Consider the following 72,089-nt stretch of genomic DNA (forward strand, 5'->3'; position numbering starts at 1 on the left):
AAATTACGAACGATGAAGATCTGTAGAATAAATAGTATGAAGATGAAGAAGAACTTAAAAAGATTGAAGAAGAAAGAAGAAAAATTGCAATAACGGATTTGAAGAAGAACGATGAAGTTGTAGAGAAAATAAAAAGAAAGAAAAAGAGAGTGAGAAAGAATATATATAGAGGGAATTTTTCCTCGAGAAGATAAACACGATTAATACGGAAAAATATAAACGGTTAAAAAACAGCGGTTACAAAAGACGTGTCAAGAAACAGATGGAAGAAAGAGTACGTGTGATAAATGCAGAATATGAAGAAATGAACAGCTGCGGTATTTCTCACATCATTCTCTACTTCGCAGAAAAGATATGAGAAGAGGCAAGATGTAGGATCAGAATCTCGCAACAGTGATATCTTAGCGAAATTATCAAAAACACAACACAACAACGTCGCAGAACAATTTTAGAAGTGATGTAATAAACGACATCAACTAAAATCATGAGAAAGATATGATGATCCTGCGAAAATTAGAGAGTTTGCGAGATTAACATTTGTAAGGTTGCGAGAATGTCGCAAGACATATTCGAAAATAAAGGACAGATTAGCTGTCATCCACTATGTACTTCCCTATAAATAGTCGTTCAGTTGTAAAGGAAAGAGATAGATCTTTTTAAGTAAGAAACAAGTAAATAGGAGAGAGAAAGTCTAGAGCAGAGGTGATTCTTGATTCCTTTATCTTTTCTTGTAAGAACATTTAAAGATTGATCAATAAAATTAAGAGTGTAAATCTAAAAATGGGTTGAGTAATAATGAAATCATATGAGGGGTGTAGTGTAGGATTTCCTGCAACTACACATGGATAGGAAAAGCAAATTACACTAAGAGAAAGGTATAAAGGTAAAAAGAAGGGCCCCTCTTAGGTCTTGATTCCTCTTACGAAGATCATCAGATTCAAGAGTTGCAGTCTGAAGCTCTCCTTTCAATTTTTTAATTGCATTTCTTAGAATGGTGTCCTGGTGAGAGAGTTCCATTGTGGAATTGCGAGATTCGAAATAGCCTTCAGCTAAAATCATGCGACGACAAGCTTCCTAAAAAGGGGAGTAAAAAAATAAGAGCAAGTATGAAGTAGTACAATAAGAATAAAAAGATGTGCAAAAAAAAGTGTTTACCAGGATATCCAGAAGGATATGCACGCTTGGATCGATTTCAGAGATGATTTCGCTCCTGGTTGGTTTGTTTGGTGGAGAATCGCACACTAATTTCTTCAAAGCGCTACAGATGCGAAGCTTAAAAGGGTCATCAGAAGATGACAGAGCAGAGTCAATAAGCTCAGATAAAACTTGAGAAGTGGAACTCATCCCTTCTAAAATATCCTTATAAATAGAAAGGTATTCTAGAGAAAGAGGAGTAAATTTAGAAGAAAGGGAAGAAGAGTCTGTTAATGCAGAGGCAAGAGCAGTAACATTCTCAGGAGAAGTAATCTTCTTAGAGGTGGGAGAAGTAACATTCTCCATTGATGCGGGAATATCCATAGAAACAGAAGCAATGACATTTTCCATAGGTGCGGGGATATTCCGGAACAGAGGAACATTGACGAAGGTAGAAACAGTGTGGACCACGGTTGGTGCGGTTACATACGGAGAAAAAGGAATGTTCTTCGCTATTTCATCAGTAGGAGCATTCTCCTTAGGAACGATAAATTCATTTGGAGAAGTAGTTGGATCCAAAGAAATATAAGCAATCAAGTTTGGTGCAGGAGCGTTAGTATTGACGCGAGAAGTAGCATCAACTTCCTGGCAATCGAAGTCAGGAATTATGAGGCTCTTGTTGAGTAGAGGACCTTTGCTTATTCTTCTCGCCTTAGGTTTCTTAACACCATCAATCTCGCATTCGGACTCCTGCGAATAACAAAGAAGATAAGAAATAGAGGCAACAATATTGTTTATACAAAAGAAAATATTTCTTACTCCTTTGTTATGCGATGACTTCCTCTTGAGAGATTCTTTGTCTTTCACACTTGAAGAAGGATTAGGGTTAGGAATTGTGAATTTGGTACTCCTAGAAGAAGAATTCTTGTTGAAACAGAACAAGTATGGAGATTAATATGACGACAAATCGGTAACATAAAGAAAGATCAGATCAGTTCCAGCAAAAGATACAAACCTTTGATCAGGATCCATAGGAACAACAACAAAATATAAAGATAAAACCTTGAAAGAATGATGGAGGAATCTGAGGAAGATAAATATTTACAGAGAATTCACAGAGACAAAAATGGAAGATGAAATAAAGAAGAAAAGATTATCTCTCCTCAAATTTGGTTAATAAATAGAGGATAAAAGTGACCGGTTAAGTTCGAACGTGCCGGTAAAAAGGGAGAAAATCAGTACGTGTAGACGGTTATACTCAAATCACGGAAACTTGTCGGATGATAAGAATATGAAGAGGTGAATGAGTGCGCATTGTAAATTGGAGTTTCTCATATCGCTCCCATTCTAAAGAAACGACATGAGAAGAGGCAAAATGTAGATACTAAATACCGCACTTCTACTATGTGATGCGAAGTAATGGTTCGATGAACGGGAGAAGGTTATCGCGTACAGTATATTTAAGATGACGCATCAGATGACATCAGAAGAATCACGAGTAAAGTGTGATGATCGTGCGAAGTTATAGAGTACGTGCGAAAAGAGACACAGTAAGCGTGCGTTAATGACGCGCGCCAGATCCGAAAATAAGAGCTTTATTAGTTGTCATCCACTATGTAAAATCCCTATATAAGGGGACCGAGCGACCATGTAAAAGGAGAGATCTTTTTGAGAGATTAGACTTGGAATTCAGGAGAGAGAGAAAGATTGTTTGTTCTCCAAGTTAAAGGTCGTTTCAAATCTTGTAACCATATTGAAGATTTTATGAATGAATGTATGAATTTTAAGATGATTACTTGAATTATTATTAAGATTTCAGTAAGGGTGTGGTTATAGGATTTCCTGCAACTACATTTATCGTACAATGTCCAAACGTTTAAGTTGAAATGGTCGAATGAATGAGAAATTGGGTGCGAAAGAAAACAAGCAAATGTCATTTAACTAAAAATAATTTAGACGAGTCGTGCTAAGGTCTCCACTTCTTTCTATCAAAAAGCAAAATACAAAGCTTGAAGGGCGTAAGTCCTATTCAATGACTTGCAATTTCAAAAGGTCAATGACGTCCTCATCTCGTCAACAATCGAGCTAGGTTGAGCTGTATAAGATTATCTAGTCTTTACAAGTCAAGTTTTTTAATTTTCTAAGGAAGGAAAAATGGGAGGGTTTTGAGTCTATGCCAGTCAAACTTTTCAAATTTTCTAGACTTATTTAGGTTGAGTCTTACACTAATCACTTACTAAGTAGTTGCACAACACCTTCAAACATCCTCTATCTACTAATATATAAAGAGAACCCGTGGAGCCAATGAGTGACAACATTTTCTCATCTTCATATCTTTTTATCAAAGCCTTGCACAAGTTAGATGGAGAAAGATATGCAGAACCAAGATAACGACTATGAAGGTGATGGTCCAAGATTAACATTTAAACTAGTCGGTCATGCGAATTTCATAAGAACAAATCCAAAATCCGATCGATTTCGAGTCAAACACTTTCACCACCTTGAGTTTTGGTGTACTGATGCAATCAATGTGGCTCAACGATTTTCTTACGCACTTGGCATGCCGATTACAGCAAAATCTAACCTTTCCACAGGGAATACGATACATGCATCTTATCTTCTCCATTCAGGTGATCTAAACATACTCTTCACAGCTCCTTACTCTCCCTCAGTAGCTGAAATACCCATGCAAAATATTATAAGTAGCGCTGCCTCCATCCCTACCTTTAACTATTCGGCGGCATGTGCTTTTTCCACTTCACACGGTCTTGGTGTTCGAGCAATTGCAGTGGAAGTCGACGATGCAGAGTCTGCATTCAATATCAGCATTTCTTATGGTGCCAGACCGTCACATCCTCCTTTGGAAGTCAATAATGGTATAATCATCTCAGAGATTCAACTCTTTGGCGATGTTGTACTGCGTTTTATTAGCTTCAAAAACTCAGATCCTGGTGTCAATTTCTTACCAGGCTTCAAAGGTGCGTTTTGCACTTACTATATATAATTACAAGTTTAACAGTTTTTTGAGAGGAGAGTATATATGCACCTTTCTGAGGAAAAAAACAAGCAAAAATACATCCAATTTAACCCAAATTGCTTAATTTACGAACAATATTTGAGCGCACTGCTCCAGACAATGTTTTTCTGAAGGTCTTAGATCCTACGTACACGTACGGGAACCACTATCTTCGTGGCTGGTGGTGTTTAATATCCAGTCTTGTACATGAGCTGATGTTTGTTGTTTATACGAAATTATTAATGTGCACCCTTAGCTTTCTTATCTTGTAGACATGAAGGATGGCGAACCACTGGCTTCAAAAGATATTGAGGATTTTGGGATACGAGGCTTGGATCATGTAGCAGGGAACGTAATGAGTTTAGCAGAAGTTATCACTTATGTCAAAATGTTTTCTGGGTTTCACGAGTTCGCGCAGTTTACCATAGATGACATAACGGGAGTAATTGAGAGCGGGTTGAATTCGACAATGCTGGCGAATAACGAAGAATCAGTGTTGTTAGCAATATCAGAACCGGTTTATGGTACAGAAAGAAAAAGTCAAATTCAGACGTATCTTGAACACAACCAAGGTGAAGGGGTATGGCACATCGCAGTTGCTAGTAAAGATATATTTACGACATTGAAAGAAATGAAAAAAAGAAGCCGTCACGGCTTTGAATTCATGCCACCACCCCCACCAACTTACTACAAAAGTTTAAAGCATAGAATTGGAGATAATGTTTTGAAAGATGAACAGATAATAGAGTGTGAAGAGTTAGGGATTTTGGTAGATAAAGATGATCAAGGTGTTATATTACAAATCTTCACCAAGCCTGTAGGAGATAGGTACGCATGCCAACAACATAACTCATACACAGGTAATCTCATGGTCTAAATTTTCATTTCATAATTTTTTCAGGCCAACAGTACTCGTAGAGATAATACAACGAATTGGGTGCATGGAGCAAGATGAAGAAGGTAATATTATTCAGAAAGGAGGATGTGGGGGATTTGGAAAAGGAAACATCTCAGCTCTTTTCAAATCTGTCGAAGAATACGAGAAGAACATTTTTCCCAACTCATAATAAATAATTACTACCACATAAATTAATCTCTATGACGATATATTAATGTGTAATGCATCTGGAAGAAGCGAGTGGAAGTGTAAAACATTATCCTAATGATAAATAAGTTGTAAGTTTTTCAACAGTACGTTTGATTATTTTTTAGTTAACAATATCGACGCGCAGAAGTGTGAATCGTTATTGTCTGTAAGTGTTTACTGAATAGGTACTTCAAAACCACATTACCACGGATGCGGACATTGTGTAGGAAATTTATCATTACATTACAAAAGTAACAACTAAAATTTCTAATCTGAAGATTCGTGCATAAGCTCTGAGAGTCAGACCACTAAAAAACCTGGCTTAATTGGGGCCTATGACACTTAATTGGGGCCTAATACTAGATGACAAAATAGGATCATTGGAAGAAAATTCATAGAAACCCCTTATCCAATATTTATATTAGTGCTCAATATACCCTTACTAAATTAGTGCTAATTCGGATTATTAAATAATGTTTAATCAAGTTAATCCTGAAATTAACTTTCATTAATCGATAATCAAAACTTGTAAAAAAAATTAGTTTTTACTCAATCCAGAATCGGTTTATGTTAGTGCATTTGTAGACAGATTAGGGGTTGAGTTTTATGCTTAGGAAGATGTAAACCCAGAATCGGAGTTTTATCAATACCGACATAAACCGATTCCAAAAATCGGACATTTTTAATGCACATGTAAACCGATTATGCCTTACTTTCAGAAACAAAATATTCATTACATAGTTTAGAAAATTAGCCCACTACATATATATAGGACTCAGTATGGGAATTCTAGAATTTGACACATCAAATGCTCATCAATGAACCTCCGAGCACGTCGGTACAACGTCGTATATTATTTGTGGTGAATGAACTTTCTTTCCCCATTACGAATTCTCCATAGCCCGTTGAAACGTTCCAGCTGAATTCTCCATAGCCCGTTGAAACGTTCCAGCTGAAATTCAATGAATTCTTATATGTTAGTATGTGAACTAGTGTAGTTGACATAGGTATAAAAATGATCGCATTACTCACTTTTTCCCTAAGAGGAGCTCGTGGATGATAGTGGTACACCATATTTCTAACTATTACGTACTCTCGCATTGCCCCTTTAATGTATTGGAATCGAAATTCCAAGTCTCTCCATTTGCGGTTGTTGGGATTGCGGCACGCCTGTAAAAGAACTCTTTAGCTCTCTTCCAAAACATTGAATAGATATCATTCGGACGTTCGCGGAACGTATTAGCAAAGGATTTAACGTGACACAAATCTTCAAGCGGTTCCCATTCCATTTTTTAGGCTAAGTGTGTGATATGGGAGTGGATGAAAGAGGTTGTTCTTATATAGATAAGGACCCAACGGCTATTTTTTTCAAATTCAAATCAAACAATCAGATTTTATGTATGTCCACATAAACCGATTGTGTCATTACAAAATCATATAAATTGTGCCTCTCAACAATCAAGATTTTGTAATGCACATGTAACCGATTGTAAAATTTACAGAACTTTTCTTCATAAAAATCGGATTACATTTTTGTACATGTAAACCGATTCTAAAAGTTACAGAACTTTCTGCTTAGCAATCCGGCTACATATTGGTTGATGAAAACCGATTCTTGGATTCAAAAGTTACAGGAGTTTTCTTCATCACAATCGGGTTTTATAAAGGTAAATGTAAACCGATTCTGAAACTGAACCTCTAGGAAATTGTCAGAATCGAATTACATATAGTTATATGTAAACCGATTCTGACAGAAAAAAATGCTAGAATCCTTATTTTTTTCCACACACATTAAGTCATTCATAAATTAGAAACCAGATTAAGTCATTCATAGACTAGGAGTATAACCAAACATAATTCGATAATAAGTTTAAGACAAGACATAATTTTTGACTCCATAATTATCCATACTTAAAGACATAAACATGAATATAACCATTCATTCATGAACATCCCCACCACGTCCACCGCGTCCTCGTTTCCTAGGTTGGGCGCTGCTCGATGCACCTTCAGACATCTTTTTGGTAGGGGATCTCTTTCTCTTCTTCTTTGGCTCATCCTCCTTCTCCTCCTCCTTCTCCTCATCTCCTCATCATCATCCTCTTCCTGCTCCCCAAACTTTGCACCAGCTTCTACATCTTCGAGACCGTTCAATTCATCAATTAGCTTTTCATTGGCCTTCACATCTTTCCCTTCCCTGATTTCTAGCTTTTCCTGGGTTATCAAGTATTCGAATCGTTTTCTCTGTTTCAATTTCAAATAACAAACATTCAATATATAATGCAAAAATCATTAACAAAAACGTAATTGAGTAACAATACGCACCAAGTATTGGAGAGTTGTATCTTTGTCCTCTATCATCGGGCTCTCATATACTCGTATCACTCGAGTATCCGAAACATTGAGGTATCACGGCATGTAACCCAGAATTGCCTCGTCATCTATTCGAGATGGACCAACCAAAGGATATTTTTGAAACGCTCTGTTATCCCAATAAGCACATGATGGGAAAGTCCGGTGAACAATGACAATATCACTGTCATGTGCTTTGGTTTTTGTCTCATTGAATTTGAAATCCTTGTGCGCCTTTGGGATATTTTGTATGTAATCGCATTGTCTTGCGACTCTCGACGGGTTGTACATTACATATCCTCTTGGGTGAAACAAAGGCCCATGATATTCACCTTGCTCTGGGTACCCAACCTTCTTTCCTTTTCCTTTATCCAAAGAAACCTTGTAAGGATCAAAGACAACATCCTTCGTCGTCAAGTTGTCTAACTGGCGACTCAAATTCAAATGATCTATTCTTTGTTTCTTCGGCTTACTTCTGTAGGTGTACTTGTTTCCATACTGCTGTTCGTCCCAATCCTTGTTCTCAAAAGCCCTTTTAGCAAATATTGGGAAGTGCAAATATATCCACGCCTGCAGAAAAGCCATATTCCCTCCGAGATGATTCCTTTGAGCCCTAGAAGCCTTTCTCAACTGCGTCAAAGAGTGTGCAAGGATGGCAGTGCCCCAAGAGTAGTCATGTATCTTGTCAAATGGTTGCAACAGCTGGATAAAGTTGGTGTTAACACGGGCAGCGGAATCGTCGGGGAAGATAACAGCTCCAAGGATATAGAGGACATACGCATTGGTCGTGGCGATGATACGTTGCGGCGTCACCGCTTTTCCCTCATGACGAAGCTTCTATGTTCCCATAAAGTTGCTCCTCATCCTCGAGACATGAAATATCCTCTACTTTGCCTTGCCTACTAGCATCTCCTTCTTAGTCTTATCCCCATCCCGTTGGAACACTTCCTTGGTCCACGCATAAATCTTGTCCCAATCAAGCTCTTGCGCGTAATCTTTGTGCTTCACGGCTTTACCTTCTATGCTTAGCCGGTAATGAACTTCGCATCATTTGGAGTTATCGTCATTTCTCCAAACGGAAGATGTAAATTATCCGTTTCCCCGTAGTATCTCTCGGCAAAGGAGGAACAAAGAGGTATATCGTAAGTAAGGTTTCCCAAATTGTTGACCACAGAAAGCAACCCCATAGAATTGACTACATCGACCACTTCCAGAACTTCTCCCCTGCTTAATTCATCAGATATAAGTGGCCATTGCCTCATCTTACTCACTGACGTTCCAGGCTTCATAAGACGAACGACATGCTTGTCATCCTATAAAACCAAACAACCACGATGGGCAATAATCAAAACACTACACGGATAATAATGTTTACAATACTATGGTATTGTAGACGACGCCGGCCCAACTGCCTTTGTAACCCCATAACACATTTCCTCCATCAGCTGGTATCCTTAAAGATAGATCATCAGGGCCGCGAGCAAGCATCTTCAGATCGTCGGGCATGTGGTCACCTTTCTTCTTCTTTGGAACTTCTTTCTTCTGACCTTTTCCTTTAGGGTCTCCTTCTTGTTCTTGAACGACTTCTGTTATCTCTTTATCACCTTCCTTATCACCTTCTTCTTCATCACTTTCACTCTCATCATTTTTGCTTTCATCACTTTCTTCTTCACCACCTTCTTTGTCTACTACGGAATCGGAGTACGTAGCGGTGACGGAAGCGAGCAAGGACATGGTTTGGTTACAAGGATTATTAGCTGAGTTGGGCAAGGAACAAGAAGATAATGTTTTGTTTAACGACAGTCAAAGTGTTATACATTTAGCCAAGAACTCAGCTTGTCATGCTAGGACGAAGCATATAGATATCCGTTATCATTTCATTCGGGATCTCTTAGAAGAAGGAGAGTTGAAGCTCGAGAAGATTCTTGGTTCGAAGAATCCGGCGGATATGTTTACCAAGGGAGTTACATCAGACAAGCTAAAGCTCTGCAAGGCTTTAGTTGGTCTCTCAGAATGAGGATCTGGGAGGGGAGCCGCACTAACAAGGAAGATGTTTTAGCACCGTCAATCCAAAGTTGAAGAATGGAAGACAATCAATAAGTCTTAAAAGTGGGAGATTGTTAGTTATTGAAGACTAATTAATTATTCCCTAAAGTTAGCCGTGGTTATTTAGGGAAGGGGTTTCCTAAACTGGTTAGAATTCTTGGTGGCCAAGTATGTAACCTATATAAATAGGTAGTTAGGCCTTGTAGAATTTGTGCATTGTGTAGAAAACGATTAAGAGATCGGTGAGAGATTTCTTGTATAGATTTTAGGGCTAAAGTTAGGGTTTCGTTGTGAGAGCATATTGGTGACGAACAAGAGACAAGGTTATCGTCTCGAGTAATTGTTGCGGTGTAACCAAGGGTTTGCTGGGATTCACACGACGTTGTAATCGTTTTTCTTCATAGTGGATTTGAGTTGGTGCGGCTTGAAGTGGACGTAGACAATATATACAAGTTGTATGTATTCGTCGAACCACTATAAATCTTGTGTCTTGTGAAATGATTTATCTTTCTCGTATTATTATAGTTGCTTGTGCTTGGTTTACTTATTATTCATTATAATATCTCAAGATCCGTTATTCCGCGGTTGTCAGTGATTCCCTAAAAAAATCCTGACATCTCCTACTTCAGTGGCAACCAATGTGCGCAAACCATTTTTATAGTTGCCAACTTCTGGAAACATTCTCGGTATATCTTCATCTTCATCACCAGCGACAGTGCGTGCTAGATGGTATACAAAATCGTTCAGCTTGCACATCTGAATCTCACGCAACTCCTCCTTGTTTTCTACACTCTGGAATAAAGAATCAGACAACAACCTGTTAAAATATTCATTTCCAATATCTTCCATTGAAGTTCCTTCATAATCTGGAACAAGAAATCCTTCCGCCATCCATAATTTAATTATCTCTTCCCTATCGATCTCTCTACCGCTGGGAAATATGGAACAGTAAGAAAAGCATTCTTTCAAAGCTAATGAAGACAGACGGTCGTAACTTAACTTCATTATTGGATAGATCTTCTTGCGAAATTCTGCATTTTTTATAATTTCGGCTTTCCTAACTAAATCCCATTCACTTTCTTTTGTTTTTGAGCACAAAAAGTAGCTCAATAATCTGGCAGCAAGTGGTAAACCGCAGCATTTTTTTGCTATATCCTTTCCTATTTCCACCGTCTCTGAATTCTCAGATACCCCTCCACGAGAAAATGCCTTTTCCTTGATAATTGACCAACACTCATCTGTTGATAATTCTTGCAAGTGATATGTAGTGGTCCTCCATCGCACACTCCATGCAACGTTGATTTTGCGACTAGTGACTAAAATCTTACTTCCATGAGAACCAAGTTTCAAAATTGATTTTAGCCATTCACAGTTGTCTCGACCCTCAATATCCCAGAAGTCGTCAAGTACTAGCAGATACTTCTTTCCCTTCAACATCTTAGAAACTTGTGTGAGTTAGTTCAAAATTTTCAATATTGCATTTCACACCATTATCAACGTAACTTATAATCTTTTTGAAAACCTCTCTTATATCAACTTTAAAAGCGAAGCCAGTACTTTTTGGATCGCTGAACCACTCAAGTATAATACGCGCAAATTCCTATTCAGGAAAACATTTTCAATCTTATCACAGTCTCCTACTTCAGTAGCAACAAATGTGCGTAGTCTGTTTCTATAATTACCAACTTCTGGAAACATTCTCGGCACATTTTCATCTTCATCACCAGCGACAGTGGCTGCTAGATGATATACAAAACCATTCAGCTTACACTTCTGAATCTCACCCAACTCATCATCCTTGTTTTCTACACTCTGGAATAAAGAGTCAGACAACAACCTGTCAAAACATTCATTCCCAATATCTTCCATTGGAATTTTCATGTCTCTTTGTCTACTGGATGGTACAAGAAAGCCTTCGGCCATCCATAATTTGATTATCTCTTCTCTATCGATCTCATAACCCATGGGAAATATAGAACAATAAGAAAAGCATTGTTTTAGAGCTGATGACGGCAGATGGTCGTAACTTAAGTTTAATGTTGGGTAGATCTGCGTATGAAATTTTGAATGTTTTCTTGTTTTAAAGCATTCTTGAATGAAATCCCATTCACTTTCTTTTGTTTTCGAGGCCAAAATGTAGGCCAATATTCTGGCAGCAAGTGGTAAGCCACAGCATTTTCTTGCTAGATCCTTTGCTATTTTAACCATTTCTGGATTCTCCGATGCCCTGCTCCGAGGAGATGAAAATGCCTTTTCCTTGATAATTGACCAACAATCATCTGTTGATAATTGTTGCAAGTGATATGTATTGGTCATCCATCGGACACTCCGTGCAACATTGATTTTACGACTAGTGATTAAAATCTTACTTCCATGAGCACCAGACGTCAACCTCGATATTAGGGTTTCCCAGATGTAAAAATTCTCGACATCCCAAAAGTCGTCAAGTACTAGCAGATACTTCTTCCCGTTCAACATCTCTCGAAGTATCATTGTTAGATCATTAGTTTTAAGAATCGTAACTTCCATAATCACGCTTAACATCATTAGTTTTGACGCAACTTGTGATCTTTTTTAAAACCTCGCCTAGATCAAAAACAGCAGGTACAGTAACCCATATTCTGAGTTCGAAATGTTTGATAACAGATTCATCATTATAGACTATTCGAGCTAGTTTCGTTTTCCCAAGTCCCGCCATACCTCCTATATGCACGACTGATAATTTTTGACGTTCACACTGAGCAGCAGAATTGTTTGATAATGATGATGGTGGTCTGATCAACAAATCTACTAAATTCGATATATCCTTTTCCCTTCCGATAATTTTATCGAAAGCATCTCCTACGTTCGAGGTTGCTCGCGTCTGTTTGTCACTTTCGGTATTATAACCGGGTAATATCATATCATCATCTAACAAGACCTTTAATCTCTTACTTAAATCTTTAACCCTGTCAGCCATCTTTGTTCGAAAAACAAGACGATTAGAAGAACAAAACAAATCCATTACCTTGAGCAACATATTGTCCTTTTCGAATCGTCGACGCTTGAGTTCATATGAGAAGTCATCGAATAAATTGTCAGCATCATAAGCAACCTCTTTAAGCTTTCTCAGCCAATATCTAACATATTCTTTATCATCCCTTTGTTGTAATCTCTCAGCTTCCGAAGCTAGAACAGTAATCCACTCCAAGTCACTCTTCAAGTCACCTTTGATTTTCCAATACGGAGCAATCTTGTAGTTGTAAGATTTCTTAAAACTACACTTCACTCAAACTAATCCAATTTCTAAGTGATCATTATGAATTCTTATTTGATTAATTGAATATTAAAAATGTTTACAAGATAGATTCAAGTATTACAATAACTTTACTTGAAACCTAGATTCACTTTCTGTCTCTCTCTCTATTTCTTGATCAAGGCTTATCCCAGAACCCTCACAAGTAATGACCTCTCTTCTTTATATAGAATTTTACATAGTGGATGACAGCTAAGATTCCCACTATTTTCGGGATCACTATGCGATACATTCGTTCATATACAATCGCTCATCTTCTCATAGCATACCTCTTCGCACAGTTCTCCACACTTTACTCGTGACTTTGCTGACATCATCTGGTGCGTCATCTCAACTTTGCTGCGTGCGATGTTGTTCGCTTAGGCTGTATCCTTTACTTCGCTTGATTACTAACGTGTGTGATATTTAACTCCTACATTTGCCTCTTCTCATATTGCTTATTCTTCAGAGTGAGCGATATGAGAAATTCCCCTTTTGCAAATCGCACATGCTTGTCTTTATTCATTTCACTTTGCCGACAATTTTCCCTATTTCAAGCTCTCCTTATGTACGCGTGTCCTTTTAACCACTCATCTTTCGACACGTCCTTTTTAACCGTATGTTTTTATCCGTTCATTTCTTCGCATTAATGAGAATAAATCTTGAAAAATGGGTCGCTCTTTCTTATATATTCTCTTCTACCTTTCTTCTTTTATTTCTTTCATTCTTCTTCACCTTCTCTGCAATTTTATACTCTTCATTCCCATTCTTCAATGGCTCCTGCTGGTAAAAAGATGGAGATTGTATTTAACAGATTAAAAACTGACTTCAACCAGAGGGGTTACGAACTCTCTCTTCCTCCTTCATATAATTTCGCATCCAAACTTAATCTTGATCTAATCAAATCTGATCAATGGAATAATCAAAAAATCATCGTTGCGTTAGGTCAACTTCAATTTCTACCAATTCCTTTATTTAACCCTGAGATTCCTCTCTTCTATAGAATCCTTTCTGATGAAAGATTCGCACGAGGAATATTTCAATTGAGTGGTGATGCTATTAGGATACCATTAGAGTATGCTCGTCGCGCAACTGGTCTTGGAAATTCTTACCCTGATGAAGTGCGAAAAGAGGATCATCCTGATAAAATTTTAGATCCTGCTGAGTATACTCTCGATAATTTTTTTAAGAACTATTACGTCACTGTTATGAAAATAACGTGACTAAATAGGTTGTTCGCATAAGGAGAGTGGATGGTATCGCTGAAGATGAGAAAATTATGCGAGGTGTTGATTGGAATTCAAACTCTAATCGCGCTGCTCGCAGAACCAATGATTCTAGTTGGCTTAATTGCCCTGTCATATTAGAAGGGTCCTTTGTATCTGGTAAAGCTGCCGATGGTTTTGACAATCCTCTGCCCGAAGATTTCCCTCTTTACCAACCTTGGGAATTTAAATTACTCGCAAACGAGGAAAAGAAAGTGGCGGTATGTGATCCTCTTGATCCAATTTGTAAATTCTCATAACTTTCCTTCTCTTATTTTTTCTTTTTCGCATAATGCCAAAAAGGTCAGTATTTCGCGCAAGGTATCAACTTCGCAGAATAAGGAAGTAAGAAACGCACTTTCTAATTTTAACAATATTGTTGCCTCTGTTTCTTATCTTGATTATTTGCGTAGGTGAATCCTTTGAATGACAAAACTTTAGGCAAAACTTTAGGCAAGAGCACTCCTAAGAAACCCACGTCAAAATCTGTATCCAAGAAAACTTCATTAAAAGATGATGTCTCTAGGAAGCGTGCGAGATATGATTCTTCCTCAAGTTCGGAATCTTCAGATGGAGATACTTTTGTTTCTGAAGAAGAGGTATCGATCGATTCGTATCGGGAGAAGTTGTCTGATCTTTTTTCTGGAGATGCTTTTTCTATTCTCGAGGCTGATGAAACAGATCGTTCCTTCAAGATGATCTCAAGGATCTGTACTGCTTCTGATTGGGGAGATCGATCTCTTTATGGAGCTGCCTCTGCGATAAACCCAGATTTTCAATTTGCGATGAATGGCTTGGTAATATTCTGTAACATTTGTCTTTATCTTTTCCTTATTATTTCTTCATTTTCTTATAATGGTTCTTTTACATTTCACAGAGTGCCCGCATATTTTATGCAATTTCTTTAGACAATGAAAGAAAGCTTCACAAATTGCAAGACGAGAATGCCAAAACTGAAACATGAGAAGTCTATTCTTTCGGATGCGAATACGAATCTTACAGGCGAGAATACAAAACTTAGAAATGAGAATTTAACTAATTCTCAATTGGTTCTCCAAGCTCGAGAAAGAAACAAGGAACTCATTGGTATGCAATTTATATTCTCACTCTTTTTCTTTTATGTGATCGTTCGCACTTCTTACTTAATTACCTTCGCAGACTTGTATGACCTTTCAGATGAAGCGGCTAATCTTCCCGATGCTGAAATTATTTTAGAGCACCTCAATTTCTCTTTAAATAATTATCCTACTCAAGGATTTGAAAATCTTAGCTAGGAAGAGTTAAGATTAAAATATACTACCCTTAGACAACGCCATAAAAGTGCATTATCCACTGCCAATAATTTTAAACATCGTTTTATGAGGGGAGAGAAGCAATTCAAGTACTGGAGGCGAAGAAGAACAAACTTATTATTGAAATAGATGAAATCTCTCTTAGGGGTGCGAAGGCACTAAAACAATTTCAAGAATCCATTATTGAAGTTAAAATAGAACGTGATGCAACTTTTCGTGAAAGGGACACTCTTATTGAGGAAAGAAACTTAACTCGATCTCAACTCCTTATAGAAAGTGAAGCTGAGTTTAATTGGGCTGCTAGAGTTCTGAATGATACTAGAAATAATTTAGGTGTAAATATTAGCCTTCACGCTGAGCATTCTACATTGGTCGCAGATATTATTTCCAATTATGAAGGTCTTTTGTTGTTCTTTGATCTTCATTCATATTCTTTAAGAATATTTCTGTTATTTTAACTCTTTTGTCGATGCTTCGCAGAGAAAGAGAAGGAGTATCAAAAGAAAGTTGCAGAGCTAGAAACTCGCTTGGCTGCTAAAGAAGAAGAATCATCCACTCGTAACTCAAAGTATCAGCAATTGAAGGAAAATTGGTTTAACTTAGTTCAAAACAATAATAACGATGCTAATCGCTCTCGTGAGGCTGCTATTAAAAGAGTTTGTCTAGAGAATGGTATTCCTTTGTCGAAATACAGCTTTCAAGTGATTCCTGATAATGTACCCATTCCTGATATCCAAGTTACTGATGGAGAAGAAGATTCCGAGGAAGAAATTGGTGATTCTGAGACTGAGCGAAATGAGGGAGATGAAAATTGATTGCTTCTTCTTCTTGTAATTTTTTGTTGTAAATATTTGTAAATTCTTGTAAATTCAGCCTTCATCTTTTTAATATAATTCTTCTTTTCTTCGCTTCATATTTATAACCTCTTCATATGCATATAAGACTATCAAAATGGGGCAAATAACACTTCCTTTGCATTCCCATTCTTGCCTCTTGTTATTTGTCATATCTTGATAGACCAAATATGATTGCTATCCTTTATTAAAAACTTCTCTTGGTGCGAGCATATGTGTAACTTTATGAATAATTTCTTTTCTTGTATTATCTATGAGGTCTTATTTTTGCCTTCCTATGTAAAGGTCTTACGTTTCCTCTGTTTATGTGCGACGAAATCGCAGGAAGTTTTTACACCATCGTGTATTAACCCATTGACCTCGTCTTATCATTTTCTTGTATTATTTCCTCTTCAGGTTAATTCGCATAAATATCACAAGTCTTAATACTCTTATGAGTTACAAGTCTTGTGACATTTATGACTTTTGACACAATTCAGCTCCCTAATGGAGGGTGTCGTCCTTATCTTCCCCCTGATTTCCCCTTCAAGGAAGCTTACCTCTATCGGGTTAAGATTATGGCTCTTCCCATCCAGTTTTTCAACAACCAGTTGATTTCGCAGTCTCACATACACTACCTATAGGGTTTATGGCAGCAAGATCGCACCCTAAGTGGGGTATCTTCGGACTGAGTACATCATAGTCAGGACTTGTCAAGAGTGGCAAGGTACGCTCCAGACACCCCGGGCACTCTTGACTCAATCGTGTACCTCGGATCCCTGATCGAGTTTCTACACCCCTTGGGAGAGCCTTTCTCACCTTAGGCTCTCAATTTAAGATTACTATCTTAGACTGAAAATTTAAGGTATCTCTCCCGGATGGGCATTATCGTTTAGTTCTCACCCCAAATCTCCACAACTCAAGTTCCGGGGTCGGTGTAGCCTTCCTTTGAGACATGCCTTCTAGGTATTTCGAATTATGATGTGTGATAGGTCTTACTATATTGCATCTTGCATATGAGCGAACTAAGGTGCACGCCACATTCGGATTCCTAGCCAATCTGATAATAAATATCATTTTCTGTAGCCTTTTATAAAGGTCTTATTATAAAGATTTCTCTTTTTGTTTTCTTATTATGGATTTACCATATGAAATTGAAATTTCTCCTTCCAATCTTTTAAATCGTACAATCCTAGTACATAAATGCTTTTATCGAATCATATTGTACAAAGAAAATCAGATACACTATTCATTCTACTCATTTGTCTTCTGCACTTCTTGAATCTTCTTAAGTTCGCATACGTCTTCCAGAATATTCATTCGCATAACCATTCAATTAGTTGTGTGCGAAAGTCATTGTACCCTTCAATTTTTGATATCTTGCCTCTATGCTTTTTCTTTCCATAGAAATTTTGTTAATCTTGATTAACATTCTTTATTCGCAGAAGAATCTATTCCAACACTTCGCATACTTGTTTCCCCAACTTCGTACACCGCATCAACCATTAGTCTCTCCGCTCTTTGACTATCCACTGCATATGTTTTCCAATTCCGTCGTTTGAATTCTCTTGCTTCGCATTTGTCAATATCAATTTCTTGGAAATTTTTACTTTCAATTGTATCTCCTCTTATAATGCCAACACCCTGAGGTAAAGGAAACTTGATGCATTGATGAAATGTTGATGCAACAGCTAATATACTATGCAGCCAAGGTCTTCCAATGTGAGCATTATAAGGCGATTCAACATCCACTACACAGAATGTGATATCTGTTGGTAAATTTTGTAGAAGAATTCGCATAGTCACTTCTCCCTTTGGTTTATTCGCAGAACCATTAAAGCCATAAATTTTGTATGCTGAAGGGATTAACTCATCATCTCTTCCACCCATGGTTTTATATGTACGATAAAACAGAATATCTACAGAACTTCCAGTATCTATAAGTATTCTATTTATTGCCCAGGTGTTTTTCTGATTTTCTTCCTCATCTTCTCCCAATGGCTTCGGATTAATTCCCAATCGCACCACCAGTGGACACTCATGTGATTCTCCTCCTCCTGGTACTTCATCTGCACTGAACGAGATTTTCTGCTTTTTCCATTCTTTCAAGGGTGATATTTTTTCCAGGTTAAGAATTTCCCTTCCTTCAGCATCTCTTGCATAGACTCGACTTAAGACATTATCATGAAAATCTTCAATGTTTTTGAACGAGTGTATGATCGAGTTACAATATAAATTCTTTGCCTTCGCGCCCACTTCAATAACAAATGTATTCTTGTCTTTCTCCTTTGCATATGTGTTTCCTTGAGATGGTGGTGGTGCTAAATTCTTTGATTGTTTTAGTAAGAAATGGTCCAATTTTCCTTCCTCAACCATTCGCAATATAATCTTCCTCACATTTTTACAGTTGCTTGTTGTGTGACCATGAAATCTATGATAGACACAAAATTCTTTACTCCTCCTCCCTGGAGGTGGCTCTTCTCCTACATTATGTGGTTCTGGAATATCATCCATTAGGAGAGCGGCTTCCTATACTTTATCCATTGTAGTATTTAACTTTGGTAAATTTATCTGTTCCCACACTATTCTTCCATTTTTCTTGTTATAATGTGTTTGTTGTCCTGCAGAACTTCTTGGTTGAATTGTATCAGTACCTTCACGATTTTGAAGTTGCTTGTTTCTGTACTCTTTATCAAATTCTGCTTGATCTGCACTTCCCATAGCTACCATCTTTTGTTCCATCTCTGAATTATTCCTCTCTTGATTTCCCTGCGATGTACTCGCAACAGCATTTGTCAACCTCGGAAGTAAACTTGTATTTCCACCTTTCGAATCAGATATTGCGAATGGGTAAGACTCCATATCTCTTTGCTTTTCCTCAAGTGCTATGTATTCTTCTTGAAATTCGCGCAGCTCCGACATTGTTATTGTATCCTTTATTCTAAAGATTTGGTTATATAATAGATCGTTTGCAAAGAGAGCATTAATGAATGCAAGAATAAGATGTTGCTCATCCACCCGTCTTCCCATTTCACTATACATGGTTCTCCAACGTGTCGTTAAATTACGTAAACTCTCATTTATTCTTCTGCGAAGTCCGAATGTTGTCTCAATTCCTGGTCTGGATAGATTATTACTTATGTATTGCCCCAAAAAGACATTTTGTAAGTGATGAAACGAACCAATGGATTCTACAGGTAGTCCTTCAAACCACTTCAAAGCTTCACCTGCTAAACTTGCAGCAAAATACTTGCACATTACTGCATCATAATTTTCCCACTGCAATAAAGATCTTGCATAAGATTTCACATGTTGTATCACACATGCACTTCCATCAAATATACTTGTAAATGCCGGTAAACTACACTTGGATGGTATCGGTGCTCTTTGAATTTCTTTTGTAAATGGAGTTTTTTCGGCTTCCTCCACTGCTTCCTCTAATTGTCTTCTTCCATCATTTCTTTTTGTAGTCATCAATTTTCTTAATTCTGCCATCTCCTTAAGAATTTCTTCGCTTAATGATTGATCCAATTCCTCTCGCATGGGTCTTTTTAATCTTGCTTGTCTCAATCTATTCTCATGATTGTTTTGGATTATTGCCTCTTATTTCTCCTGTTGTTCAGTTTCTTCTCTTCTTCGCCTACGCCTTTCATTATTTGCTTCAATTTGTACTCTATCATGTCTTTCTTCATTGACCGTGCGATCATAACGATGTCTTGATATTTCTCTTTCTTGTGGTATAGCTCGACCTTGATCTATATCATCTATGCGATTACGCTCGCGTCCCCTTACCCGATTATCAATATGACGTAATCCGCTTTGTAATTCTCTCTCTTCTAATTCTTTTTCCTTCTTCTCTGTCTATCTCTTGTACGTGCAGTCTCTCGTTCACGCTCACATTCGTCTCTTAATATTTCTCTTCCATGTAATATCATTTGTCCTTGCCTTAGATCTTCTTTTTCCCTTTCAAAATTAATATGTGTGCGACGAAGAAGTTCCCGTGGATGTTCATACCGATTAGTTGTTAAGTCAACTATACGTCTCCTTTCCCTTTGATCCTCCAAATTTTCATTTTCTTGCGAGTTTTCTTCAATGACTTCCATGCGTTTCCTTCGCCTATCATTTCCTCGATTAGATTGACTTTGTCTGGAAGAACTTCTACTTGATCTTGACCTTGAACGTGTAGCACTCCTTGACCTTTGTTCTTGTAGTATAAGATTCTCTTCTGGTAAATCATCGTTTTGACGGATTAAATTCGCACGCTCTTTTTCTTCTCTCTTTCGTTCAATTAGTAATCTTTGCCTAAGCTCTACAATCGTCATATTTCCTTCACTCGCTGTAACTGGTTCTTCGTTCCCAATTCTCTGTCCTTCCTCTGTAGAATCCGTCATTGCAGTATGGACACTCACTCTATCATAATCTATATCATTATTTTGTCATTGTTCTCGCTGAGATCCAATTGGAATTTCTGTTCTTTGACGTTCTTCCATTCTTTCCTCTTGTTGTTCAAGATTTGTAATTCGTCTTCGTTCAACAATTCTGTTACTTCTTCTAGTTGTCCTTCCTTGTTCAACAACAGACTCGATCCTTACCATCTCTAAATATTTAGATCACACTTTTTCCCTTAAAGTCTATGATATACTATCAGGAATTATCATCCAAAGCTGTTTCTAGCGCCAAAAATGTAGTTGTAAGATTTCTTACAACTACACTTCACTCAAACTAATCCAATTTCTAAGTGATCATTATGAATTCTTATTTGATTAATTGAATATTGAAAATGTTTACAAGATAGATTCAAGTATTACAACAATTTTACGTGAAACCTAGATTCACTTTCTGTCTCTCTCTCTCTATTTCTTGACCAAGGCTTATCCCAGAACCCTCACAAGTAATGACCTCTCTCCTTTATATAGAATTTTACATAGTGGATGACAGCTAAGACTCCCACTATTTTCGGGATCACTATGCGACACATTCGTTCATAGACAATCGCTCATCTTTGCATAGCATACCTCTTCGCACAGTTCTCCACACTTTACTCGTGACTTTGCTGACATCATCTGGTGCGTCATCTCAACTTTGCTGCGTGCGATGTTGTTCGCTTAGGTTGTATCCTTTACTTCGCTTGATTACTAACGTGTGCGATATTTAACTCCTACAAATCTCTTGAGAAATAGTGATCGACTTATGAAAAAGTTGTGAATTACCATAAACTTCCGTGAAAACTTCTGCCATATCTGCCGTTATATAACTGAATCAAGAGAATTCAATATACTGTAAAGCAATAATAACAACCCATCTGCCTCTTTATATAGGCACGCATAAACTAGATACCTGAAATAACTCTGAAATTAAATAGAGAAAGACTAGAAGAAGGAAACAACTAAATTAAGGCCGACTTCTAAAAATAGGCTATGATAGCCAAATTCTATTCTGCTGGCGGCTGCTATTCTCTGCAAGACTGCAGCCTGCTAGCGAGATCCTTGTTACCCCAAAACATAGGGCTTACCGTCTGTATATTGCACAAAAAATCCAAACCCAGGAGACGAAGCGTTCAATGATTCGTAATATATCATCTGAACAGGAGTAGGACTTGGCAGATCCCTACCTACGAGAATGTATTCGGTTATCGTCTGCCTGATGACCCTGAACAGTTCAACCCCAAGGACTGGTCCAGAGACTGACTGGTTAGTAGTAGTGTGTGGCACTAGAAGACCATTCTTACTTCCGGCACATAGCTATCTGCCCAAATATCGTTGTGTTGATATACTTACCCTCAATGCGAAACAACCATTTCTAGATTTTACTAGGAATTTAAATGAAAGTTTCTTATCAGGGAAATTTAGTTTCAGATGTTATGATATTTGACAACCTCTCAACAAAGAGGCCATATTTATCATCTGTACCTAACAGACTCACTCTTACAAACTTAATATCCCTACCAAAATGCTTTCCACTTCTTGTGATGATCTTATGCTGTCCTAGAAATTTTTTGCAGTCCTCTATATCCGCTTCACATCTTAACCAAGCAAAAGAAGGATGCAGTTCAGAATATTTTTCGTAATAGTTGCAAAAATCTGATGTGTACTCCGGAAGGCTAAACTGCCCGCTAGTTCTGACAGCATCTCGCAGTTGCTTCCATCTTTGGGCCATGAGACGGTGACCAAATTCAAAGAAGCTCTCCGAGTTTGCAGAGTCTGTGCAACTATCGGATACAGCTCCAAGGATTTTTGCAGCTCTAAGCTGTGAATCCTTGGACACTCCAATTGTATTCAGCTCTATAAATTCGGTCATCTTTTGAGCGATGTCTATGTCCTTCACCAATGCAATACGTGTCCCTGCATGTCCAGTGCTTTTGGAGACGGTAAACAACATTGGCTCGTGGTCTAACTGAGATGTAATAGGAGTATATTGTGGCCAATAGTATGCGAGATCATGAACCAACATACCACCAGTTCCATTAACGACCGGTTTTCGGGTTAAACCATCAGGGTTGTTTGGGGAATTCACGACTTCGATATAAGGTTCCTCTCCGTTGAAAGTATAAGCATCACCTCCCCATTTATACAACCCTGACTTCTGAAAATCTGTCATAAGCGGATATGCGGAGTAGAAAGGAGCAGCCGAAACCACGGTGATTGGCTGTTTCGATGTATCTGTAAGTGCAAGAGCATAAAGGGCGGCCATATAATGTGTCGGTTATCTGTATTGGCATTTCCGACCAATTTGTGTAGCCTTCGGACCTCGCCAGCAAATTTTGGCTCCAGGAACCAACATACATTGCTTATGTCAGAGTAATAGCTCAAAGATTGCCATCCAGGTATAAGAATTGTAGCTTTCTTTCCTGTTTTTTTTCCAGAACTGCTCATACATAGTTGGATCACCATGACCAAGATCAATGATGACAGAATCTGGTTGGATCACCTTTCTTCACTTCAATAATATCCTCAGCCAGTGCAGCAGGAGATGTATTATCTCCAGTACCCCAAACTTGTGATTTTTCATCTTCATGTATCTTGAATCTTAAACTCTCACTTTCCTCAAGCAATCTACTTAACAATAAACTTATATTTAACGGTCCGCGGGTTATAACCCTAAAGGGGTTATAACCCATCACAAAAAACTCATCCAAACAAAAGTGATACAAAAACCTCAAATATCATAAACTGTCTAAACTACCCTTCTAATATTTAAATCACCCCAACAAAAACAAAAATCAACCCCACTTTTAAATATACTATCACCACCAACAACAACAACAAACCAACAGCAATAGCGCCACCGCCGACCACCACCGCCGTCAACCACCACCGTCGTCACCCACCACCGCGGCCGCTGCCGTCAACCGCCGCCGCCGCCACCACTGCCGCCAACTACCATTGCACCACCGCCGACAACCGCCGCCAACCACCAATGTCAACCACCACCGCCGACCACCACCGCTGACAACCGCCGACCACCGCCGCCGCCGACCAGCACCACCGACCACCGTCGCCGACCACCGCCGCCGACCAGTACCGCCGACCACCGCTGCCAACCACCACCGTCGACCACCTCCGCCACCACCACCGTCGACCACCTCCGCCGTCGCCCACCACCACCGCCGCCGACAACCGCCGCCATCTCCACCTCTGACCACCACCGCCGCCGCCGCCTCCGATTACCGCCGTCGTCTCCGACTACCGCCGCCACCGATACTGAGCAATTGCATCACCACCGCTACCAGTCAGCACCACCGCCAACACCCGCCGCACCGCCACCAGAACCACGACCGCCCACCACCACCCAAAAAATTAGATGAAACCAATTTTGGTTTCATCATAAATATGATGAAACCGATTTTGGTTTCATCATAAATACGATGAAACCGATTTTGGTTTCATCTTGGTTTCGTGAGAATTCACCTGCAAGAAGAATTATAAGAGGTATTATACATGTTCATGGATAAAAATACATCGTTGAAATACGATGAAACCGATTTTGGTTTCATCATAAATAAGATGAAACCGATTTTGGTTTCATCATAAATAAGATGAAACCATTATTGGTTTCATCACACTAACAGCTGCCATTTCAATTCCTGCAACTTCATTTTCTCTCGGCAATAGCGGCATCTCCCTTCAGTTCAGGTGCAAATGTGCACTATTTCTTCATATCCTCTTCAATCCATTGCCACCAACAAACCAACTTATCTGTCTTCTAGGTGCAACATCCGCAACCGCAATCTTCCATTCTCTTCAGCACGAACTCATCAGCACCATCAGTTCTTACCTGCAACACCTTCATTACATTGCAGAGTCTTGCTACGTTACAGCAGCTCGGTAACAACAATATTGCTTCCTTGATGCTCAGACACCAGCAAAAATTCCACCAGCATCATATTAGCTTCCCTGCCTTGCTCTTTTGTTTACAATTCCACCAGCACACGACCTTGTTTTCTTCTTTCATGGCTCAGTCTTGTAATCAAAATCTCAATTGCAAGCAACCCCAACACATCACCATCTTTATCTAGTTATCATGACCACAACCACTTGTAACACGGCTAGCTCAGTTACCACCAATGCTGCAACTGCACAATCCTGCACTTGAGATAACACCACCTGCACCAGTCACTGCACATGCATCTACTCCCTTGTTGATCCTTCCGTTAATCAGCTGAACCCAAATCAAACCATCCATCTTGCATCTCAGCTCAGAGAGCTCTTAACTCTTCCCATGTCCAGCTCTTTCACTGAATTTCACTAATCTGTAGCGGAAACCCTTGTTTCTCCTTATACTCTGGCCTGAACAGTATGCGATAAAACCCCAATCACAGACCAATGTTGTAACTGCCATTATCACTGCTTACAGCATAAGCTTCTCTGCAAATTCAGCTCGACTTCTTGCACATTTTCTACAACATTAGCATATCACCAGCTTCATTCCTTCTCTACATTGCAGCAACCTCATTCAGCTGACCTGCAATCACTGCCATCACCTGAACCTCTTTTCTTGCATTGCACTTCTGTTGCAACAACAGCAGCACTGCCTCTCATACTTTCCTGTAACTTCTGCTGCACTTATTTACTGCCTTCTCCAGCAAATTATGTCCTTCATCGGCTTCCGAAATCATCCTAAAACCACTTCCTGCAACCCTTTCATTTAAGCAACAACAACTTCCCCTATCATACTCCATTTCCTTCCATCTGCGAGTTGGTATTCAACACCACAGACCCAATCAACCACATCAGCAACCTGAACCCTTTGAGTCAAACACACAACATATCAACAGAATAAACAACCAACACTCCATAGATCAACAGATTACCCATAACTGGTGGATCCAAGCAAAAGTTCAGGAGGTAGATACCATAAAGTAACAACTCGACTAGTTAATGGTTGAATGTGCCCGACACTAAGAAAATTTTCCAGGCCAAAATCAGCTATCTTCAGAGCTCCATCATCACTAACAAGAAGGTTGGATCCCTTGATATCTTTGTGCATTATACCTCTTGAATGACAGTGTTCAAGGCCAGATAGCAGTTGATGCATATAGCATTTAACCTACACAACATGAACAAATCAAACCTTTTAACATTGGTAATTCCCGAATACTAGAACACACATCCAGAGTTCCATATATACGAACATGTGATTCACTGAACTTGATGTCAGGACAAGATGATAAACCAGCAATATCATGTTCCGTGTACTCGAAAACAAGATATACACTAGTTGACAGTCTAGAAGTAATTAGTCCCTCCAGTTTGCGGAGAATCATTATTTCCCGCGACATAAATCTCACACTTTCTGGCTCAAAGTTATCGAACCGAACTTTCTTTAAGGCAAGCATCCTCCCAGTTGCAAGCTCTCGTGCTCAGAAAACACTGTTGTATGTACCTTGTCCAATCTAAAGATACAGTCAGAAAATTGCAGTATTCACATAATTGCAGCACATGAACAAATACAAAAATACCTTGTCGACGTACTAATCCACTTCAACATTCCGATGTATAACGACACAAATTAGACCAGAAATGAGCAATTCAAGAACAATAAAAAATCGTAGCAAAATAACAAAAGAAGAAGAAAAAACCCTTACCTTTTCCAATTTCTCGAAACTTTCATCACGAAGAGGAATCCAACCATGAATAGCTTCACGAGCAACAACACTAAGCCAAGAAGGCCAACCAGCAACAACTTGTTCACCAAACCCAACAGGTCTTCTGAGATTAACATCACCAATTTCTTGTTTGATTCTGCTCTTATCGACAGACCCAATTCCCTTCATGTTCTTCGTTTGGAGATTCAAATCGAAACCCTGATTTCATCAATTTCTTCTTCATCTCTGAGATTAACAGCAACAGGTCTTCTTAAACAGCACCAAACCCAACTTTACATCTGTCTTTATCTGTATTCTTGAATCAAATCCAGCCACAGCTCAGCATCAGAACATAAACCCTAATTTCTTCATTGTTTCTCGATTTCAATAAATTCTAGCAACAGTTTTTTGCTGATTCTTCCTCTCTATGCTCTATGAACATCATCTCAAATCTTATTTCCTTCTCAATTTCTCAATCAGCGTCTCGATCTGGTCTCTCGGATTTAACAGCAGCGGCTGCTGCTTTCTCTTTCTTTTCTCAGTTTTAGGGAAATGAATGAACTAATGATTGAGAGAAAACGTCTCTCGAATTCTTCATCTCTTGAATCAGCGTCGTTCTTCTCGTGGAGATCCATTGTTGCTGCTGGTGATGAAGGTGGTGGGAGAAGGAGACGGAAGAAAGAAGAAATCAGAGAAGAAGAAGAAGAAGAAGAAAAAAAGATAAAAGGGTACATTTGGGTTTTTTTAAATAAAAAAAGTTAAATTTGCTCATTATCATTTGACTTGAAATTTTTGTCCCAGTTTTATTTGAAATGGTTTTTATTTGGTAAAAATAATATAACCGGTTTTTTCTTATCACTAGTTTGTTCACCTAGGGGTTTTGTCACTAGTTTTGTATATTTAATGCCATTGATAACATGAGCAAGTGTTTCGGACAAGAATCTGAGCATTGTATTGAAACCCATAGCCGAATAAGAAGAATGTTAAAGAGGGGTTTATAGAATCGTTGTATATAATGTTTAAGATAATAGAATGAAAAGAATTCCACTTATTTTTATATGGATTTTCGGCAAAGAAATTCTCCACTTGCTGTTAATGAATAAGGAGAACGAGAATGACATTTGAAGAAGTGGTAGAACATAATGAATAGAAGCAATGGTAATAAAAAAATAAATACATGAAGATCTTCTGCAAATTCTGTATCTCTTTTGATATTAGTGATACAGCTGGGGACGATATTTGAAGATCAACACGATGTATACAATCAGATAAAGGAAAATCAAGATGACATAATGGAAGATCATGTAAAGGCATTAGAAAGTGATTTTCGTAAATATTCGCTAATCAATTATTAATGGTGGTTGCCCAAACATAGGCACATACTGGACAGATAAGCTTATTTTGCCGTAGAAAAAAAGTCATTGAATGTTCGAAAGCGAACATCCGCCACCCAAAACATGAGAAACATGCTCCGTCGACAAAGATGGTTGTTGTTCTAAGTTTTACCAAAAAAAAAAAATAAGTAGAAAGTTGGCATTTACATGGGACACCATCTCCTAATATTAATTTGGATCCTGAGGAGAAGAACTAATCTTATTGATTTAAAACCGTGTTACACTAGGGAATGTGATGACTCGAAGATCCAAGAAAAATTACATCACAAAAGAAATCTGGACAGATTGTAAGATCAGCATCCACGAAGCTGTATCGTTTGGTTGTATGTAGACATGGGAAATATTTGAAAAGTCAAACAATTAATGCTGTGACACATCATTGCACAAATACGCATAATTGCGGTTGATTTGGGGATTCTTTCGAGCAAAGAGATTGTATTGGACTCCCTCCGTACCATACCACGTGTGTGTATATATATATGTGGAGGGGCAAATTATTTTAAATTAAGAAATTTTTTGGATTTTATAAATTTTTATGTTTTTTTTCTGTTTTACCCTTAATCATATTCCCAATGGCAGAAATATATACTTATTTGGGATGATTTCCAAGCAAATAAATAAGGATAATATAAATAAAAAGTCGTTTTGGAATTTCGGCTCCCCTATATAGTGGTACAAGGCAAAATGAAAATTCCGCCTATATAATAATTACCGAGAGAGTATTAGTTATATTAGTTCGTTTCCATAATTAGAAGAAAAAAAAAAGAAATAGGAAAAAAAGACATAAAAGGAAATCAAATTGCTTTTGTGCTATGACAAAGCTCTCAACCTACTCTCCACCAGTCTACCTGATTGTTTTTTCCTCTTATGTGCTGTACATGCGGAATAAACAAACTTATCTTGCGATAGAAAAAAATAAAAAGTCGTTGGATGTTCGAAAACAAGCTTCCACAGCCCTAAACATGAGAAACATCCTCGTCGTGCTCCACTATGGCTTTCATTTTTAATCGTGTGGGAATTAAATCTGCTAAAGATGGTCGTTGTGAATTAAAACTGCTAAAAGAAAGTAAATACCACCTTCGAAAAAAGTACGTACAAAGTTGCCATTTTTTAAAAAATTTGAGCCAAAAAACTATAATCTTATTGATTTAAACCCGTGTTCCACAAGGGAATGCAATGCCTTGAAAACTACTCCGCGGCAGTAGCTGAGGGTCTATGAAGCTGTAGGCATGGGAAGTCTGAATTCTGGATTCATACAATTATTAGCAGTTGATTTGGATCGTATTAAATTAATTTAGTTATATCAGTGTGTCTCCATTATTAAAATAAAAAATTATTAGTGCGTCCAACGTGATTAATAAAAAATAAATATAAGATATGTTTTACATGGCAAGATCATCCATGGGAATTGAAATATCAAAGAGGATTAATAAAATCCATTTAATTGTTTCATTTTTGCCGTTGCAGTGACAAAGATGAATTCGCAGAAGCTGGCATTTAAGTTAAACTATTTTATTTTTTCCAATTACGTTATCATTTGCTCTATTATATGAAGAGAACCTCTGAAGCCAATTAATGACAATATTTTCTCATCTTCATATCTTGTTTAACAAAGCATACCAAGATCAAATTAGTTGAAGAGGTTGAAAGAGTGCGAGATGGGGAAAGATATGCAGAAGCAACACAACGACCATGATGATGATGGTTCATTTAAACTAGTCGGTCATGCGAATTTCATAAGAAAAAATCCAAAATCTGATCGATTTCCAGTCAAATGTTTTCACCACCTCGAGTTTTGGTGTGCTGATGGAATCAATGTGGCTCAACGATTTTCTTACGGACTTGGCATGCCGATTACAGCAAAATCTGATCTTTCCACGGGGAATATGGTGCATGCATCTTATCTTCTCCATTCAGGTGATCTAAACATCCTTTTCACTGCTCCTTACCCTCCTTCAGTAGCTCAAATGCTAATTCACACTATTAGTAGCACTGCCACCATCCCCACCTTTAATAGTTCAACGGCATACGCTTTTTCCATTGCACATGGTCTCGGTGTCCGAGCAATTGGCATAGAAGTCGAAGATGCAGAATCTGCCTTCAATATCAGCGTTTGTTATGGTGCCAGACCGTCACATCCTCCTGTGGAAATCAATAATGATATAATCATCTCAGAGGTTGAACTTTATGGGGATGCTATACTGCGCTTTATAAGCTTTAAAAACTCAAATCCTGGTGTCAATTTCCTACCAGGATTCAAAGGTGCGCTTTGTAGGCTTTTTAAGGTGTTTATTTGTGTTTATTGTCACATGTCTTACATACCTTTATTTATGTTTTCTTATTCTCTAGATATAAATGATGAGGAACCGCTGGCTTCTAAAGACTTGGAGGATTTGGGGATACGAGGCTTGGATCATGTAGCAGGAAACGTAGTGAATTTGGCTGAAGCTATTAGTTATGTAAAAATGTTTTCTGGGTTTCACGAGTTCGCTCAGTTTACCATAGATGACATAGCAGGAGTAATTGAGAGCGGTATGAATTCAACGGTACTGGCGAATAACGAAATATCAGTGTTGCTAACAATAACGGAACCGGTTCATGGGACCGAAAGAAAGAGTCAAATTCAGGCATATCTGGAACACAACCAAGGTGAAGGAATAGCACACATGGCATTTACTAGTAAGGATATTTTTACGACATTGAAAGAGATGAAAAAAAGAAGTCGTCATGGGTTTGAATTCATGCCGCCGCCACCAACAACCTATTATAAAAATTTGAAGCAAAGAATTGGAGATAATGTTTTGAAAGATGAGCAGATAAAAGAATGTGAAGAGTTTGGGATTTTAGTAGATAAAGATGATCAAGGTGTTCTACTTCAAATCTTTACCAAGCCTGTGGGTGATAGGTACGCACGCAAACAACATAATGCATGTATATGTGATATCATTGTCTAGCGTCTTTCAGCATTGCATTAGCCTAAATTTTGATATCATGACCTTTTCAGGCCAACAGTACTGCTAGAGATAATACAACGGATTGGATGCATGGAGAAAAATAAAGAAGGTAATACTGTTCAGAGAGGAGGATGTGGAGGATTTGGGAAAGGAAACATCTCAGCTCTTGTTAAATCTGTCGAAGAATACGAAAAGAACACTTTTCACGACTCACAATAAGTACAACCATAGAAGCTAATCTATCAGACGATATATTGATATGGATTGAATTCGGAAACCGAGTTGAAGTGTAAACCACTATCCAAATGATCAAGTTCCCTATTCTGAAAGATAAATAAGGTGTAGTAGTATCGAAGACAAGTATGAATCGCCATTATTTATTAACAAAATTGAAATAGATAGAGCTGAGTTGATCCGGCCCCTACGACAATGTGTCGAGTATCTGTGTTGGCGTTACCAACCAATTTGTGTAGTCTTCCGACCTCGCCTGCAAAATCTGACTCCAGGAACCAAACATACATTGCTTATGTCGGAGAAATAGCTCAACGATGGATCACCAAGATCAAGATTTAATGATGACAGAATATGGGTGGTTATTCACATCAATATCCTCAGCCAGCGCAGCAGGAGATGCATTATCTCCAGTACCCCAAACAAGACAATAATTATCATTTCCTCCTCTTTCTTGTGAATTTTCATCTTCTCCTATCTTGATTTATCTTAAATTCCTGCTCTCATCAAGCAGCAATCTTATAACAAGATAATATCCCTACTTCGCCTGACTTTAACTAAATTTTCTTGGTAAAAAACCTGGAAAGGTAAAATTCTCATCTCCTAGATTACATTTGTTTATTTAGATGTTTAAAAAACCTATATTTTTGATCCGACATGTATTGCGTACATCACTATTCATTCTGTAAAAACAAGGAAAAATCAATAATAAGCCACTCAAGTGAAACATCCACCAGCACACCAATACGGTACCAACTACAATTAGCAGATAATGATTGAACTCAGTTGAAGGAGAAAACTGTTTCATTTTAGGCCTTTGTATCTTATGAAATATATGAAAACTCGAGAATGATATAGTCTTCTCAGGTGCTCAATTCTGCACAGAAATATGTACGAAACTCCATCTAGACCATGGATTGTGCTTCCTATTCTAGCGCCAACGTCTTCCGCCAAATACTAATGCTGCAAAACAGGGGTAATCGAGTAGGTCACTCAATTGACAGTGAACCTTAATGCCTAGACAGAATGATGATGTAGAAGAACAGATTGAATTAAACCAATCAGTCAGCAGCAAGTTTTAGTATAGATTACCTCTTGAAACAGTCTTCTTTAGATCAAATGTAACATGTATCTTTCACTCGGCGCCTTACAAAATGCCTGTGTGTCACGGAAGTCTGTCGTGATCAAAGTTGAAATCACACATCAATGCTTCTATACACCGTTCAAAACTATCAAGTGTTCTGTTGAAATGTTAAGTTATGCATCTTCTAACGGTTAATAAAATGCAAACTGAATTAAGCTAATATTGACTACCAGGCATAAGTTGCACTCTGCAACAGCATGTTTTGGTTTGAGTAATTGAGATGGTCTCTTAAAAACGCAAATGTTCATGTTGAGAAGCATACTGATGTTAACCAAATGAACAATCTAGCGTAATCAGACAGCATTCAGATTTTTCATGTGAACCTAAGCGCAAAAAAATTCTGAGCACAAAGAGAAGCAGTTAGTAACCTGGTGAATTATCAGTCAGCATGTTTTAAACCACAGCCGCAGAGTAGATTCCTCCAAGAACTGTACACTTCACATACCAGCCAATATCAGTTGTCTGGTCACTAGAAGCATGCAAGATTTCAATCACCACTGCTCGCCGATTGGAAGTTGTTGTGATATTCGGTTGTTATGCCTGCAAACAAACGCAAATTGACAGAACAAAAACTAAGGTAATAGTAATACATAAGAATTACAAAAAACAAAAACAAAAAAAGATCAGCCAGTCCTTCAAATCTCGGCTAGATAGGAACTAGTTAAAGTAAGACACCTGAATGATAAGTTGAACAGAGAAGAACTCGTCAGTGTGATTCAAATGCCTCGGAATGATGTCATGGTCGGACTCTAGCTGCAACAACATCTGACTGCTTTAGGAAATGTCAATTGGTGTGCCTTCTTGCTAACTGGTACCTCGTGATCAGACATCTTCGTATCCTCTCAAATGAAGCTAGAAACACAAAAGAAAGTTGGATAAGAGTAACTCCAACTCTCCAACCAATGAAAACCAATAAATTTACTAGCAAAGAATTCACTATAGATAGTACTCTAAAAGAGACTGTATGATTCCATTTCATCAATCTCACTCTTGAAACTTAGTACAGACTAAGACTAAGTTAAAACAAAAAACAAAAAAAAAATCAATTCATTATAACTAGTCTCAACTCTTAGCAAATCTATGCAAAGTGGAAAGGAAGGCCAGAACATCTACAACTTTAAGATTTCAAGTAGTATTCATATATTGGTACCTCCACTTGTGTAGTTGGGAGATGTTAGGAAGCACTGGCACAAGACCCCGACCCAACAGTAGCAATTTGATCTCAATGATCATACTTTCAACATAATTCAGTTCTCCGTTTCATGTAATTCCACAATATATAGGCTGAGTTTATAAAACGGGGTGGTAGAAAAGGGAAATTTGAAGAGATTATACAAATGGACTGGACAAGTAAGGTACAGTGACACAGAAGAACGTGATACAATGTATTTTCTACTTTTACATGGTTCTACTTCTAGCAATTCAGGTGACCCACTCAAAGTCATCAGAGGTTGAAAATTCTATAATTTACTGGTGAAAGAAAGGAAAACTTTCAGCAAGTAGCCAATAGTTGAAAGCAAGAGTAACTCAGGCATGAAAGACATTATATTATCAAGCTAACCATAGAGTTTCAATGCTGAGGATAACTAATAAGGAGATAATACCCATCATCTAGATGCATATGTAATTCTAACCCACCTATAATTTCAGTTAACTCGGATAACTAGTCTCATCTATCAGAAAAACAGTGTCACTGTTCACCAAGAGGTAACTATAAATTATGCAACAATTTAATATAACTGAAGATAGTTATCGTATATGGTAAACAACAAAAGAGAATTTTGGACGCGGACTCTTATATGCGACAAGGAACAAGCTCGTCTGAACGTTGACATTCTTCCTTGACCAGATCATTGTTTAACAGCAGGGCGACATGAAACGATAACAAGTTGAACACAACAAACTCTCATAAAAAAGCCAATAACAGAAAGGATATATGACTAGAGGGGTATCTGCAAAGAACTTATGTACCTCCAAAATTCGAATCAATCAAACGATTCTTATATAAATGAACAAGTAAACCTTATACTCGATCTTACACCTGCCAAGGCATTAATGTCGGCTTAAAACAAAATTAACATCCTTGGTGACAATATTTTGACGGTTAGCTAGGGAAGAATAACAAAATGAAGGGGAAGCCTCAAAAAACCTAAACAGTTCCTCAAACTCCACTAACTGATATTTTAAAAAGCTTTTGGTAAGATTCGCATCCTTTTGAATGTCAAGGCAGGCCGTTGCAGGTATTCTATATTCTAGGGGACAAACTAACTATACATTTGGTAAACCTTAACAAATAAAAAAAAAATATTTCATTACTACCAAAAACCACAGATTGGAAAAACATCATATCTCTAAACCAAATTAAATGAAGGCGTTAAAATTGACCCCTGATTCGAATACTTTCTTTCGATCCAACTCAATGAGGATGAGCATTCACCTAATATGTAGCCAGCAATAAACATGACCCATCTCTCAGAATCACAAAAAATCTACACTCCCTAGGTAAAACACAATGCCTACTACTCCTCTACTCCAAAAGTTCGCTCCCATATTTCATTTGTGAGGGTCAATCTCAAAGTACTAAAAGGCTGTGACGATGACCCTGAGTGAGGGTTTTGCTGGTGCAAGGTTCTACAAACTAATTCTTCAGTTTCTATAGAATTCAGGCAACTTGCAGTACCTAAACAGACTTCTAGGTTTTCTACTACCCTTCTTGAAGAATGTTGGAAACCGAAAAAATGGATCAAAGGGTCAATGTAGTATCCATCCTACTTTTGTTTTTCAATATTGAATGGCTCTACTGATCTTCCTTGAAAAATCTAAGACTCAAATTCTAAACAGAAATCAAAATACAAACCCTGCTTAATTATGAAGCGTTCTGATCCAGCAAAAAGTAATTTAATTCTAAGTAATACCTTACAAAGAGAAGCAGTTACTAACCTGGTGAATTATCAGTCAGCATGTTTTAAACCACAGCCGCAGAATAGATTCCTCCAAGAACTGGACACTTCACATACCAGTCAAAATCAGTGGTTTGATCACCAGAAGCATGCAAGGTTTCAATCACCACTGCTCGCCGATTGAAACTTGTTGTGCTATTCGGTTGTTGTGCCTGCAAACCAATGCAAATTGAAAGAACAAAAATTAAGGTAATACTTGAGAATTAAAAAGAAGATCAGTCAGTCCTTGAAATCTCGGCTAGATAGGAACTAGTTTAAAGTAAGACACCTGAATGACAAGTTGAACAGAGAAGAACTTGTCAGTGTGATTCAAATGCCTCGGAATTATGTCTCGGTCGGACTCTAGCTGCAACAACATCTGACTGCTTTAAGAAATGTCAATTGCTGTGCCTTCTTGCTACCTGGTTCCTCGTGATCAGATATCTTTGTCTCTCAAATGAAGCTAGAAACACAAAAGAAAGTTGGATAAGAGCAACTCCAAATCTCCAACCAATGTTAACCAAATAAATTCACTAGCAAAGAGGTCACTATAGATAGTACTCATAAAAACAAATTTATGATTCGATTTCATCAACACTCTTGAAACATAGTACAGACTGAGTTAAGAATATTTCACAATTCAGTTCATTATAACTAGTCTCAACTCTTAGTAAGTCTATGGAAAGTGGAAAGGAATGCCAGAACATCTACAGATTTATGATTTCAAGTAGTATTCACATATTTTTACCTCCACTTGTGTAGTTGGGAGCTGTTAGCAAGCACCGGCACAGGACTCTACTGAGTTTCAAGGTTTTCGTGACGATGGTGATCTAAACAACAGCAGCAACAATTCTCTCTACAAGTTGGAATTTGATAAATGCCCTGTTTTCACATCTGAGCTCAGAAAATGAAGATTCCTAACAGCTCAGAGAATGAAGATTTCAAGTAGTTCACATATTCTACAGATCAGAAATGAAGATTCGGAGTATTATCTTGGAGTTATAGGTCTGGAGATTCTTCTCACATAAACACCACACTTGCCAAAATAGTTTTGTCCCGCAAAACTTCTCCAGTTGCTACCAAGAAACATATTCATACTTTCTGCCACGTAAACACCCACCACTACACAGAACTAATATAGTTTTAAAAGGATATTAACTTCGGTATGTTGAGGATGTGTGGGCTGTTAATTTGTTATCAACAAGTAAAACACCTTGGCAGTTTCAACTACAAGAAGTTGATCCTTGAGGAGCGAGTGGACTTTCCTAGACTGCATAAAGTATCTCATCTATCATGATCAGTCAACCCGTATATTATTCTTTTATTCCTCTAATATCAATAGACAAAGAATTTTTTCTAATTACGGTTACAGAAAAGTGTAATTCCACAATATAAAGGCTAGTTTGTAAAACGAGATGGAAGAAAAGGGAGATTCAAAGAGAATATACAAATGCACTGGACAAATAAGGAGATAGTGCCCATCATCTAGATGCATATGTAATTCTAACCCACCTAAATCATTTCAGTTAACTCGGATAACTAGTCTCATCTATTAGAAAAACAGTGTCACTATAGGCCAAGAGGTTCCTATAAATTATGCAACAATTTAATATAACTGAAGATAGTTAGAAGATAGTTATCATATATAGTAAACGACAAAACAGAGTTATGGACACAGACTCTTACATGCGACAAGGAACAAGCTGGTCTGAACGTTGATATTCTTCCTTGACAAGATAATTGTTTAACAGCAGCGCGACATGAAATGATAACAAGTTGGACCCAACAAACTCTGATAAAAAAAGTCATGACAAGAGGCGTATCTGTAAAGGAACTTAAGTACCTTTGAAATTCGAATCAATCAAACGATTCTTATATAAATGAACAGGTAAACCTTATACTCTTACACCTGCCAAGGCATTAATGTCGGTTGACTCGGTTTAAAACAAAATTATCTTCCTTGGTGACTATATTTTGACGGTTAGCTAGAGAAGAATAACAAAATGAAGGGGAAGCCTCAAAATCCTAAACAGTTTCTCAAATTCCACTAACTGACATTTTAAAACGCTTTTGGTAAGATTCGCTTCCTTTTGAATGTCGAGGCAGGCCGTCGCAGATATTCTATATTCTAGGGGACAAACTGACTATACATTTGGTAAACCATGTGTTAAGCAAAATAAAAAAGTATCTCATTACTACCAAAAACCACAGATTGGAAAAGCTTCATATCTCGAAAACTAACTTAAATGAAGCCGTTAATACTGACACCTGACTGGAATACTTTCTTTCGACCCGACTCAATTTGGATGAGCATCCACCTAATATGTAGCTAGCAAGAAACATAACCCATCTCAAAGAATCATAAAAAATCTTCACTCCCTAAGTAAATCACAATGCCTACTACTCCTCTACTCCAAAAGTTTGCTCCCATATTTCATTTGTGAGGGTCGATCTCAAAGTACTAGAAGGCTGTGACGATGACCCTGGGTGACGGTTTTGCTGGTGCGAGGTTCTCCAAACTAATTCTTCAGTTTCTACCTATAGAGTTGAAGCAACTTGCAGTACCTAAACAGACTTCTAGGGTTTCTACTACCCTTCTTGAAGAATGTTGGAAACCAAAAAAATGGATCAAAGGGTCAATGTAGTATCCATCCTACTTTTGTTTTTCAATATTCAATAGCTCTACTGATCTTCCTTGAAAAATCTAAGACTCAAATTTTAAACAGAAATCAGCAGAAAATACAAACACTGGTTAATTATGAAGGGTTTCTCATCCCGCAAACAAAAAATTAATTCGTTAGAAAATAAAGAAAGTAATACCTTCCAATCGATTGCATGGAACAAGCTACGGAAATTATCAACAGCAGGTTGCAATCCAGCGCGAAGTTCACCACTGAATTTCTCAACGAGATCCGACATTAAATCCATGTGTTGATTCATTGCTGATTTCAGCTCTTCCTTGAATTGTGACATTAGACATCACAAATCTCCGTGATGAATGCTACCACTCTGGAATTTTTGGAGCAATAGAATTCTCTACCCAAACACTTGAATGACTTCATATCACAAATCCAAAGATTTCTAAGACATGGAAAAGAGGGAAAGGCAGTAAGAAGAAACTAACAGTCAAAGACCTGAGACCTGTATAAATCGGGGGCAAATGTCAAAGCGATTACACTTTGGTTACTTACATCGATGGGATACACAAATGTGGGCCTCTCTTTGATTCTTTGTTGGGTTATTTTCGGATTTTAGCCCACAAGCATGGTTTTTTAGGGACCAAAATCTTTCAAGGCATACTCAATAAAGACAAAAAGGATTGTGAAATAGCAAAATCAGATATCCCCTTAACCCAAATTTTTTTAAATGGCAAATCTATCCTTTACGTATTAGTGTTAGTAATCTGGATTAGTGATTAAATATTTTGATTAGTGATTAAGATATTTTCAGAATTATAAAGGTTGTTTAGATGAAAAAAATTGTGGGAAAAAAATCAAAGTTTTGGTTAAGAAGGAGAGAAAGAGAAGGAGAAAGTGAGAAAATTTTATTCTTGATTCAATGGAGGATGAGGAAGGTCATAATTCATATAAAAAACCTAGGAAAATACATATCAACTACAACAATGATTCCCAAATGGCTGATTTCTTAGATTATGAGAATGATTTTACACAAACTCAAGCTCAAACTCAAGATGATGATTTTTATGAGCCAAATCCAGATGATGAGCACATATATGAGGAACCCAATGCTTCTAATACACAAGTACACTTCTATCTTATGCTCAATCTCACTTTTATAGCTACAAATTATCAAAAGTTTGGATTTTTGCTTCATGGTTCGGCGAACCAGGTTGAGGTTCGGCTCACATCTATGAGCCGAATCAACCAAATGATGAACGGTTTCGCTCACTTAATCTGTTTACAGCATGCGTCGAACCTATAATTTTCAATTCTCACCCTTTTTCTAGACACTAGTTCGACTTATATGAAAGTTTCATAGTAAACCGAACAACATCCTGCATAGCCCAGAATAAGAAAATTAATGGTTAGGCTTATATTGATAATAGCGTATAAGCCGAAACCTATAAATTTTTAAGGTTCAACACATAATTTCATTATCGTATGAGCCGAACATAAATTTGTTAATTTTTGGGTTAAAATATTGAGTGTGGTTCGGCACATATTTAGAATATCGTATAAGCCGAAACCTGTAAATGTTCATGATTCGGCACATAATATGATTATCGAATGAGCCGAACCTTGCTATTATAATTCTTTTCTAGTATTTAACCTTGTGATATTCTTTGTAGATCGTGGTTGGACCCATGGAAAATCAACCTGATCCAGTAGACATGATTCACGAGGATACCAAAGATCACTTCCAAAATGATTTGGTATGTAAGAACTTTTTGTTTACCTTAATGTTGTCGGAATATTCCAAATTTTTTCTTACAAATTATTTGTTTTGGAATGAACGTAGACAGGGAAAACTAAACCCGAAGTTCTTGATTGGCTTGAGGAACATGCGATGAAGGTAAATTGTGTACTAGTTAAAGGACAACAAAGCCGATGGGATCGGTTTGAAATGATTTGTGAGCGTAGTGGAACCGGCGCTATCAAGGTTAAAAAGGGTACCGTTTATGTTGGGAATACGGGGAGAAAGAATAGGACGAAGACGAAGAAAAGAAATATCCCCTTTCAAGATCGTTTTCAACCTCAAGAATAAGACCATGAAGAAAGAAGATCAATATTGGATAATGAATAAAGATATGGATTGTCGTTATAACCACCCACGTCCCAAAGACCTTCATGGACATGCGAAAGTAGCGCGACTCAAACCTAACGAGATGCTAGAAGTGGATAAATGACACGAGCACGTTTGCCACCTTCTAGGATTCTTAGCAAATTGAAGGCAGACAACAAGAATAACAAGTCGATTATGCAAACTATCTACAATGCAAGACAAAATATTAGAAGACTCAATTTGCAAGGTAGGATGGTGATGCAACAAGTAATGTGGTTAGGGGTGAAGAATAACTACGCTTTCCAAAAGAAGTTGGATGACTTCGGTCAAGTCACAAACCTTTTCCTTGCCCACCCGGAATGCGCCCAATTGGCTCTATGCTTCCCACAAGTTATTATATTGGATTGCACGTACAAGACTAATAAATATGAGATGTCGTTGATGAACATTGTAGGGCATACTTCGACAAAGGCACCGTTCACCGTGGTTTTTTGTTTCATGAAAAACGAGAAGAAAGAGAGTTATGTTTGGGGGTTAGAACAATTGAAGTTAATCTTCCGGGAGGGTGCTCTTCCTAAAGTGTTCGTTTCCGATCAAGATTCATCGTTGATGTATTCTATTAAGAAGGTATTTTTGGATGCATTCAATTTTCTTTGTATGTTTCACATATGGTGCAATGTGAGGAAAAAATGCCAACCGATAATTCAACCACTTAAGTTGAAAGAATTAGAGAATATTGTTAAGCTACCGTTGGAGACACGATTAAAGAAAAAGAAGAAATTGTTGAAAGCATATGAACATAATGAGATGTTATGGGCTTCTTTCCAAGGAGAATGGGAAGCTTTTATATGGTCAATCACCGAGGATGTCTATGAAGAAAATTTTAAAATGCTTATTAAGCATTTGAAGACCGCCTACCCCGATGTCATTACTTACTTTGTCAAAGATGTGTTGGAACCTAATAAAGAAAGTTTCGTGAGTTGTTTCACAAATCGGCACAAACACTTCGACAACCAAGCCACAAGTATGGTAGAGTCGGCTCATTATCGGTTGAAGAAGAACCTTTTTGGTTGTGTTGACACTTTTGTCACGGTTTTTGATGCAATTGATGAATATTTCAAAAGTGATGTTGTGAGAATTAAATCTGTGTTCGAGCATGAACTTATGTTTAGACACAAGAATTATGGTAGTAATTGGCTACGGGAATTAACTTATAGAGTCTCCCATATATGCATCGACTTGTTGATGAAAGAAGTGGATTTGATTAAGACATTAGGCGCCACCTTGGAGGAAGAGTGTGTTTATACAATGAAGACATCTATGGGACTTCCATGCCGCCACGACCTACTTCGGTACAAGGATGGTATCATACCATTTGAGGATATTGATCATTTTTGGAAACAATTAAGCTTCGATCCTCTCCCAACCGAAGACGACGAGGATGATCTAGAGATACGGGACACGACAAATGGGAAAAAATTGGCGGAGATGTATAGGAATATGTCCCGACCTCAAAAAAAATTCCTATGGGACAACATGATGCCGGTCATGTATCCTTCACCCAAAAAAAAATATTTTTGAACCGGAGAAGAGTGAACAAAAAGGTAGGAAGAGTAAGAAAATGAATAATTTTCAAACTAGACAAGCCAACAAGGAACTATTGGCTAATAAAAGGGATCCATCCGGCGTTGACTACCATGATGCAAGGTTTGAAAAGTCAAAGAAAGAAATTGAGAAGTTGATGAAGGAGAAAGAAGTCAAAGTTCCAAAAAAACGAGGTCATCTGAGTATTCAAAAAGCGGAAACAAGTAACAAAGAGGTGAATGATAATGATTGTCCGTCACAAGCAAAGGATAGTAAAGAGGATGTCAATGGGAACGCTAAGATGTATCCTTCACAAACTAAGATAAAGGAGAAAAGGACCGTACATGAAATTGGTAGGATGAGAGGACCCAAAAGAGATAAGTCTGGTAAGTATATGAGGCCTATCAATTTTATATACGATAACTACTTGGAAGATCTATCGCCAATAATTCATGAGCATATTATAGCAATGGACGACGTGCAAGGTGATGGAACTTGTGGTTATTACGTCACGGCGGAACAACTTGGTTCTTTTATGGAATGGAATAAACCGGTGTCCCCTGAAAATGAAGTGAACTATATTCGGCAACGATTGTTAAACCCTACGTAAAAACAAAGAATTCTATAAGAAAATGATGAGAACAGGTCCAAGAAAAGATGCAGGGGTGGCAGCGGAGTACGTTGCATTCGAACGGCGTTTGCATGGGGATTTATCATTACCGAAGAACATTGGATGGAAATGCCCATTTGTGGGTTTTTAATAGCGGAGACATTCAATTGCGTCGTACATTGCTTCGCATGGACGGGTAGTAGCTTTACTTACGCGCCTCCAACAAAACCTTGCAATGATGGTGTAAAGGATAGAAGACTTGTTCTTGGATTTGTTCAAAATTGTCATTTTATCGGCCTCAAACTTAGACCCGGTTGCCCATTACCACCCTTGATGAGTGCAGACTTTTGGCCTAGATTTGAAAATAATTTTGCGATGGATTGGTGTGCAAATTATGCGACGGAAATGGATCTTTGGAAATCTTTGCATGTGCAACCTCCAAGTGGACAAGTGATTATATTTTCGAGTGATGAGGATGAAGATGATAAGCAAGAGGTCAGTGAAGATGATGAGAATGAGGTCAGTGAAGAGGATGAGAACGAGGTCAGTGAAGAGGATGAGATTCGTTTAGGATCTCCATAAAAATGTTTAATGGATTTATCCGCGTATTTTGTGTTTTTTGATTTTCGTGTATGATGAGGATGATATTTTGAGTAGAATTGCAGTTACATGTACCAATGAAAACGAAATACTTGAATGATTTACTTTTTGGTTATGGAACGTGTCGTTTTCAGGAAACTGGAACCATCAACACAGGAGAAGGTTCGGCTTCCAATATTATTTCAATGTAAGCCGAACCTGACAGAGTGATGAAATTCCAAAGTTTTTTTGTCAGGTTCGGCTTCTAATATTATTTCAAGGTAACCCGAACCTGACCAAATTAAAAATCCATGGTTTTTTTAGTCAGGTTCAGCTTATGACATTATTTCACTGCAAGCCAAACCTAGAATTTCTACATTCGGCTCATAAGTGAAATTACAGGATACGCCGAACCTTGCATGATTCATGAACACAAAATTATTATATCATTCCAAAATAGACTTTTCAAATTCATATAAAATGTGGATTACACACAACAAATTTCGAGTCGAATTCTTCTAATATCCAAAAAGGGTAATGAGAAACCTTCTAAGAATGTAGTAGTGATCTTTGTATTCGAAATTCTTTCCTTTCCATCTTCGTCATTACTCTAGAGCTCGATCTTCAATCTCAGAGTTTATTTCACCCTTGAGAAGATATAGACTCACAATCCGAACTAAAGCTATAAAGTCTTTGACCGTTTCTTTAATAGTTTCAATTCGGAAAAACAAGGCCGCCCTATCCCGGTTGTGAGGATTACCCGTTTCGGTTCTGAAGGCTTCATGAATTCTAACCAAGTAGTACATACTCATCAAACCCTTGATTCGTCATTCTTCACCCTTCTTTGGATAGTATGCTACGTAATTAGTGCAAAGAGACAAATCTTCTTCTAAAGTAAACTCATGAGTTGGGGCTGCCATTTTTTTAAGTGTATGCTCTGAAGGTTATGAAAAATCTTGTATGTCCATATCTAATACAGGTTACAACGGCTATATATTTCAAAAAAAAAGTCGTTCATAGATTTTTGTGCAAAAATTTCAGGTTCGGCTAATAATAAGGTTAGAAACTAAGCCGAATCTCTTTACGTAACGGCTAGAATTTCAAATTTTGAAACTTTTTACAGGTTCGGCTTATAATGGTTTGCAGATCTAAGCCGAACCATACACTGATTTGCATTATAGTTCAATCTTACAGGTTCGGCGCAAAACTAACACTATCTGATAAGCCGAACCTGGAGGCTTTAAGATTCGGCATGTAACTAACATTACAGGATAAGCCGAACAAGAGTATTTAGGATTCTGCGCATAACTCATATTACAGGATAACCGAACTTCATAAATTCCAGGTAATAAGTAACTAATTAACTGGTAGGCTATTGATTAAAACATGAAATTCAAGGTGTCCATAACGCAATCCAAGCACCATTAAAATCAAAGTTCAACACCTAAAATTCAAGGTGTTTGCAACACCATAAAAGTGTACTTAATACTTAATAAAACACTAAAAATAATTTGGAAAACTTAAATGTGCACTTAATGACGACCCTTCTTGTTAGTTCCACGACCACCTCCTCTTCCTCCTTGGCGTTCATCTTCCGACGCATCATCCCTAGTACCACCTCCACTTGTACCTTCACCAACTTGTCGAGACCTCTTAGTGGTAGGCCTTTTTGCGGATTCCTCGGGTCCTTGTCCTTTGTTTATAATTGCATCCCACTTCTTATAGAGGTATTTCTGTTCTTCAATAGTCATAGGTGCTTTGCAACTAAGTTTCTTCTTCATTTTTTTCAACATCTCCCTACTCGCAGCAACTTATTTTCATTTGACAACAACTTCCAACCGTGAGTACGAAGACATTTTTACCATGAAATTATATATGCAAGAGTATAAAGTGAAATCATTCTTACCATTATCTTGAAAGCCATCACTACTTCTTCGGAAGTAGACTTGGCAGAGAACTTGATTTCCTTCTCCTTCGCCTTCACGTTATCAGCTTTCATTTGACTTTTCTTATTGATAATGAAGGGACTGAGAAATATGGTTATACCAATCCATGTAGCCTGGATCCTCTTCACATGGATCATCACCTAAAGGTACTAACTTGGTAACATCTAATTTGTTAGTATCTAAATTTTTCCAATACTCAAGGGTAGGGTAGGGTAGGGATCATACTTTGGTTCCCATGATGAAGTGGTGCTTTTAGTTTCATTACCACCCTTTGGCAACAACATTTATTTCTCGTCAAACAAAGGAACCTTTTGGATGCATCCTAATTGATGAAGTATTCTCCGAGGATCGTATATTACATAACCACCAGGATAAAACAATGGACCATGGTACGTATCAACCGGCATATCCTCATCTTCAACAATTTCATCTTCTTCATCTTCCTTCACATATGGTTGAAAAACGACGTCATCAACACCCATTGTATCTAACTTCTCCCTCAAACTTGCCACCAACTGTTTTTTGTTTCTTTTCTTCGAGTCCTCATACTCGTACCTTGCTGTTGTTGGCTCAGTATCAACCCAATCGACATCCTTTTCAAACGTTTTGGCCAATTCCAAAATTAGGAAATGGTCATATACCCACACCTACATCCAAATAACCACATAACTAACTTAAAATGATTGAATTTTTTGCTTTTACACAACAAAGTAATAAAGAAATTTGAAAACTCAGTGCATTGTTCGTCTTAAAACATTGGATGGCTTATAAGCCGAACCTGTGAGAACTTATGGTTCGGCTTATGTGTGACCACAGTAATAAGCCGAACCATACACTGATGACCCAAAAAAATTCATGTTTGACGTCGAGAATTACCTGAAGCAGAGTGAAATTTCCTCTAATGTTTGTGCTTGTCAACCTAGAGGAAGCCGCAAGTTGGTCCAGTAGGTAAGCCAGCGAAGCCGTTCCCCAAGCACACTTGTTAACTGTTTCTATATTCTTTACCAATTGGAGATAATTAGCAGTTACCTTGTTTCCGGTAAGGTCGGGAAAGATATCTCTGCCAAGAGTATAAAGCAAGTATGCGGTTCCGGTTTGCTTCACTTTGATCTCGTCCATTACCAACACCCCCTGCTTTACTTTCTCCTTTGTGTTCTTAAATTCCTTTTTCAAGTTAGTTAGCTTGATCTTCTTATTCTTCTTATTCCTTCCACCAGGTATGAAAACGGAATCGACATCTCTAACGGATCGACAAAACTCCAACTCAGTTTTGTATGAACTCCAACCAAGATATTCCTCGAACAACTTGTACAGCTCTTCCCAACTCATGTCATAATAATCATCATCCACGCTTATACCCCTTTCTTTAAGGCATGTAATCTTACTCGCTTCATCATGAGAGATTGTCATCTCTCCAAAAGGTAATTGAAACTTGTAAGTCTCTGGACAAAATCTCTCGGCAAAACAGGAGGTCGTCACACTATCATAATCTTGATATCCATATTAAATGAAAGGCCATAAACCAGAGGATTGTACGTAAGAAACCACCTCATCAACTTCTTCATAAAGTTTCCATTCCGCTGCCCTCTGGTGTCTCAATACTCGGACTGCACGGTTGTGATCAGGAGTCTCATAAATCGTTTTTTCCCAAGATTCGGTGTAACCAATCAACACATTTCCTCCATCTTCCGGAAGACCACGAGGCTCACCATCCGATCTAGGTGAAATTACATCATCTTCATCAGGAATGTGAAAACCTGTAGCCCGTTGTTCTGCAACTTTGTCCACTGACTTTGGTTTTGCAACCTTCTTACCTTTCTCGGGTTTTCTTTGGGGTTGTGTTTCTTGAATATCATCAACTTCTTCATCAACATAAATTCCTTCTTCTTGTACTCCAACTTCTTCATCATCAAATTACGCCGAGACGTTCATATGCACTTTCAGGGTTCAGTTTCAAGAACAGCTCGGCGCACATCTAAAATTTTGTTTACGCCGAACCATACACTGTGACCGTCGCACAAACACGTTTTTGACGAATTAAATCTATCATACCAATCAAAAACATCAAATACGAGATGGGTTTGTAGAACTCACTTTCGTATTCTCATTTCCGGAGTTGGTTCTTCTTCAATCTCTTCTTCTGTTTGATTTTGAGTTTGTTCTTCACTCTCTAAATCTTCTTCTTCTTCAATAGGTTGTTCCATCGATCGATTAGAACGAGATACTGGCTTACGACGACCCATTACATAGATGAATTTAATCGTCGACTAAATTTTCACGAATCGACGATTAAATTTTCGCGATGATACGATGAAAAAAAAACAGTGGTGGGTTCGGCTGTGGAGGAGGAAGAAAAAGAAGGGGTTGAATGAAACTGATTTTAGGATTAAAGATTATAGGTTTTTGTATTAGGGTTAGGGATATATTAGTAATTTAAAAGATTTAAGGGCATATAGGTAATTGAACTACCCATAGTGTACCCCTTATAAGGTCATCCAAGTTAGGACTAGTCCTTTGTATGCCTAGTAAGATTTTAGTATGCCCAAAATCAGGATTCATAACTCTGGATTGATCGATTAACAGTCGAATGAGGTTTATATAGCTTTTCATAGATTTTTTATTTGAGTGACTCTTGGAGACTCTCTGAAAATCTGGAAATTTCTGGTGATTCTCATAGAGTATTTTGGAGAGTCTTTGTGACTTGTAGAGACAAAAAAACGAGATTCGTAGGGAGTCTTTGTGGTTTACAGAGACAAAAAGTGTATAATATCTAACTAAAAATTTAAAATATCTACCAGTTTTTTTATTATGCTCGTTATAATGTTAGTAAAAGTATTATAAATACCTAGTAAAATATTTGTTCGTTGTCAAAATAAATGTTTGTTCATTGTAAGTTTTCAGTCATCCCAAATTTTTTTATTTGCTATGATATCCCATCACTGGTTAGAATCTTTTCGTTGTTTCATTTGTGGAGATGTCCTTTGAAGTGGCAAAGAGAAAGCTCGGTCGGTATACACGAGGAAAAAAAAGAGAGAGGAATTGTCAAATATATTCAGATGAGGTCGGTTGTATTACCGCGTAAAATGGCTTATCCCTTGGTTATCATCTCAAACAAGAAAAGAGAAAAAAATTTGGTCATACTCTCAAAAACAAATATTCCCTAAATTTCCAAAGTCTCCGAAAATATCACCCCTTGAGGAGAGATTTATACCATGCCTATTTTCATAAAAAAGTCTCCCCAAATCTCTGAAAATTGCAAATCAATGATTCTTAATTCTCCTTAAAATGATAGGGGTAATTCAATAACATGGAGTTCCGGAGAATTTAAATGACTTAAAAAAAGTCTCTAACCGATAAGAGGAGATATTATGAGACTCTCCAAAATTCTCTATGGGCTAACAGTAGATTTGGAAACTCTCTAGAAATCATTTGAAATCTCAATTGACTACCTCCCTGTAATATCCTGTATAAAAATCCGTGAGAAAACCTATTATTGGACTTGGAAGTTAAAAATTGATAAGGGCCAACAATCCCAATACGCCTCTGTTAAATAACATCCCAAAAAGGATTTTTGGGATCCGTTTCGGGATTTGCCATGGTAAGTTAACACATTTTTCATTACAATGATACATTCTGAGTTGCGTTATAAATTTCAGATCCTTGATTAGGTAAATTATGAATCACTTAGGCATATTCCTATGCACTATGTTAAAAAATTCTATTCACCGTACCAAGTGGGTATGGCAAATTAGATGTGCTGTTATGGTAAAATAGTTGAGCGATAGAATTCCTAGCGAGTGATATTGTAATGAGCTCCCACGATGAAGAATCTATCACTGGATATATTATGAATATCACTTGATTTTGATTATATCGCCAACGGTCGACTCAATAGCACCTATAAATACCACACCTCCCCTTCCATTCTTCGTCACACCTTCTCTTCTCTTCTTTTTCTTAAACAAAAATTTCTTTAGTTATTTCCTAAACAAAATTCTCATCAAACAAATATGAGTGAGAAAAGAAAAAGAAACAGAAAACTCAAAGGATCTACTAGCACCCAACCCTATGGATTAAATTATGCAGGATAAAGAATATGATGAATTTCAAAATGTTAGATAACTAGCTGGTGATGGTGTACTTTATGTGCTCATATTTGGTCATCCAGAGAGAGTTAATTCAGTTGCACTAAGAGGTGGTTGGTTAGAGTAACGTACGGTGTTCAGGTACCTTCCCCCTGTTTTTCAAGAAAGAGTCTGAAGATATCCTTGGCGGGGTTTATATGACATACAAACCATAAGACTAAAATAATTCAAGTTATATTCGAACGATAGTGAAAGATTACAAATACGTTCTTATTCAAAGATTTTGAATGCGGTAAGTTTGTTTTTTCTTGTAATTAACCTTTTAGATTATGTTTTTTGTTTTATAAAATTCAACAATCTTTAATTATGAATATGTTGTTAAATAGGAGATACACCGTTATATTTGTACAAGTTGATGGAATTCCATATGAAAGAAATTTACTTCCATTTAACAGACTAAATTGAGAGTCGGAAGATAGATGAAAAGAAAGATTGCTTTTATACTCAAGTGATCTAGGGGGAGATTAGTCATATAGACAACTAAAAGCATAGGGATTAAAGGTGGTTGGGTTAAAAAGTTTTTCACAACGTTATTGCAGGAATATGGAACACAACAGGTTAGAAAATGAACCATATTTGTACCCTGAACATTATGAGGAGATCAAACATGTGTTTATGTTGTGCACATTATAACAATGTCTATTTCCAAATGCTAGCATTAGTGATGTTAATTGGTTTTCTCAAATCATTAGAAGATTTAGAGCAAGCACCAAGATATGATTGGGGTTCTCCAATTTTATCAGAACTTTACGTATCACTTCGTAATTGCTCGACGATTTCCAAAGAAAGCTATAATGCTTTTTGGGGAGAGTTGGAGGTAAGAACCAATATTTTTCACACTATTTATATATTATTTTGACATGGTAAATGCGCTAACCAACAATGTTATTATTTTCGGTGTTGGTGGTATAAATATTTTCACCTTTGTGAATATACTCTTGTCAATCCCACTATTGTTTTTCCAGTCATACTGAAGTACGGTGTCGAAAATTGGAAAAAAGTACAGATTGAAGATGGTCAACATGCTGCCATTGACAGTTTTGTAGAACAAGCCTTAACCTTGTTTCCTTGTCGTATGAGAAATCCTTAAGTTCGAAGAAGTGAAAGCCCGAATAATGCTACAACTAAGCCTTTAGATGATTGTGTTATATAGTCGTATTTCTGAAAAGGGTGTTTGGTATATATCACGGCGAAAGACTACTTCTTCAGTTGAAGAGAAGAAAGGTGATAGCCATCAACCTCTATCCAAGTGCATAGATTTCTAGATATGACTGAGAGAAATTGATAAGGGGTGATCCTCATTGGGAAGAAGCTGAATTTTGATTCAGGAGCTAAAATCTAGTACTGGGTACCTTTAGTGGTTTAAAACTATTTACAATCCCAATATTGCGCAGCTGCAAAGTTAAGTGACACATCGGGTTCTGGGCGCTGGAATCAGGCATTACACGTGAAGCCAGGTACAACTATCTTTACCCGGATAGTTCGTGTATCCTGATCTTGTTCTTTTATGTTATCAAGATGGTTGTGGTCTCTTTCGGAATTAGAGAGATAGAAATCGTAAATTTCTCTTCGTTCTAGACTTTGTGATTCCACAAGATAGATATATGATAACTGTTCTTAATTTTTTTAGTCTAAGATTGTTCTTCTGAGGTGGTTGATAATCTAGGTTGATTTCCGAGAGTGTAAGTACCGGATTCGTGAGGTTTGCTAGATTTATCTATTGCAAACAGATTTCTGAGCCTTGATCTTTGTGATCTAAAGGAAATTTAAATAGACGTATTTGTCATAGGCGGATTGATATTAAAAGTCTTCACTTAAGCTGAAGAAACTCTTATGATGTAAAGGACGTCAGCTAAGGGAATCAATTGCGTACAACCTTGTGAGTCTCAAGAGACGTATGGAGCACGATTGCAGCTGAATTTATCAGAGGGTGAATTCATTCTCAACTACATTCAATCCGAAGTCTGATAATAGGCTAGTGTCTGTAGCGGCTTAATACAGTTCGGTGTTCAAATCTGTACATGGTCTGGGGGTTTCTGCACTTGTGATTTCCTCGCTAATAAAACTTCTAGTGCCTTGTGTTTTACTTTTCCATATTATATTGTTTATCTTTATAATTAGAATATCACAAGTAGTACATAATCAATCGTAATAGATAACCCATATTGATTCTTATCGATTGTAAGTACTTGTTCTTGTAGAATTCATATCTTGAAAGATAAATAACAAGTTTCATAATGGCAGAATTCCGATCCAGTTATTGAGTTCAACTAGATTAATTTTGGATACTGATTTTGAGATCGTCCAAGTACTCTTACACATAATCAGTTTCATGGACTTCATAGTCCTAAACTTTAGGATCATAAGAGAAAAAGATATTATGTCTTTATACATATTGTTCAAGGATCATTAAGTTGGTATACTTTCGATTGTGTTATTGGTACCCTCTCATTTTCAATTACAGTCTCTTAACTCATTCTTCATATACGCCTGATTCCAAGTTTCAACAGCATAACAACCTGCAGATATTCAAAAATAAATGTCGATGTTGAAACATTTGAATAACAAAAAGCTTTACTCTCCCTAAAGGAAACAAAGTATATACTTAATCTGAATGTATTTATATTCAAGGTTGTAATGATTCGTGTAACTCGACTGCTGATCTAGTCCCAATTTTGACTACCTTGCTTGGTGGTGTATACCACTGCACAAACTATAATACCCTTACTATGTCTGTCAGATGCAGGCGGGGTAAGAGGGGGGAGGATTCGAGAACACTCAATCCTAATTGGGAGTAGATCCAAAATGCAATGTTTGATCCCTTTTTACTTATGCTTATTATCTTTTTGATTTTTTATTTGTTTGACTACGATACCTAAAGTCTAGTTTTTTCATATCTATTAAATTTTGTTTCAGATCCGTCAAATAATTAATTTATCATTCTTTTCTATGTAAATATGTTGTGGTCAACCATTACGAGATCCGCAATCTACTGTTGCAAACAACAGTGGAAGAAAGAGGACAAATTTATTTAATAGAGAATTTCTTAACTCTATAAGGGGTTTCATCGACTTACATTTTTTTCGGGCCTGCCATTGAATAATTTATATGTTTTTCATTTCGGTTAATTTGAGGATCTGAAATTTGAAATTGTGAAGTATCTTATGTAAAAGACAGTTGTTTGTCGACGTGTACTCTACTTGTTAATAGGAGAGAAGCAAAATTTTAGGGAGGAATTTGAATTTTCAAAAATTGTTGAAATGTCTATGATGTCCTTGATCCCAATTAAACATCCCCCAATCCGCACGTGAAAAATATCAAAATACTTCTTCCCGAACGATAATTTCACAAATCTCATGGTACACGATGATTTTTCTTTGTTATACTACGGCTGTAACGTGTGTTTATAGGAGGCATGTATGACTACTATGCATAAAAATCATATTATAAACTTGAAAAAGTGATACAAGAGTATAAGACAGAAAGAAATAAGCTATAAATAATTGAACAGAATTGATGGATGTATGTTTGAAGACTTTTAGTCCCAATTAGTCAGTTCGATTAACACTCAGAAGCATGAATTCCACTATCACCTATTCCCATGAAATGATCGATTTTTACAAAGGTGGGTGCTTCTTTCTTCAAACCCATAGTATTTTTGTAATTAGTAGTAACTCTATTGATCAAGATTGGATCGAGGTTAAGGTTTGATTAAAACTAAATTAAGGTTATTAGGGTTTGATTGGATTGAGGTTAAGGTTTGATCAAGGTTGGATTAAGGTCATTATGGTTTAGATGGAGAAGATAATCAGTAGTATATCAAGGGCACGATGTTATTATATAGTTGTTTACTTATTTTTATTTTATTTTTCTTTGACCGTGTATTGACTAAAATTTGACCAAAATATTTTCCTCCTTATATCCATTGTTTCTCTCCCAATAATAGAACTCCAATTATTTGTATCTTATTATCATATTACTCGACTAATGAGATTTTATTACTAGATGAGAATCTTTTTATGGCTCAGTTTTTATTTTTTGTGGCTACAGGTTACTGTAAGGGGACCGATTTTTTATGTCTGTCGGACAAAATCGGTCGTCTACTGAAAATGAGGGGGTCTAACAACCACACCCAATATTTCGCTTAGCAATATGTATGGACTAACTACGATATACTTTCAAGAGAATCAACTAGACAGTCAGACTCAATCTTAAGAAAAGTATATCCAAGAGTTATACCTCTATTTCTCAATTCAATCTGCAATCAAACAAGTAGGAATTTGCGAGCTCGATGGAATATAAGAAATAATTTGGACGCTATCAAAAACCAATATCCAAGTGTCAATCAATTAAATCAACAACCAAAGGTTGGATTCACAATTGATTGAACTTACGCACAACCTGTGATATTTTAATTATATAGAAAATATAATGCGGAAAAGAAATAACACAGACACCAGAAGTTTTGTTAATGAGGAAACCGCAAATGCAGAAAAATCCCGGGATCTAGTCCAGATTTGAACACCACATTGTATTAAGCCTCCACAGATACTAGCCTACTCCAAGTTAACTTCGGACTGGAATGCAGTTGATCCCTAACGAATCTCACACTGATCGAGGTACAGTCGCGTTCCTTACGCCTCTAGAACCACGCCGGATTCTTCCCACTTGATTCCCTTAGCTGATCCTACCCACAACTAAGAGTTGCTACTACCCAAAGTCGAATAATTGATAAACCAATCTGTCTTAGAAAGAAAACTCTATTGAATAGATAAATCTGTCTCCCACAGATATACCATTGAGTTTTGTTCCGTCTTTTGATAAATCAAGGTGAACATGAACCAATTGATATACCAGACTTATATTCCCGAAGGAAATACTAGAAATATCAATCACCTCACAATAATCTTAATTGTATGGTAGCAAAACAAGATATTGTGGAATCACAAACGATGAGACGAATATGTTTGTGACTACTTTTTATCTTGCCTATCGGAGATAAAATATCGAGCAAATCTTAGAGAAGATAGTACTCAATCATGATATAAAACAGCAATTTATCTTGCACTACAATAAAATCTAGCTATTGCTACATCATATATTGCCACACCTTCAATATAGGTGTTGCAAAAGCAAATTTCTGGTCACAGCATTTTTCAGCTGCAGCTAAAAGCTATAATTTACTTCTGCAAAATGAAACTTTTGCCACACAACTGTAGCAACAATATGAAAAGAGTGTGGCAAAAAAGTATAATCTCTTGCTGCAGCAATAAAGATTGGGTGCAGCAATAGACTTTTTGCTACATAAGTTATCGCAACACTAGTAGGGGTTTATGCCATAACCATTGGGTGCTGCAATATGTTAAGTTTCTTGTAGTGTTTCCTATCGGAGATTAAATCTAGAGAAAATCTTAGAGAAGATAGTCTTCAATCACGATAGAAAAAAGCAAGACCAAAACACGCAACTACAAAGAAAATAGTTCGGTCTGGCTTCACAATCTCAATGAAGTCTTCAAGTCGTTAACCTACTGGGTTTTAGAAAAACCTAAGGTTAAAGGAGAATCGACTCTAGTCACAACTATTATCACACAGGGGGTGTGAGGATTAGTTTCACCAGTTGCTAGAGTTCTCCCTTATATAGTCTTCAAATCAGGAATGCAATCAATGTTACCTTGGTAACAAAGCATTCAATATTCACCGCTACATGAAAACCTAATTAGACTCAAGCTAATATCTTTCAACCGTTAGATCGAACTTAGCTTGTTACGCACAAATGAAAAGTGACTTAATTTAGATATGAGTAACCGTACCTATACGTGTATGCCTTTGTTGGCTCAACAATAGTTAACCAAATTTATCCATATGAACACTTTCATATCAACCTAATTCATCTTAATCATAACTAGTTCAAATAACGCAAATGAAATTTGTTCTAGAGTTGTTCAAATGTTTATATTCTCATAGAAGTATACAAGACACAGTTGAAGCAAAATCGATTTTGATTCACTCGAATAAATTCATGAACATTATAGCCACAGTTTGCAAAAGATTGCATTCCTTATTATATAAATGTATTAGTTCATGAACATACCGATTTTATAATATAACCTACTCAAGTATGCAAACGGGTACGTGATAGACACATTTTTGTGTCTAATTTGTCCTCAATGTCCGTATTGTTGGAACTCTATTTTTGTACTAATATTGTGTTTTTATGTATTTTTAGGAAATAAACATTTTTGGAAAATTCGGCTCGAAAAGTTGATTTTGGCACCCGGAGGACAAGTGTTATTCGGACTCTCGCTTTTGGATAAGGGGTAACCTAATTACTAAGGGGCACCCCCAGGTCACCCCCAAGGCATATGTTATTCGCACCCCTACTCTGGATAGGGGGATACCAGTTTCTTCCCCATTTGAAACTATTTTGGCGGGAAATTTCTAAACAGTTCTGGCAGAATTTCGATCGTCAAAATGAAGGGGTTATGGGTCGATTCAATGGCTGAAATTTGGTATAGAGATGTGATATAGGTTAAGGAACATAGTATGGGTGACATGATCGATCAAATTTGGCTGGAAGTTTCGGTATGATCCACACATCCAAAACAGAGCATGTGTACTGTAACACGAGCAAAATTGAAGTTCTTGTGTGCATGGGGGAGTTCTGCTGGCGTTGGAAGAGTGTTGAGGCGTGAATAAGTCGAATTGGAGCGTGCTGGACCAGAGAAAACGCGTGAAAAGCTAAAACAGGAAAGAAAATATCCGAAAATATTTTCTTTCACTTCCGAGGATTTGTGGAGTTATGGAGGAGATTCGATGCATGCTTCGGGTTTAAATAGAGTCCTTGGAGGTCAGAGAAAGGTTGTCGAGAGTTGGGAGGAGAAGAGAGGAAGTTGCAGAGGAAGAATCACGAATTCTCTTTGTTGCTGCTGCTGTTCGTGATGAAGATGAAGAACATGAAGAACGGACTCGCAAGGACAGTGGTTTATCAACAGTGAGAATGACTCAAGCCGTGGGTCGTAGGTGTGGGTCTTAGAACCAGAGCGACAATAGCACTTCTCTTTTATCGTTCTTTTGTGACGCTTCTTGTGGGTCGCAGATTACAGTTTTACACCATTTTCTCCTTTTCTCTTCATTGTAAACACCATTTGAGTAATAAATAAATATTTTGAGCGTGTTTTTATCATGACGAGTTAAACCCCGAACACTGGGGCGATGGAGGAAGCCTTATTTCACACTTGGGTAATTATATTTAATTCTTTTCATGACTTTTGCATTAATTTTAATAGAAATTATGATTTAAATTAATTAGTTGTGGTTTGATTTGATGGGTCATGCTTAGCTTAGATGATTTGATGTCCCATGCTTAACATTTACACCTAATATTTTGAGAATCTATCTTGGCAATAAATTAGAGTCGATATATTTAATATATTTTTCGAGCTATTATTGATAAAAGAATTATTATTTGAACCTTAAGAAATGAATTTGGCGGAATCCTAGTCCCAGTACCTCTCTACCAATTTGTCAATATTTTTGTATATAATTTTTAAATCTAAAAATTCCATTTCCTTCACAAGTCCGAGAGTTTGAACCTCATTACTACAATCCCACGAAAAAACATTAATCAGTACGCATACCTAAGTGGTCGGACTAAGTTTGGGTTCGCCAGTATGTGAACGGGTACGCATACCTTCCAAAACTAGGTTGAATTTCCGGAACTTGAAACTCACGCCAGTACGCATACCGGTATGCATACTAAGTTCTTGGACTTTCATTAACCAACCACTACGCATACGGGTATGCATACTATGGTTCCCCGACTTGGAATAACTTGCAACAGTTAGCATACAAGTATGCATACTGTGCTATATCCAATCATGATTATTTGTTCTAAACTCCAATTTCAATCATTGAAACATTCTTAGAAGACGACAATATCTATCTCACACAAACTATTAGCTTCTAAGCAATTTTCAAGTGATCGGATGACAATACGAAACATTACGAGTCTACATCAAATGACTGTCTCACACAAATCATGTAAGATGTTACAAGGCGATTTTCACATGATCATCTTTTGACTTTCGTCAAGAATATAAGATGAACTTGGTTAAAGCGGCTTACCAACACATATTTCAATAAATATATAAGCGAGTTAAACTCAACTCGAAATATCAAATGTGTATAATCGAAGTTTATATAGCTATACGAATTTTGTATTAAATAGGAGATAGAGTAGATAAACTTTTGAGTGATAGATGAGTTAAAGTATCCACATACCTTTTGATGAGAAGTTCCACAAGCTCCCCTTAGTAGTTCTTCGTCTTCAATCGATGAATGCCGTGAAGTCTAATGCTCAACTACACTTTCTATCCTAATCCGAGACTTAGCTATAAGTAGACTATAAATCAAGACTTATAGTTTTGGAAACTAAACTTGACAACAAGCTTGAGATAGCAACGCTTGCGAGTTCGACCGAGCAGTACTCTAACAATCTCCCCTTTTGTAAATTTTAGTGAAAAAACTATCAATACATATGGATTACAAAATAAATAAACTTTGTAGATTCCCATACAAATGCTTGATTTCCTTGGTTCTTCAACATTAATCGAAATCTTCGTCACTTCCAAGTAATCCAGTGATTCTGAACGTGTTCAACTCAGCTTCATAGTTGTTGAAGATCCGTATCTATAACAATGAGAAAACAGTAGCTCTCAATCATTGTTATACAGTGTCATAGTATTATCACACAACATCAAAGCCCAATTGTATCACAACTTTGACAACAATACTATGGTGATATGTATCACTCCCCCTTAGTCAATACTTCATCTCACAATGAAAACCATTTCCCCTTAGATAATGATCCGTAAACCATATGTATTTTTAGTGTGAACTACACATTAATTCTCCCCCTTTTTATCAATATAAATTGGAAAAGGTACGAAAACTAGTTGGATCCTAATGAAATTCTCATAGAGATGCTTCATGACTAAAAGAGAACATATCAACTTTGTTTCGATGATTTCACATAATCGAAACTTAGTGTATTCATCAACGAGTTTATAAAGATACCAGAAAACTCCTACAATATTCCACAGCCGCACTCCCCACAAAGATTTGGCAATTAAGCACAAGTTCAATTAGGAACTCTCCCCCATAAAATGTCATTCCCGAAAGAACAACAAGAGCGACCTTACTTTTACAAGAAAATAAGGATTTCTTTGGACATTAACAAATCTCATGAAACATGAATTTGTATCCAGAAAACTAAATTAAATTAACCACAAGAGAAACCATGATTAATTTAATAGGAAATGCTCAACATAAGAAACCTTACGGAGCCACACAGTACTTTCACATAGAAGTGGACCAGGGAAAGACCAATACTGCGGATATTCAAAGATTCATTCTATTTTCATCAATATTTGCATAAAGACATATAATAGACTTAATCTATGCAATCAAAAGTTCATCATATCTTCATCAATATTTTCATAATGACATAATACACTTAGCTTTTGACATATATGGGACAATCATAGTTCACAGACGCAAACCCACATATCCCATAACAATTTTTGCAAATTATAAAACCAATAAAGATTAATACTGCAAAATCATCTTCCAAATAAACTTTAGAGTTTAAAAAAATAAATCTAAAAATATTGCAAGATGAAAACCGTTGGTAATAGCTATGTGTACTCACAATAATTGTTATTCCAAACTCTAGTTATCCTTCTTAAACACGAGAATAAATTCTCATAAGAAGTTTCCTTGACAAAATAAAGACAACAAGAAAACATCAAAAGACTCATAAACCAACAAAACCAATCATGATCGGAAATCAAAGATCACCTCCGGAACCCCCACGAGTCTTGAGTCCTTTGAGATTGTGATTAACAACATCCACTGCTTCTTCAGAGAAGATATTCTCATTGAGAAGATCTTTAACATGTGTCTTCGTGAGAACAAGTTCTGAATTAACATTTTTCAACTCAGTTCTTAACACATCAAGACCCTTCATAGTATCAACGAGTTGCAGTTTCGCTTCCTCGAAGTATTTAAGAAAATCATGAACCACTTCAGCAGAAATCTCTTCATCGTCCTCAATGTTTGAAAAAATATCAGGAGATTGAGAAGAGGAGTCCTCAACTTCTACAAGGGTTCTTTTCTTCTTTACATCAAAATCGAAATATATAGCATTATCAACAAAATCTTCTGGAAAATCCCAAGAACAAGGTGGGGAAGACATTCTTGATAATAGAAAACCTAGCTAGAGTGAGATAACTCAACTCAATAGGAAGGACATATAAAATGTTCAGGGAAAACTTTTAGGGTTTCCAAAGTTGATTCGTGACATGTAACACGGGTACCCGTACGAACTCAACTTGACCCATAGGTGGAAAGCACAACAAAAAAAAAATGCAAACCAAGATAAATGTTTGGAAAGCAATATTTTTCTAAGTGAATATTTTCACAAAACTCGGCTCAATAAATTTTATATTCTCACAAGAGAAAAATCTAGAGCATGAGTGTAGAATTTGTGTCACATTAAAACTTCAAGAAGGAAAATAATGATAGAATCTAATACAAATACTTGTGAAAATGTCTGTGAATGATGTTCCAGCTAAGAATAATAAGAGAATATCTAGACAATCAGAAAACATTTTGACAGCAAATACCTGATCACATCTCACTCAACCAGGATTTTTTTTTTCGTGAGTGAGATTTCAACCTTGTGATTAATTAGCACAAGTATGAGCTTTTTGCCCATCAAATAAATGTTGTTCACAGTGAAACCTCTTTTTCCTAAATTTTTGAGGAAAAGTTTTTTGATGTGAAAAGTTACCATAAAACATACTATCATCAAGAAAAGACGCATAATATGAATTCTTACCTGAAGAATTTTGTCTAGAGGGATTCGACAGCCTGTTGATGAGATCTTTGTGTCCTTCAATTATCAAATTCAGGTTGTCTTTTATATCTCAATTTTTAATCGAAGAAGATCCTTGAATTCTTCTTGGACGATGTGTGTTAAGATGGCTTTTGCGATCTTGAACATTCGAAGAACTGACTTTCCTGGAAGGATTCACAGGGTGAGTACTACAACCAATTGGTTTAGACATACAAATGTCAGTTACACCTTTGAGAATTGAATCTAAGGTATGTTGAAATTGAACAATAGAATTGTCATTCAACCTAGATTCGCTCTTATGTTCAACACGTCCTTTTGAATCACAATAGAGACAAACTTTCGGATCACCGAAGTGATTAGAGTGAACAATATTAACACCTTCGTTAGGAGATATCTTCCTTCCGTGTGATGTGGAGATTCCTTGATAAGAGGAAGAACCAGGAACATCTTTTCCAATAGGAAGGGATTGCGATTTAGATTCTGGAATTGAAGTCTCAGTTGAGTTAGAAGCGATTGGTGGACTTTTCAGAACATCCTTGAATAGAGAGCTTACTCAAAAGACGTTCAATTTTCAAGGAATCCTCTTTGAGTTTAGCCTCTAGTAAGGTTCGTGAAGAACAGACTAAGGCGTTTTCTTCATGGAGAACATTTAATTGAAAGTCACGATCATTTACCATACTAATAAGCATATTGACTTTGTGTTTCAACCGATTCAATTTATCAGCCTGGATTCTAATAAGTTTTAAAATCACACTCTCTTTGGCTGCTTCCTTTTCTACTTCATAGTTAGACTCGTCGGTAAAATAATCAGGAAAACACTTATCAATACATGTATGTTTCGTTGGAGCACAATGATCATCTGAATTTGAGATAGAAGAATCTTTATCTTTAATAGATTTCAAGGAAACATAACTTTTATTTTTGATGATGCGTTTATCTGAGGTAACACAACTGTCCATAAAGTCAGTCGCTACAAACACAGACTTATAAGGTCTTAAATGTATTTGCCTGCTCTCATACCAATTGAAAAAGCATGGGTCTAACAACCACACCCAATATTTTACTTAGAAATATGTATGGACTAACTCCAATATACTTTCAAGAGAATCAACTAGACAGTCAGACTCAATCTTAAGAAAAGTATATCCAAGAGTCATATCTCTATTTCTCAATCCAATTTGCAATCAAACAAATAGGAATTTTCGAGCCTGATTGAATATAATAAATAACTTGGACGGTATCAAAAACCAATATCCAAGTGTCAATCAATTAAATCAACATCCAAATGTTGGATTCACAATTGATTGAACTTACGCACAACCTATGATATTTCAATTATATAGAAAATATAATGCGGAAAAGAAATAACACAGACACCAGAAGTTTTGTTAACAAGAAAATCGCAAATGCAGAAAAACCCTGGGACCTAGTCTAGATTTGAACACCACACTGTATTAAGCCGCTATAGAAACTAGCCTACTCCAAGTTAACTTTGGACCGGAATGTAGTTTAGCCCTAACCAATCTCACACTGATCAAGGTATAGTCGCGTTCCTTACGCATCTAGAACCACGCCGGATTCTTCGCACATGATTCCCTTAGATGATCTCACCCACAACTAAGATTTGCTACGACCCAAAGTCGAAGACTTGATAAACCAACCTGTCTCAGACAAAAAATTCTATTGAATAGATAAATCTATCTCCCACAGATATACCAATGAGTTTTGTTCCGTATTTTGATAAATTAAGATGAACATGAACCAATTGATATACCAGACTTATATTCCCGAAGAACAGCCTAGAAATATTAATCACCTCACAATAATCTTAATCGTATGGTAGTGAAACAAGATATTGGGGAATCACAAACGATGAGATGAAGATGTTTGTGACTAATTTTTATCTTGCCTATCGAAGATTAAATCTCGAGCAAATCTTAGAGAAGATGGTACTCAATCACGATAGAGAACAACAATTTATCTTGCCTATCGAAGATTAAATCTCGACCAAATCTTAGAGAAGATAGTATTAAATCACGATAGAAAACAACAAGATCAGAACACGCAACTACAAAGAAAATAGTTGGGTCTGGCTTCACAATCCCAATGAAATCTTCAAGTCGTTAACCTACTGGGTTTTAGAAAAACCTAAGGTTAATGGAGAATCAACTCTAGTCGTAACTATTATCACACAAGATGTATGGGGATTAGGTTCCCCAGTTCCTAGAGTTCTCCCTTATATAGTCTTCAAAGCTGCAGGGTTTGCAATCAATGTTACCTTGGTAACAAAGCATTCAATATTCACCGTTAGATGAAAACCTGATTAGACTCAAGCTAATATCTTTCAACTGTTAGATTGAACTTATCTTGTTACGCACAAATTAATGAAAAGTGACTTCATTTAGATATGATTAACTGTACCCTAAACATGTACACCTTTGTTGGATCAACAATCGTTAACCGAAGTTAGCCATATGAACACTTTCATATCAACCTAATTCATCTTAACCATAACTAGTTCAAATGACTCAAATGAAACTAGTTTTAGAGTTTTTCAATTGTTTATATTCTCGTAGAAGTATACAAGACACAATTGATGAAAAATCGATTTTGATTCACTCGAACCAATTCATGTACATTATAGCCATGGTTTCCAAAAGATTTGATTGCTTATTATATAAATGTATTAGTTCATGAACAAACCGATTTTAGAACATAACGTACTCAAGTATGCAAAGGGGTACGCATATCTAAGTGGCCAGACTAAGTTTGGGTTCGCCGGTATGCGAACAGGTACGCATTCCTTCCAAAAAAAACAGTTGAATTTTTGGAACTTGAATTTTTGCAAAGGGGTACGCATATCACGTCAGTACGCATACCTTTCAAAAAAACTTGAATTTTTGGAAGGTATGCGAACGGGAACGCATACCTTCCAAAAAAACAGTTGAATTTTTGCAAAGGGGTACGCATATCACGCCAGTACGCATACCCATATGCATACTGAGTTCCCGGACTTTTATTAACCAATAAGCGCACATACAGGTATGCATACTATGGTTCCCGTACTTGTAATAACTTGCAACAGTTAGCATACAAGTACGCATATTGTGTTATATCCAATCATGGTTATTTGTTCAAAACTCCCATTTCAATCATTGAAACATTCTTAGAAGACGACAATAGCTGTCTCACACAAACAATTAGCTTCAAAGCAATTTTCAAGTGATCCAATGATCAATACGAAACATACTGAGTCTACATTAAATGACTGTCTCACACAAATTATGTAAGATGTTACAAGGTGATTTTCACATGATAATCTTTTGATTTTCGTCAAGAATATAAGATGAACTTGGTTAAAGCGAAAGCTTACCAACATATATTTCGAGAAATATGTAAGCGAGTTAAACTCAGCTCGAAATATCAAATGTGCATAATCGAAGTCTATATAGCTATACGACTTTATCTCAAATAGGAGATAGAGTAGATAAACTTTTGAGTGATAGATGAGTTCAAGTATCCACATACCTTTTGGTGATGAAGTTCCACAAGCTCCCCTTAGTAGTTCTTCGTCTTCAATCGATGAATGTTGTGAAGTCTAATGCTCAACTACACTTTTTATCCTAATCTGAGACTTAGCTATAAGTAGACTAAAAATCAAGACTTATAGTTTTGGCAACTAAACTTGAAAACAAGCTTGAGACAGCAATGCTTGCGAGTTCGACAGAGAAGTGCTCTAACACCTACTGTTGACCGAAGTCAGAGAAAAATATTTCAAGTAAACTAAGTACAGTACCTACCACTATGAAGATGATTAAAGATCCTTCCAGCAATAAGAGGTACCAAGTGCATCGGCAACATTTCATTTGAAAGGAGAATGAACCTGTGTAGCACTTTTAACAATCAAAAGAATAACCATTAATGTTGAAAATTAAAAGACACACAATAGAATTTTGTTAACGAGGAAAACAACAATAGAAGAAAAAACCGGGAGCTAGTCCAGTTTGAACACCACATTGTATTAAATCACTACAGACGCTTGCCTACTATCAGACTATGGACTGGACTGTAATTGAGATCAATTGAACCTCCAAGCAATTCAGTTTAAGTCGTGCTCTTATATGTCACTGAACCCAACGTGGTTCTACGCATTTAATTCCCTTCGCTCATGTCCTTTGGAGCCTAAAAGTTGCTTCAACCTCAGTGAACACTTTTGATACTTATTTCCCTCTAACATAAAGCCAATTGATTTCTATTTCGCTAAGTTTCAATCAAGGTTTGGAAATCTGTTTGCAGTAGACAAGTCTTGCAAACCTCACGAATCCAGAATAGTTACACTCTTATGAAAGAGAAACACAAGGACGATCCAAACAAATCAAAGAAGAGTTCAAATATCTATCTCGTGGAATCATAAATTCTGAGATGGGGAAAACTTTTTGATTTCTATCAATCTTGATATATTTGTTTATGTCTCGAGTTTTGTTAGTATTGTTCTGATTTATTTCGCTAAAATCTAGATTGCATCTAACTTTCCACACATGTCAAGTATTGTTCTGGTTTAGTATTGTTTTATTTATTAAATTATAAAATGTCCATCCACTCACGAATCTGATTTTGTACATGCTCTTTAACGAGAGTATTTACGTATCATTTAATATCATCACGCCAGCAATGCTGCCAGAACTCAAACCCTTCAGTGATCAATTCTGAACGGCTAAGATTCATTCCGTCATCCTGCAAATAAAAGAGAGATAAAATCCCAGTCACATGTACTGAAACGGACGGAATCTTTCTAAGCCTCACCTCATTTTCTTCTTCCTTTTTCCGCCGCACTCTTAGGTTATAAAAAGTCCCCATAATCTACTAAAATTCACACTAAAAAAATCCCTAAAAACTCAAGAAATTTTTTCGTTTGTCTTATTTTCCCTTTTCTTTTTGTTTCTATCAAAAAAGAATCTCTGCAACTAAAACCCTCGAAATTGGTTCTAATTATTGGCAATGATAATGGCAACGAGAACGTATGGTGGCATACCAGATATGAAGATTCGTCTTAATGTCACTGATTAGTAAAGAACATTAAAAAGATGATGAACGGTGTTGAGGGGGGATTTTCGAAAGCCTTATCCTAGCCACAACACGCCCAATTCCCAAGAGAAGAGATAGAAGATCAAAAGGAAAAGTCCTCTTCTCTTGTATCTCATTTCCTTATCAATAGATATTCCCAAAACTTCTCCTTCCCATGACATCATGCCGCGTGTCTCTAAAACCTCTTTATTTACCCTAATTGCCACCCCCCTATTATGACCTCTAATCTTCCCTTTAGTTCCTTCCTTATCCTTCTCAATCCATGGACTCCTCCATATGGCATGGGTTTTAGTCCCCAAGTCCCCATTATACCTCTTGGGCTCGACCTATTTTAGGGACCTCTTGGCCCTATTAAAGGGTAGTTATTTTTCATGTACCAACAAACGAAATGGATGATAATGATCTCATCGATATTTTCATAAAAAGATGATGAAGATAGTAAGATGAAGGTTGATCAGGGTTTTGTTAATAGAAGATGAATATTATTATATTAGTGTATGGCTTATCTTTATGGTTCGATGATAGTAAAATAAAGTTGAAGAAAACGATTCGATTTTCAAAACTATTAGTCTAGCATCTCTGATTGGATCCAGTTTCGATCAAAATCATTTTGATATCTCAATCCCTTATGTGAACTCTCCACTGATATAATTTTCAGGTGACTATGAAACCCTAAATACCAATTTTATATTTGTATATTTCCCCGTTTTGTAATTAGCCAAAACATATTTGTCTAATTGGATTTTATTTAACCCAACTATGGGTTGTATTTAGTAACTCCCTTGGATAATATTTTAATTTTAAAGGCAGTCGTAGTTGCATCTTTTTTGATGACTACACACATGTAAATCTAAAAGCTATAAACTACTCAAACATTCAAGATTCAATATGAACAAGATGTAAAGAACATGAAAATTAAAGATTAACACAAGTATATAACGTGGTTCGGCCATGAAGACCTACGTCCACGGGAAAGAAGATGTTTTCTTTATTGATTATAAGGTCTTATCCTTGAAAGAACTACAAATGTCACTTAGACTTCTTATTCTCTCTTTCTCTAGATCCCTCTCAGGAATTCTCTGTAGAAAGACCATCTAAAATGTTACATAAGTTGTTCATCTCCTTCTACATGGACTGGTATTTATAGGCTAATTACACTCGTGAAGGCCTGGTCTTGCCGAGCTGGTGGAGTTATCGTACACCGCCTTCACCGCTTCGGACTGGTTCCATACTGTCCCTCGTCATGGGTTGTTTGGTTCTCCCCCCGAGTCGTCTCGCCTTGCTCGTCATCGTGTAGCCCTTCTCTGGAGAACCTCGTGCTCTATCACCTCTGGGTCGTAGTATAGATCGCCCGAGCTTTCTATTGTGATATAGATTCATCCACATCTGTTCTTATCCTTCATTAAATGCAGTCCTTCTTTTTAGACTTGACCGTCTGAGCGGATTAGACCACTCCTCACACGCGTCATTCATGTGGTGTTTGTAGCAGGTGCCTCGATTCAGACGAACTCACCTTTTAGAGTAGGATTCGGTGTTCCCATCCCATCATCTTATCATGTATTCATCCCTTAGGATGTTGACACGTGGCCATCGGGTATTTTACCCTCACAGCAGTCACACTTATTGTCAGGATGCGAACTCCCAAAGAAAATCCATCATTTAGTGGTTTTAACTCTTCTTGGAAAACCTTATGGAAACCCATTACTCCCAACGTTCAGTTGTTCATGCAGATGCTCTCGTCTTATGGGATTGGTTTTTATTTACAAATATGAGAATAAAAGTAGGAGGGGATCCTACCTTGCTTGTCATTAGACTCATTACACCCAGGGCCACCCTGACGCACTTTGTCTTGGGGTAGCACGGCACGTTAGGTCAATCAATTGAGGATATTTCAATTTCTTTTTCAAAGGGGCAGTCGATGCACTTTCCTTCTCCTCGCCCTCAGTTCTAAAACCCCAATTCAGCAAAAAAAAAAAAAATCTCCTTTACAGAAACTCAAGAAACCTCAGTTTTTCCTACATTTCATAACCTTAATTTCTTCAGATGGGTTTCGATTTGGGTATCCATATGAAGCTCCAACACTCAACATTCATCGTTTAATCAGTAATGGGAGAGTAAACCCAGTTTCTCCAACACTCACTCTCCCAAATCAATACTCAATTGCAACTGCTCGTCTGAACCCTGAATCGCATGGAGTTATTTAAACTACTTTGCGGATCCAATTCTAGATACAATTCGGGAGACAGTTGGTGGGATTGCTGCTACTTATTTCTGGCCTGGTTTTGAGGTAAATAAATGTTCTTGGAACTGTGATACTAAATACTGTAAGCATTATAGTCTGTTCCTTGTGAAGATAGGGTTGATAATGTGTTAGAATATTTTAACTTGCCTGGTATAAAAAATTTAAAGACTATTAGAAATAGGAAATTGAGATAAAAAAAGAATCCTTCTCCCTGTATAGTCCTTACTCCTTACCTTCATTAGACTCGCCAATCCTCTCTTTCTGTAGCTTCCATGGAAGAAAAGAATTCATCATCAATGTCAGGAAGCCAAAGAACACAATTAGGCGAGAGAAGCGCGGGTGGTCGTCCACCCGTTCCGAAACCTGCACCTTGGCTCGTTTTTCAGCATGGAAAAGGTATGAAATACCATGCTTTCTATGATCCATGTGAACCTAATAACAAAACATGCACCAAATTTATACCAGAACTAAGTGGAAAAATTTATTGGCAAAAGCCTTGTTTCCAAGGGTGGTTAGTTATTCTGGATATTTTTGATGAAGATGCTTGTGCTTGTCATTGTTTTTTGTGGAATCCTGTTTCCATGGAGTCGGTTAAATTACCTAATTTGTTTCAATGGTTAACGGATTATCATTTCTACAATTGTGTTCTAACTTTACCTATGAGTAACAATATTAAAGAATCCATGGTTTACTTCCTCCTCGAGCATCATACTACTTCTGAGAACTTACTTGTATATAGTCATCCTGGAGCTAAACAATGGCAGAGTAAGTGTTTGGATGAGTATTACGAAGACCTTAGCCGTTTTGTTCGATCCTTTCATTACTTGAAAGGTAAGTTATACATTTTATGTTACTCAGAATGGCACATAGAGATTGAAATAAATCAACAACAACAACATCATCTAGGACATGATCACCATTATAACGATCAAACCCTATCTGTAAGAAGATTCCAAGTGAAAAGGTACCCATATCTTCAACATGCCGCAGGATCTACGACTTCGTTAATATCCCATCATGTGGAATCTTTTGATGATATCTTCCGAGTTAATATTTTCTTCAGTCTAAGAAATATGAATAAACCTTATGCACCTGCCTCAATATTACAAGTCCTGAAGTTGGATTTCTCTTTAATGGCTTGGGTTGAGGTGAGGAGCTTAGGCGATGATGTACTGTTCATTGGAAGACAAACTAGGGCATTTTGCTCAGCGGCAGATATGGCTCTTAAAAGGGGTTGCGTCTTTTACACGTTACCAAATGATAAGTCCCTCTACATTTTTGAAGTAGAAGATGATGGTATTACAGTTGTCTTGCCGTTTTCGAAGCTACCAACGCCATGGTTCTCTGGGGATTGGATAATGATTCCTACTCCTGTCAGGTACACCCGGAAATGCCCTTTACATATTCCTTTTTCTTTTATATAACCGCAAGTATTCTGTATTCTTATAGTATATATGCATGGTTTTAAATCTGTAGGAGGAGCGGTGGAAGAAGGGGAATAGAAAATTTGTTAGGTAGAGATGACAAAGAAGAAGATTATAAAATTATAGAGCTGGCAGATAAACTGAACAAAGCTTGCATAGAGGATTATTACGAGGAGGCTGGTCAGGATATAATTCATAATGGAGGGGAATTAGAAGAAGTAGAACGAACACCTTGGTCCATTATTAGTAATGACATTGTGGAGCTGATAGCTAGTTATCTGAATCCAAAGGATTTCGCACAACTTCGTTCCATCTGTAGAAGAAATCGCTCAATATTTCCTGAAATATACCCGTCAAGAGCAAGTTTGTTTCCTCTGTTGGTTTTTAACTCGTTTGAAGATAATACTGGCACCATCTACAATTTCCTGGATCCAATGCATAATGAAATGTACTCCATGAAGAAGAATCTCTCGGAATTGCTAGCAGGTGCTACAATTCGTTTTTCAAAGTATGGTTGGCTGTTGCTAGTGTCGAATGACATGAAAACTCCATTCTTCTACAATCCGTTCACAAAAGTGATGATTCGACTTCCTGATTTTCCTAATGTTAACCACAGGTTATACTTGAGTGGTATGTCATTCTCATCTCCGCCTACTTCTCCAGACTGTGTGGTTTTTGCGATCGAACAAATTATCGGTAATATAATCTCAATCTACGCCATTAAAAGAGGAAGCTGTTATTGGAGGTCTCGTGTCCGTCTAAACTCTGATGATTCTTTTGTGCCATGTTTCAACAATTCAGTGTTCTTCCAGGGAGATTTCTTTTGCCTAGATTACGCTGGAACTTTAGGACGTTGTGTTGTTTATGATGAAGACAAGATCAATACTCTGGGTTGGGTAGTTTACAGCGAGTCCTTAAAACAGTTTAATGGAACATTCCCCAGTTACCTGGTCGAATGTAATGGACAACTTTTAACAGTGAATGTTGGGCGTTTCGGAAAACCAGTTGGAGTGTTTAGTCTGGATTGGGCGAAGAAGGTCTGGGTCAAAGTTAAAAATTTGGGGGAATATATGTTGTTCATCAGCAATACATCTAGCTTCTCAGCAATCGCTCCTCCAAATAGTCGAATGGAGAACAAAATCTACTTCCCGAGGTTACAAAAAGATGGAAGAGGTTTATTATTTTATTCTCTCGACACAGGTAAGTATCATTATTCTCATGGAAGGCGAGCACAACAAAGTAATACTGATGCTGCTACAGATTTCTATGATGCGAAGGAGATGTGCAATAGCACTTGGATTGAACCTGACTGGTCACAGAGCACTCCAACTACTCATGAAAATCACTTCAATTGGTCTGCTTAATTAGCTACAACTTTGTGCTTTTTATTTTCTGTCTTTTTTTTTCCGTTCCTTTGCCTTTCCTTTTATAGTGTTATCTGTTGGGATATTTATTTGTGAACTTGAATATTGTTATCCACCTGGGATTATTGTGTAACAGCAAAGTTGAGATAGTTTTTTCCAAGAATATCTTTGGGCCCTTGGAAATTTAATTCTTAGCCCATCCTACTGTTTTAACCCATCCAGACTTTCAGATTAGGTCGCAGCATTCCACCAAGTATAACATTGAATTCAGCCAAACTGACAATTTCAGTGAGATACTCGTTTAAGAAAAGAGTAGGAATGCTAGTAATTTTGATAGAATACAGAAACTTATTAGGAATCTTAACAGTGGTATGATGTAGAGGGGGATTTTTGGAGACGGAGGAAAAAATGAAGGTAGGAGACTAGATGATAGAAACAGTATGTTTTCATCAAAAGCAAACTTTAAGAAAAGAAAATCTCAAATTGAATCTCTTCATAATAATTTATGTATTTGGTTGTTAGAGGAAAGGGAAGAGATTGCTGAGGAGCTTAAAAGACATTTCTGGAAATGAATAGAACTACTAGACCTCCCTGATCATGTTTCTTATTTGAATAACGTGAATGTTTATATTTCTGATGATGAATGTTTTTTACTGCCATGCCAACTGCCAAGGAAGTTAAACAGGTGGTGTTTGAGATGAAACCATGCACCACACCAGGTCCAAATGGTTTTCCATCCAGTTTCTACTAGAAAATGTGAAAACAGTGGAGCTGATATGGTCAAAATGGTTGTACAATCCTTTCGGCATTCTCATCATATGTTAAAATGGATCAATCACAATTTTTTTTGCTCTTATTCCTAAGAATAATTGTCCTAAAATCATAATTTCGGCTCAAACTGCTTTTATAGTTGGTAGAAAAACTAAAGTTAAAGCTAAAATTATATCTCCAGGATAACATTGTAATAGTTCATGAAGTTTTGCATTCCATGAAAAAAGCTAAAGCTAAAAGATGGTGGTATAGCATTAAAATTAGACATGTCTAAAGCATTTGATAGGATAAAGTGGTCTTTTCTTAAAAAAAGTTTGGAAAAACTTGACTTTTTAGAAGCTTGGTGTAAGATGATATGTGTTTGTCATACAACAATGACGACTTTGTGTGAAGAACATATAAGAACAATAGCATTTGTGTCACTTTTAGTCGGTATTTGTACAAAAATTTTAGCGTGCCGACGGAAGTACTGTCGGCATTGAGTTTATATAATACAATGACGACTATTGTGTGAAAAACATCAATGTTCCAAGAAAAGGTTGTGTGCATGTATTTTGGTCAAAGAGGGGCTAAGATCGCTTGGAAATTTGAACGGTAGATGTTGTAACCGGCCCCAACAATACTTGGCTTTTCCCTATCCCTCTGCGAACATTATTATATCTGGCTCGATCGAAGCTAACCGTAGTCCTCTCTTCTACAATTCTACTGTTTCGTCGCTTTCCTTCGTCCTCCCTTTTAAACCGGGTGACCAACCCATCACCACTACTTCCAGAATCGGCATCAGCGGGAATTCTTCTCCACGTGATAATTAACAACAATTACGACGAAATAGTAGGACTCCATTACGAAGATTCTGCAACTCCATTACGAATTTGTACGATGCATTAATCAATATCAAGGTTGGGCTTTTTAAAGTAAGTATAAATTGATTTTGATAAAGTCTTATCCTTAAATGTGTTGGGATCATAATTCTTTTTTCTTTTCTATATGTGGCCAGTGGATTGTTGTTTCAAAGAATTATCTAGGATCAAAGTTATTGGTGTTGGTCGTGGTGGTTCAACGTGTGGATTTTTTTATTTTAACACGAGTTTTTAAGCCATGAGGAGGAGTGACACCTATGGTTCCACATAACCGACGGGAAATTAATGAGGAGATAACAAGGGGACTTGCTGCTGGAGGGACTCCTAATAAAGGAGGCGGTCTATAGTTTAATGCTAACATGTATTTTGCTTAGTTGGGGGTGTATTATTATTATTTTTATTATAAAAGGGGCCACGAAGGCTTTTATTATGAATCAAAATCAGTATTACAGGGGAAGGCGGGTAACCTAGCAACAAGCTGGGCACCAACACCTTTTTGAATAACTATTCCTAGTCTGTGAAAAAAGAGAATTGCCTATCTTAAAATTAGCATCATGTGTAGCCATACAATTTCTCAATCTTTTTAAAAAGGATGTTAAATCAGGACTAAGCTCCCCGAAAGTGGTAAAGGCTAGAACCCCAAAACCATAGCCGAGTGAAGTGCACTTGTCCAGGTACTTATTGTTCTTGCGAGTGATGGCTGCAGAAATAGCAGACCCTGGTATAAAGTTGCGAGTCCTAGCACTAGTAAAAGGAGAAACCCCGGTGACATC

The 72,089-nt window shown here is 37.1% G+C and overlaps 5 protein-coding genes, 1 long non-coding RNA gene and 1 pseudogene across 7 annotated transcripts; 3 read left to right on the forward strand and 4 right to left on the reverse strand.

The window, feature by feature from the left end:
• Positions 1 to 3,496: 3,496 nt before the first annotated feature.
• LOC113352204 (4-hydroxyphenylpyruvate dioxygenase-like) lies at positions 3,497 to 7,742 on the forward strand. The gene is made up of 4 exons (XM_026596051.1): positions 3,497 to 4,112; positions 4,423 to 4,978; positions 5,052 to 5,199; positions 7,638 to 7,742. Exons 1-4 carry the CDS (start codon positions 3,497 to 3,499, stop codon positions 7,740 to 7,742), a joined length of 1,425 nt encoding a protein of 474 aa, XP_026451836.1.
• Positions 7,743 to 11,162: 3,420 nt separating this feature from the next.
• LOC113352205 (putative disease resistance protein RGA3) lies at positions 11,163 to 12,128 on the reverse strand. The gene has a single exon (XM_026596052.1). It carries the CDS (start codon positions 12,126 to 12,128, stop codon positions 11,163 to 11,165), a length of 966 nt encoding a protein of 321 aa, XP_026451837.1.
• A 10,006-nt stretch (positions 12,129 to 22,134) lies between these two features.
• Positions 22,135 to 24,981, reverse strand: LOC113352206 (annotated as a pseudogene).
• Positions 24,982 to 25,443: 462 nt separating this feature from the next.
• LOC113352207 (protein IMPAIRED IN BABA-INDUCED STERILITY 1-like) lies at positions 25,444 to 26,572 on the reverse strand. The gene is made up of 3 exons (XM_026596053.1): positions 26,384 to 26,572; positions 25,652 to 25,845; positions 25,444 to 25,543 (listed from the first exon to the last, which is right to left on the reverse strand). The coding sequence occupies exons 1-3, from the start codon at positions 26,570 to 26,572 to the stop codon at positions 25,444 to 25,446; spliced, it is 483 nt and encodes a 160-aa protein (XP_026451838.1).
• Positions 26,573 to 29,246: 2,674 nt separating this feature from the next.
• LOC113349428 (4-hydroxyphenylpyruvate dioxygenase-like) lies at positions 29,247 to 31,261 on the forward strand. The gene is made up of 3 exons (XM_026593406.1): positions 29,247 to 30,039; positions 30,127 to 30,682; positions 30,782 to 31,261. The coding sequence occupies exons 1-3, from the start codon at positions 29,436 to 29,438 to the stop codon at positions 30,948 to 30,950; spliced, it is 1,329 nt and encodes a 442-aa protein (XP_026449191.1). The 5' UTR covers positions 29,247 to 29,435; the 3' UTR covers positions 30,951 to 31,261.
• Positions 31,262 to 31,804: 543 nt separating this feature from the next.
• LOC113349429 lies at positions 31,805 to 38,076 on the reverse strand. 2 transcript variants are annotated; one of them, XR_003360171.1, is made up of 8 exons: positions 37,866 to 38,076; positions 35,794 to 35,927; positions 35,335 to 35,508; positions 35,047 to 35,218; positions 32,782 to 32,958; positions 32,475 to 32,646; positions 32,055 to 32,137; positions 31,805 to 31,925 (listed from the first exon to the last, which is right to left on the reverse strand). It is a non-coding gene; the product is annotated as an uncharacterized LOC113349429 (long non-coding RNA). The 2 variants fall into 2 exon arrangements; XR_003360170.1 differs by lacking the exon at positions 35,794 to 35,927.
• Positions 38,077 to 66,584: 28,508 nt separating this feature from the next.
• Positions 66,585 to 69,850, forward strand: LOC113349430. The gene is made up of 3 exons (XM_026593407.1): positions 66,585 to 66,942; positions 67,165 to 68,275; positions 68,374 to 69,850. Exons 2-3 carry the CDS (start codon positions 67,170 to 67,172, stop codon positions 69,683 to 69,685), a joined length of 2,418 nt encoding a protein of 805 aa, XP_026449192.1. The 5' UTR covers positions 66,585 to 66,942; positions 67,165 to 67,169; the 3' UTR covers positions 69,686 to 69,850.
• The last annotated feature ends 2,239 nt before the right edge of the window (positions 69,851 to 72,089 follow it).

The sequence above is a fragment of the Papaver somniferum genome, chromosome 2 (assembly GCF_003573695.1).
Source record: "Papaver somniferum cultivar HN1 chromosome 2, ASM357369v1, whole genome shotgun sequence".
In the NCBI taxonomy this organism is placed as follows: Eukaryota; Viridiplantae; Streptophyta; class Magnoliopsida; order Ranunculales; family Papaveraceae; genus Papaver; species Papaver somniferum.

What these genes read in the sequence shown, in the direction of transcription:
- LOC113352204 (XM_026596051.1), top strand. Translation starts at nt 3,497, where the DNA reads ATGGAGAAAGATATGCAGAACCAAGATAACGACTATGAAGGTGATGGT. An exon ending in ACCAAGCCTGTAGGAGATAG is followed by an intron (nt 4,979 to 5,051) that starts GTACGCATGCCA and finishes TAATTTTTTCAG; the next exon opens with GCCAACAGTACTCGTAGAGA. An exon ending in TCGAAGAATACGAGAAGAAC is followed by an intron (nt 5,200 to 7,637) that starts ATTTTTCCCAAC and finishes AGTATCCGAAAC; the next exon opens with ATTGAGGTATCACGGCATGT.
- LOC113352205 (XM_026596052.1), bottom strand. Translation starts at nt 12,128, where the DNA reads ATGATACTTCGAGAGATGTTGAACGGGAAGAAGTATCTGCTAGTACTT.
- LOC113352207 (XM_026596053.1), bottom strand. Translation starts at nt 26,572, where the DNA reads ATGAAGGGAATTGGGTCTGTCGATAAGAGCAGAATCAAACAAGAAATT. An exon ending in GTTTCGAGAAATTGGAAAAG is followed by an intron (nt 25,846 to 26,383) that starts GTAAGGGTTTTT and finishes CATGTTGTGTAG; the next exon opens with GTTAAATGCTATATGCATCA. An exon ending in AGTCGAGTTGTTACTTTATG is followed by an intron (nt 25,544 to 25,651) that starts GTATCTACCTCC and finishes TTTGACTCAAAG; the next exon opens with GGTTCAGGTTGCTGATGTGG.
- LOC113349428 (XM_026593406.1), top strand. Translation starts at nt 29,436, where the DNA reads ATGGGGAAAGATATGCAGAAGCAACACAACGACCATGATGATGATGGT. An exon ending in TTTCCTACCAGGATTCAAAG is followed by an intron (nt 30,040 to 30,126) that starts GTGCGCTTTGTA and finishes CTTATTCTCTAG; the next exon opens with ATATAAATGATGAGGAACCG. An exon ending in ACCAAGCCTGTGGGTGATAG is followed by an intron (nt 30,683 to 30,781) that starts GTACGCACGCAA and finishes TGACCTTTTCAG; the next exon opens with GCCAACAGTACTGCTAGAGA.
- LOC113349430 (XM_026593407.1), top strand. Translation starts at nt 67,170, where the DNA reads ATGGAAGAAAAGAATTCATCATCAATGTCAGGAAGCCAAAGAACACAA. An exon ending in ATGATTCCTACTCCTGTCAG is followed by an intron (nt 68,276 to 68,373) that starts GTACACCCGGAA and finishes TTAAATCTGTAG; the next exon opens with GAGGAGCGGTGGAAGAAGGG.